At 47.2% G+C, this 70,948-nt stretch overlaps 4 protein-coding genes across 7 annotated transcripts in view; all 4 read right to left on the bottom strand.

Moving 5' to 3' along the window:
- The window catches only part of LOC140219341 (uncharacterized), a 15,992-nt gene extending 5,451 nt beyond the window's left edge, over positions 1 to 10,541 (bottom strand). For 2 of the 3 annotated variants that reach the window (XR_011895542.1, XM_072289119.1), the window contains exons 1-6: positions 10,229 to 10,541; positions 8,265 to 8,302; positions 7,476 to 7,557; positions 7,322 to 7,350; positions 6,865 to 6,923; positions 7 to 50 (exon numbers count right to left, since the gene is read on the bottom strand). Coding sequence is in view for 2 of the 3 variants with exons in the window: in XM_072289119.1 (XP_072145220.1) it covers positions 7 to 50; positions 6,865 to 6,923; positions 7,322 to 7,350; positions 7,476 to 7,557; positions 8,265 to 8,302; positions 10,229 to 10,283 (307 nt within the window). In the remaining variant the exon portion in view is untranslated. The remainder of the gene's footprint in view (positions 1 to 6; positions 51 to 6,864; positions 6,924 to 7,321; positions 7,351 to 7,475; positions 7,558 to 8,264; positions 8,303 to 10,228) is intronic. The other variant, XM_072289117.1, reaches the window with a different exon arrangement.
- A 6,461-nt stretch (positions 10,542 to 17,002) lies between these two features.
- LOC129385599 (uncharacterized) lies at positions 17,003 to 45,464 on the bottom strand. 2 transcript variants are annotated; one of them, XM_072289116.1, is made up of 10 exons: positions 45,421 to 45,464; positions 44,335 to 44,428; positions 39,667 to 39,812; positions 32,200 to 32,237; positions 24,964 to 25,045; positions 21,300 to 21,328; positions 20,111 to 20,165; positions 19,815 to 19,858; positions 18,713 to 18,806; positions 17,349 to 17,556 (listed from the first exon to the last, which is right to left on the bottom strand). In XM_072289116.1, exons 3-10 carry the CDS (start codon positions 39,722 to 39,724, stop codon positions 17,441 to 17,443), a joined length of 516 nt encoding a protein of 171 aa, XP_072145217.1. In that variant the 5' UTR covers positions 39,725 to 39,812; positions 44,335 to 44,428; positions 45,421 to 45,464; the 3' UTR covers positions 17,349 to 17,440. The 2 variants fall into 2 exon arrangements, with proteins under 2 accessions (XP_072145216.1, XP_072145217.1); XM_072289115.1 differs by lacking the exon at positions 19,815 to 19,858 and having other exon boundaries at positions 17,003 to 17,556.
- Positions 45,465 to 50,022: 4,558 nt separating this feature from the next.
- Positions 50,023 to 56,548, bottom strand: LOC129385532 (uncharacterized). The gene is made up of 6 exons (XM_055072173.1): positions 55,685 to 56,548; positions 53,723 to 53,760; positions 52,920 to 53,001; positions 52,766 to 52,794; positions 52,310 to 52,364; positions 50,023 to 50,132 (listed from the first exon to the last, which is right to left on the bottom strand). The coding sequence occupies exons 1-6, from the start codon at positions 55,737 to 55,739 to the stop codon at positions 50,023 to 50,025; spliced, it is 369 nt and encodes a 122-aa protein (XP_054928148.1). The 5' UTR covers positions 55,740 to 56,548.
- A 4,890-nt stretch (positions 56,549 to 61,438) lies between these two features.
- Positions 61,439 to 69,610, bottom strand: LOC129380097 (uncharacterized). Its single transcript, XM_072289346.1, has 8 exons — positions 69,367 to 69,610; positions 66,335 to 66,372; positions 65,967 to 66,048; positions 65,336 to 65,364; positions 64,295 to 64,349; positions 63,999 to 64,042; positions 62,881 to 62,974; positions 61,439 to 61,716 (listed from the first exon to the last, which is right to left on the bottom strand). The coding sequence occupies exons 1-8, from the start codon at positions 69,407 to 69,409 to the stop codon at positions 61,601 to 61,603; spliced, it is 501 nt and encodes a 166-aa protein (XP_072145447.1). The 5' UTR covers positions 69,410 to 69,610; the 3' UTR covers positions 61,439 to 61,600.
- Positions 69,611 to 70,948: the final 1,338 nt, after the last annotated feature.

Here is a 70,948-nt window from a genome sequence, read left to right as displayed (position 1 = left end):
ACTTACGTTTTTTCCGCCGCATCTGGTATCCTGGTGTTCCAGGACAACGCCTGGAAAAAGGAAGGCCGAAATTGTCACTTTAAACTGCGAGGCGCACGGGCTTAATTGCACCAAATTTATATTAAGCTAGAAAGTTTGACTGATGTCATTGCGATTCTAAACTTTATATTTTTGCTGCTCTACATTCTTTTTTTATTGTTCGAGATAGGCTGATGACAGCTGTATCTTTAAGTCAACAGCAAATAAGTTCCATGAGCCACTGTTACAGAACAAAGAAACAATTCGTGTTGACGAGGTCTACAACGTGTCTTGACTGCATGATTTTTCAGTCCAATGCTGCCCCTTGGTCTGCGGACGACGCTCTTGCTCCGAGGTCACAACCGCCTGTACTTTCGAGAAAAAATGCAGCAGATCCAACGAGCTCGAATCCATATACAGCGAAGTTTTATGCAAGTATAAAGAGTCGAAAGACGAGTAGATGCAAGCACAAATACACACACATACACAAGCGCGGGCGCACGCAAATTACACCGAGCCTTTTGTTAAGTGGAAATGCTGACTACTAGCGAGTACGACGGACGCCTTGAACGCACCACGGTTTCAGAGGCAGCATGCGCATACGTACGTAGCGCAATTTGAGTGCAACACATATTGAAAATCTAGAAAGCACAGCGCCTTAGCAACCGTGGTTGAACGCTGTTGGGTGAAACGCCGCCGGCGACGCTCGATGTACTTGAAGCCGCTGTGAGATCACACCTTGCCACCCTAACACTTTTTACGCTAGCAAAGCCGAAGCTAACCTAACGTAACCTTAACCTAACCTATCGCGGGCTACACGCAAAGGCAAGAATCCTCACGACGTGACACAAGACCTGTCGCCGGGGGTGTGCCAGCCAATCGCGTCGCGTTCAAAGGCGGTTGCTAAGGCGCGGTGCCTTCTAGATTGTCAGTATGCGCAAGCAAGATGGCGGCACCCGCACGCACGTGTCACGTGACTGCCTCGTCGACAGCAACCACCTCGTCCCGCGGCATCGCGTGACCGTATGTGCTCCGCTCCGTCGAGGCGCGCTGGTGACGTGGAGTCGCGGCGATGCCCTCTCCTTCTCACACAACGCCTGGCGCGCTAACGGTGCAGAAGGCGTTCCGATTCGCCCGCTCCGCTAAGTCGAGGTGCGCTCATGACGTGGCATCGCAGCCAATGGGAACGTAGGGGCCGCTGCGCTGCTACAGACACCGCCGAGCTATTCGCTGAATGGGCCATTTGGTGCTTTCGCATAAAATTGTATGGCCGGTATGAAGCGAAGCCCGTCTGAGCATTCGCTACTCTGGCTCTCCGAGATTGTTTATGTCGGCTACAGCCTACCAGCCTACCAGCCTAACTGGTACAGCCAACCAGTTATACTAAGTATGAGCCCGTCATGATTGGGTACGCTGAAAAGGACCTAAGCATAGATACATTACTAAATTAAATTAAATTATGGGGTTTTACGAGCCAAAACCATTATCTGATTATGAGGCATGCCGTAGTGGGGCACTCCGGAAACTTGGACCACCTGGGGTTCTTTTACGTGAACCTAACTCTAAGTACAAGGGTATTTCCCCATTTCGCCACCTTCTAAATGCGGCCGCCGTGGCGTGGATTCTAGCCCGCGACGTCGTGCTTAGGAGCCCAACACCATAGCCACTAAGCAATTGCAGTGACTGAGGCGCCGATGCTGAGAACATGTCTTGGGGTTCAGCGTCGCATCTCAACTGATGGTATAATCGAGGAAGCTCGCGTCACCCCTGTACTTGTCTGTCTACGATGCGAACCTCTTCGAGTGTCTCCGCAACTGCTGTGCCGACACCGACCCCACACCTTGTGGCACTTCTCGACTTACGGCCGCGCTCCACTGTTTTGAAACTCAATAAATGCAAAGAATTCGCCATACCCTCATACCTTGCCTCTGCTGACCTTCCAAATATGCCTCCATGGGTCATGCCCAAAATAAGGGTATGCCTCTCTGTATCCGCTGTTTCAAAAATAAGAGTATAGCTTCCATGTGCTTCAGACATCTAACACTTGAATATGAAACAATGTGAAAGAATATGGCTAGGTGTATGAAGAGGGATCGGTGTCGTCGTCTGCGTGAGCTGCGGCTGTCGCCAAGCCTGCACATCGTGTCTTTCGACGGTTTCGTCTGCTGACAAGACGACATCACGGTCCAGGGAACTAGTGGCAATCGGAAAGGAAATTGGGGAATTCTTTAAGTTTCACGACAGCCGCCTCAAATACGGACAGTATTCAGTGACGCGAAAACGGCTCTTCACCTACTTATAGTTTCAATGAAAGAAAGCTCAAACAGAGTAGTGACTCTTCAAACTGCTGAGCTATACACTCGATCGGAAGAAAACGGCCACCCCATTACTTTTCAGCGGAGTTCCAGTCACTACGGTGTACATGGCAACGACCTCGCCGATGCCTGCGTGAAGGAGGCATTCACAGAAACAACTCCTGCTTGCAAATATTCCTTTTCTAAGAGAGGACACCCACTGCCTTCTCTCTGGTGGCATACGAAAAGCGGCCGAAAGAGACTGGGGCCATCAGGCGAATCACCACAAATGACTCCAGAGAATAAACCCTAACATAAAGTTTCGGCTACCACCAAAACTGAACGTTGCTCGGCCAGCATTCTGCACACACTTAGGACGAGGGTGGCGTTTACGCGTGGGCATACGTGCACCTAATGCGGCGCCCCCTGGTCTCCGGACCGTGGACTGCGCCATGTGCATAAGGCTGTTGATGATGTGTTGTGTGGCTGCCCTCAGTAGGGTGGAAGAGTTACAAAGTTGACTGATGATCTTGTGCGCCTCGGCAACCAACCGTTGTCGGAGGACGTCATTTTAGGCTCTTGGCAAGACGTTAAATTTAGTTTTCAGGGGAGGCAGAGGCGTGAGCCTGCTGTCGGTGGTTCTTCCTGCTTTTCTCTCATTTGCATCTCTCTCTCTCTCTCTCTCTCTCTTAGTTTTCAGACCATCTAGGCATTACTTTATATTTAATGAAGTGCGGCTCCGACCTCTAAGCTTTGAGTAGACCAAACAAATTGCTTGTATGTTTTGCGTCCTCTTTCTGTCGTCATCGTCAACTATAATTCTCCTCTTTCTTTCCCCTTCCCCCCGTACGGAGCAGTTGGCTAGAAGAATGTACCTCAGGCCTACCTATTTGCACCTCGTAATGTTTTCTGTGTCGAAATTATTTATTTATTTATTTATTTATCTACTTGATGGTATTGGAAATGTTGGCTACTTTCGTACTTAGCTTCTTCATAACTTTTCATTAACTTTTCATTGACATTGACATTGACAGGGTGCCCGAACTATCATGCACCAAGATTTAAAAATAAGTAAATTCCACGTAGCTGAACAAAACCAAAGTAATGTAGTTGGCGTTGCTTTGAGATACTCCGATTAAATTTTGAATTCTGCCTAATTACATATTTAGTAGTATATGATTATTCAACTTCTAAAATATTATAACTAGGTGAAAAGTGTCAAGGAGAAAATTGTAGAGCAACATGAAACACTTCCGATGAAGCTTTTTGTTGCTCAATACGTGCTACATAAAAGGGTTTTGACTTTTGGCCGCGCACTGCCACGTATCACTACAAACACTGCTACCCGACTGGACCCCATATCGGCGGGCCTCGTGAAATGCCTAAGCAAGTCTATTTGAAAACATCTTGCTACAGTCTTCACTAGGCACTTTTGTGCTTTCTCAGAACGTCTGGTTTGCGCGAGCGGCTTTAACTCAAGTACTGTACGTACACGTCTCTACACCTTCTCTCTCCCTTCTCTCTATTCCCCTTCTCCCTTCTTCTAGCGTAGGGTAGCCAACCAGACCTTTGACTGGTTAACATCCCTGCCTTCCTATATTCATCTCTCTCTCTATCCTGAAAACCGTCCGATCACATCCGACTGATTGTGCCGTAGAGTGAGCCTTGTGCGCAAGGGGAGGAGTCGACGCTGGCCTACTAAGTGATTATCGATCAATTACTGTGACGAGTGTCTAGCATAGACGTTTTGCTCAAGTCGTGAAGTCATGAATTAGTACCTGGGCAGAGAAGTGTGGCATATTGTCTGAGCTCCAGAATGGCTTTCAAGTAAACTGACGCTTGGGAGACAATCTTTTTGTGCTCACCAAAACGATTGAGGTGGCACGGATGCTTTCTTGATGTCGCCAAGGCATTGACAGTGTGTCGCATGACGAACTTTTGCGCCGACTAGAACGACAGATGCCTCGAGCGTGGATAGCACTTCTCCGACAGATGTACACAATTAGCTCGGTGGTAGCGTGTTCCAGAGATGCCAAAACAAATCCTGTGATAGTGACAAAAGGACCCAGGCAGGGCTTCCCTCTGTCCCCGCTACTCTACTTGTTGCATGTGGAGAGGCTCGAGCAGGCTCTTCTGGAATCCAGAGTTGACTCGCGTTCCACTTCATGTGTGACAGCGCGGCATGCACATGGCCGCTACCTTAATTGGTGTTCGCGGATGACCTTGTGTTACTTGTGACTTGTGTGCGGAGCGCAGCAGTGACCTCCAAATTTTGTTAACTCTAGCTGCGGAGCACCTGGGGCGTCTTGGTCTCCACTTCAATGCCAGAAAATCCCCAATCTTGCAGTTTTCGGGCACAGAGGGAGGCATTAATGTGCTGCTTCCCTGTGGAGGAAGCATACCAGTGTCGGATAAATACAAAAATCTCAGAATGAACTCTCACGCCTCAGTGTTACTGTTTGCCCAACACGAGGGAAATGTACAACATGTGTCTGTGAGAGCCGCCAATTTGTTGCGACGATGGTGCTTGTGGGGGTGGAACAGGTTCTTTCTAGTGCGTGAACTGTAGAAGGCAATACGTGTGCCGGTGCTAACATTCGCTGACGCCATCTTCTGCCGGTCTGTAGGAACATGACAGTGGTTGGAACATGGTCAGTGCGAATTTGGACGACTACCCCTGGCATGTCATAGGCGTGTGACAGTCGAGGTTTTCCAGGGTGACCTCCGATGGTCCAGCTTCGAGGCATGCGAGGCAAGGAACAAAGTAGCCTACGAGGGACGTCTTCCCCTCATGAATAATGAGCGGCGGACCCGGCGCGTGTTCCGGTACACCAGCCTAAAAGGCGGTAGAAAGCAGTGGAGCAGGCGTCTCTACAAACTATGCAGAAAGTTCTTCCTCTTTACTGACCCCATCCGAGAGGACAGCGAAAGGAAATTGTCAGCAAGGGTGCGAACAAGGGTACAGGAAGTGGAGACGTCGACGTGGCAAGCCGCTATGGACCAAAAATCTAGCCTGGTCCTGCATAGAGCTCACGAGACGACCATCTCTGCGGAGTGGTTGTACCACAACAGTGTTGGCAGTGCCCTTCTGTTCGGCACCCGTGCGGGAGCACCGCGCACTAAAGTGGATAGGCGTCGTTTCGATCAGTCGGTGAACGACAGTACGGTACAGTGCAGGGCATGCGGAGACTACGAGGAGAACATTGAACACATTGTGCTCCGATGTGATCGCATGTGCTCTCGTCAACCGGATGGCACCACACTTCCCGAGGCATTCGGTTTTGTCGAAGCGGGAAACGGCTGCGACACAAACGTGCAACCCCTCGCGGCGACTTCCATCACGAAGGCGAGACTTCTAAAGTAGTGGTCAGGGGGTGTTACGGTTGGCATGTAACACCCCGGGCAAAAGGGATGCTCAACCACCATGCCTCATCGAAACGAAGGGTGGATTCCTAATTTGCTGTGGTTGCTTTGAGTGCTTACCGGTCTGGCAGGTGCACCGCAGTACTTACAGGCCCCTTCGTGTGTGTGCATTCCTAAGCGAAGTGAAGAATGGATTCCTAATTTGTTATGATTGCCTCGAGTGGATGCCGGTCTGGCGGACGCCCCGCAGTGTTCACAGGCCCATTTGTGTGTGTGTGCATAAAAACCCTTTCTGCGAACTGTCAAACTAAGGTATCAGCTGCCTGACGCCTTCACGAGGCACGCTCGTGAAGACGTCAACTGAGAGAATGGATCAGCCACCAATCCACAACCAGATTCCCTTTCCGGAAACCAACGACGCGCGAAAGAGAAGGCATCAGCTGCCTACGATCCCCAGGACCCGCGGGTTGCCAACAGTGGAGGGAACCTCGGGAAAACATCGTCCTGGGAAAGTGGCTGCCGCCGCCAAGCACCGTGGGACTAAGTGCATATCATGTGGCGATGACGTCAGCAAGATCTCGCCAACGATTTTAGTGGGAATACTTAAAGGGCCCCGCAATGTACTTTTTTACTTCATTCTCTTCCTCTCATCTTTATCCAAGCATTGAATAAACCGTGCAAATTTCGCACTAGAAGTCGTCTCGTCCCTGCCTGATCGCCATGGTCTATACCGGGCGCCTGCAGCCTGCCGACAAGGCCACGCTACAGAATAGTTACGCCGGTCGAGCTTCAAGTAACCGGCGTCGCAACAACTGGTCGGCAGCGGTGGGGTACGCTACCCTGGAGAACGCAAAAAGGGGGCAGTGACCAAGGTGTTTACGTATGTTCATAGAACTGATGTATATTTTCATTTTGATCATTTTGGTCAGGGCAACAATGCGCACCCGATGCGAAGGGAAAGGCCACAACAATGTCGTAATCATCATCATCATCATCATCATCATCATCATATGAAGATAAGTTTTGCGTCTTCTTTCCTTTCAACTACAGTGCGCCCTTTAGTTGATTGTTGGCGTTTGTGTTGTCTGGTTTTCTTCTCATGTGTGCGTGTCTGCACGCCTTACCTCCTTTCACGATAAATTATGTTTCTGTCACTAGCTCTAGTATGAGGGGGAAAAAAGTTACGTACTCACATTCGTACTGTGCGGAAAGGCAATCCCTCATGCGACACTCGTACCCAGGGCTGCACTGCAAATGAGAAAAGTTCATGTTGAATGACGCGTAGCAGTTACCTTCGAAAAGTGGGACGACTCTGTACAAAAATTTAATCGCGGACACATTTATTCACGCTGCCGTAACAACCAAGCAGGATTTTAGTTTAGCCCACATTTATTTTAATTTAGCAACTTTTATTATTTGAACTGCTCAAAACGGGCCTCCGGGTGCGTAAGATTGCCGGCGTCAAGTTCAGTAAAGTCAGAAAGGAGCATTGTGCACCTCAATTCAACTGTTAGCCCGTTGAGAACGTTCTTTCTTTAAGAATACAAGAAATAGGTACATAGAAAACTGTGGGCGTCCTTGTTGAATGGAGTGCAAAAAAATGGCAACAGTAGAACGCATACAGAAATGAGCTTGACGATACTTACTGAGCATGTCGCAGCGGAAGCGTCAATACCTGCCAAGAAGAGAACATTTATTGACTCTAGGGAGAACATATCTACGCAATAGTGGAAATAATTTTGCCTTCGCGATTGGATGGACGCCCCGTATATGTTCAAAATTAAAAGCAAACATACTCACAGCGACGATCAGTCTGACAGTTTCCAGAACTGGAGAAGTTGGCGTGCGAAACGCAGCGCTGACTAACCGAGCAGTCAGCATCCTGCAGAGCGCAGACCGTGGATTAGTGAAGCAACATGGCGATGCGGAAATGAAGCGATTGAGCACTTCACTGCGCCAAGAAACGGCAATGGCGTAACATGAAGGTTGGGAGAAAATTAGTGATTCTCGTACTTTGTTGATCATGGTACCACACATAAGTGGGAACGTACAAAACACCATACATACATACATACATACATACATACATACATACATACATACATACATACATACATACATACATACATACATACATACATACATACATACATACATACACACACACACACACACACACACACACACACATACATACATACATACATACATACATACATACATACATACATACATACATACATACATACATACATACATACATACATACATACATACATACATACATAGTTTTGGTACATCAGGAGGGTTTCGAAGTGAAAGCTGTGAGGGAGACCTTCCTTGAGCAACGTATAGAGGTTAGCAGCTAAACGCCAATAATTTCCATGCTGTGATTTAGCATGCCGAATAACTCATTTATAAAAAACAAAACGCATACAGTAATTTCTCCCGATCAGATCGAATTCAAGAGTATTTCGTCTCGCGCATCCCAAATTTCTTGCTACTATCCAGCCTAAACCCCTTGTTCTCTCTTTTTTCCGTCTTTCTCCCTTACTGAGAGATCTGATGAAACAGAGTGGTCAAACGCACCGTCTGGCAGGTGGTCGCAGAAGCGGTCATACTGTAACCTGAAACACAATGTTGGGACCATATCATACGCAGTTCCTACGGGATGCCTGCACGCGGAACCTACGCACCAATGTTAAGGTAGAAATGAGGTACGAAACGAACGTTAATACAAGAGCGCACAGTACATCAATGTTTCAAATGTCAACTAAAGTTCGCTTCAGCCGAGGCACATAGTTGGCTGCATAGATAGTTTACATATTGTGACGTCACGTACGCCATGCCAGCGCTACATCCATGGGTCCTCCGCAGAAAAGACTGCTAAAAAATCTTGGAGTACGTTCAGCGTAGGTGCATGGTAGCCTCGCAATATTGCGGCTTGGGTATCGCAAGTGCGCGCCGTCGGTAGTGCTTGTACTCCGTTTTGAACTTTGAAGGACAACGTTGCGGAAGCTACGTAAGTACGGTGTGGACACAGCGGCCTCATTCCGCACGTTTCCCAGTGCAATTGTTCCGGATCTGTGACGCCTTCTGGACGGCGTCTCCTTCATGCACTGCAATTACAGCCTGTGGGCATGAGTCCACGTCAAAGCGGCAATTGTTCTAACATGCGACGAGCGCTGTTTTGAGTTGCAGAAACATGTCACTCGGCTCGTTCGTTCTTAAATAAGCTCAGATCCGCGACGCCTGTCATGTAATAATTGGATCATATTATGCGGCACGAAAACGCGAGATCTGAACGTTACAGCACACTAGATAACGCACGCCTACATATTTCAGCAACAAGAGAAGTCTCTCTAGCCTTCGTAGCGTTGCCTGACATATCTATGAAACTAAGTATTAGAAAATTCAGAATTCGTTACTTGCGCTGGCAACACTGTACAAATAAACAAAGATGGCTATGACATCCAGGTTCACTGCGGCTCTTTCGTTTGGTGGCTGTACTCACGTTTCTCGCCTGTGGCGTCGAATCGAGGTGTTTCGTCAAAGCCGAAAAAGTCCTTGCAACCAATCGCCTCATTTATATGGGTCTCAAGAATCCCGGTGACGAAACCATGGAAACAGTTTCACTGTGCATGCAAACGTCCTGCCTGCCCAGCGAGCCGCATCAGATTAGTTTAAAGACAAAGAGCCTTTGAAGCGAGCTTCCGCGAAAGTTGCAAGCACTTGTTCGCGGTTTTTCTCCACTGGTGCAAGTACGATACTTAAAGCAAGCATTTGCCATCACCATTCCCGGCGTCAAATTAGCACTCGCCGGACTTCATTTAGCTGAAAGTTGCCACGTTTCTCATGAAGTTCACGTGTAATTGCAAATCAATAAACGCAATCGAAGATCAGCGTCGCGCATTGTTCAAAGAAGAGAATGCAGGCAAAAAAAACTTTCTTAGTGTACTTTTTGGAAAGTGCAGTCACGCAAGAGCTTGTGCGAGGAGCCGCATACCTCGAAACCTTCGCACTTTTTCAAAGTACTGTGAAGTGCCAGAAGTTCACCACAAGGTAGAGCATTACGTGGAAGCTTTAGCTCGATGCAAACGCCGACGTCAGAATTCAAACTGAAGTGACACGCAGAAATGGTTGCATTAATTAATCAATAACTTTCTTTATTTGGATTACGCTTCTTGCGTTAAATATAGAAAGCTCAATATATCAGTGACAGTTGAAAGGATATTGCACTTGCTGAGGAATGCATTCTTTAACCGCGCAAACGACAATGGACGGAGAAGGAAACACACAGGACAAGCGCGCTTTTCCTGTGTGTTTGCTTCTCCGTCCGTTGTCGTTTGCACGGTTACATAATGCATTCCAATATCGACCACCAACTAGCCCGCCTCTCCCTGATAAACTTGCTGAGGCCCTGAACATTGTTTTGAAAAATAAGATGTGCGAAATTCGGTAGATCAATGAAGAAAGAAGCACTGAAATATGAAGTTTGCGAGTCCCCAACTATACAAACTAACCAAAAAATGTTACGATTCTGCGAAACCCACCAAGCATGGCCAACGCCCACAGCCCCGCATGGCAGTACTCCATGGCTTTGCGCATATCCTCGAGACTCCGTAGAACCGTCCCACTGTCGTGTCTTGCACGTCTCAAACAGAACGACTGGGAAACGACAGCGGAGATCGGCGATGCTTTTTATTCCAACAGTTAGCCTCGTGCTGCCGCTGGAGAGTTCTCGCGTGCTCGTGGCGGGGTTTGTGCAGGCCCGTTCAGTAAGCGAGCAGTCACCATCTGCCTCTGACTGCGTAGTACACGCGACAGACTGCTTATCGGAGCATAGCGTGCGGGCAAGGTCAGCGGCTTTTCTTTTTTCTTTTTGTAGTGCTGGTTTTCACGGCAGAGAGTGCAGCAGATGCAGCGTTCCGGGAAATCACTTTTGCCGACACAAGCGTTCGGTGAAGAACGGGAACAAATTCGAGTGGCCCGCACACATCAGAAACGCGCTGTGCAAAAGCATATTCACAGCTTCCGCTGCTCGTTATGATGAACCAGTTAAAACAATCTAGCATAGGAGTTGTGTGTGCCCAATCGAATATAATTTTTTGTTAACGGTAGATTTGCAATTAAAATTAAAGCATGGTGTTTAACGTCCAGACACTTTACAGTGAGTTGTGAGGCTGAGAATCAGTAGCGAGGGGCTGTCGATGAATTTTGGCCACCTAGGGTTCTTGAACGTGCGCTGAAAGTACGGTACGCTTTTGCGTTCTGCCTTTACTTGAATGCTGCCAGCGCGGTTGCGATAGAGCCAGCGACATCGGGATGGAAACACAGCGATTTACATATCAGTCCACTGCGTTACCTTTGATTGAGCCTAGTGAATAAAGATTGTCAGTTAATTATTTATATTGGTTTCATTTCGTTGTACCTATCGGAAGAGATCTGTCAGAGAGAGAAAGCATTTGGTCAAAAAGAAATAAGGAGAATTATTCCTCTGACTTGAGCAGTGTTATTGCTAACAAAATCATACAGAGTGAATGGCAAGCTGGGACTCTAGACAAAACAATACGTTTAGTCAATAAACAACAGTTCCTAAGAACTCAGAACACTTATGCCTATAATTAAGATACAGTGGGCTGATATAGTAGCATGGTCAACGCGGAGCTTTATGCCTTTACGCTGGTTACCCCTGGTTCGGCCCATGCATCCAAATTACGTGCGTAACATAACATCATCATGTGACATCACGTAAGTTACGTGACTGCAGGACACATGCAAGCACACGACTGTTGGGGAGGCGCCCCACTGACTGTTGGATTGTTGGATGACAAAAAATAATGACGTGCTTACCACACGTCATTATGACTTTACCAACCAACAGCGAGGATTCTTTTATTCGATTCAATAACGTATAGCATTATTTGACTGACCACTGCAAGAGGCTGTGGATCGGGCCAATCCTCTCACGGAACAGATTTTTGGTGTAACTGGAAACGAGGTAGCCGACCGGCTAGTGGCTACTTCGTTCCGCACGACCGCCACGGCCATCTTGAGTTCGTCTCACTTGACGTCAAAAACGTTCCGTGGCTCCAATGTAGCCTATCTTCACATTTTACTGCAGGTAATATACAAAAACAGATACTCATGGGCTGTATACATGCATAAATTTGCTGTAAAAGAGCAGAGGAAATGAAGTGAAAACAAAACTGCAGACAAAAAGTCAGTTAGGTTAGTACTGTTGTAGGGTTGAAAAGCTGGTATAGGACATTCGAACCCCCTCATATGCGTAGTACACAATGCGCACGCTACAGTAAAACCCAACAAAGCCTACCACAGCCGTTAGGAAGGTTTTGCGCTTTAAATAGCTCGGTACCAAGCGCACGAGGCGCTTCAACGCCAAGTGCTCCCAGCAGCCCCGGCCATGAGGGTGGCGGCGCGCAGTTCACTTACTATTAGGTGTATTGGTTCCCGTTTGTTGTTGTTGTTGTTGTTGTCCAGAGTGGCTGTGGCACATACCCACAGTGGGTTGGCCATGAATAGGGTGGTTAAATTAGGTGCATAAAAAAAAAGGAAAAAGGCAGTGAACAATTTGAACGTTCCCAAGTTTTCTAGCAGCCTGAGATAGCTTCATTTGCTTTTTGCTTCTTCGTCGCCGTTTCTGAAGCCTGGGTTTGCTCAATATGACCTTACTTTTAGAGAGAGAGAAACAGATGAAAGGGAACGAGGGGAGGGGCAAGCGAACGATGTAAACTGCACTTTGCCCATCGGTCGCCCTACAGGTGAGAAGGATGAAAGAAGAAAGAGAAGCGCGGAGTAATCCGCGGCTCTAAACGTTCTGCTGTCACAACACTCATACGCGCGCACCTTATGTTTTAAAGCGAAGTTAATTAAGACACATTCAATTAAGGTATATTTAATGAAGGCACTTTAACTCATGAGCGTTGGTGTTAATTAAGGAGAAGCTAATTAGGGCATAATTAAAAGGACTGACAGCTGGCCAGAGTGTGTTGTGAGACCTTGATGGACATGAGATGACCTAGATTTACAGAGGTAGAATCCAGCGCGCTCCTCGCCATTTAAGTAGGAATTGTGATTTTATATTCGCAACGAAAGTCTCAAAAACTAGTGACTAGCGAGGCCTGACGGTGAAATCTTGTTACTTCGGGTGTATTTTACCCGATTACTGTAAGTCGATTGTTATTAAGTACAGCATAATTATTTCCTAAAATTCCAGTTGGTATATTATTACACACTCTCATTATTTTATGCTTCTGAAGTCAAAAACGCACACGTGGCTACGGCAACACGCTGAACTCCGTATAACACGTAAAGGCGTCGTTTCGTTTTCGGCCCAATTGGGTTCGTTTTGACTGGTTCAATACCAAAGAAGTTGGACAGGAAACCACGAAAACACGTAGCTATTATTGCAGAAACACTTTAACAATTCGGAAAACATGAATCGCAGGAACATCGACTTAATAAACAAAATCGTACTTTGTCACAGCTACTGCCACACTTGTCGTCTGCCTACCACTAATGCCGGCGTATAATCGCTATCGCGCTTACCTGACACCGTCTTCAGCATGCTTTCAGCGAATGACTACATCCTTATTGCAGTACGAAAAATTCTGATTAAAAATTTTCCACTGCGTTTTCCACGTTAGAACTTCATGATTACACACTCTGACCGGTAGGCTTTCCATTGCACTAAAAAGAATGGTACCATAAAAATTGGTTTTCAGTCCCTTTTATTAAGGTAATGTTAATTGAGGCACTGGAACCCACGACCTTTGGTAGGACTCGAACTCGCGAACTTGCATTGTGCGCACCTTGTGAGGAACGCGGTTCGTCACGTGATGTCGCGACGCTTCAGCTGACGCGGCCTCTAGAGTCACGTGACTCCGCCAGTGGCGCCACCGCACGTCGCGGCGCTTCTGCAGACGTGGCCGCAATGCTTCATATTCATCCATGTAGGGATAACTAAGCGACCCTTGATCTTTTTTTTTTCTTCATAGAAGTTGATTCGCCGCGTTTCCCGATGTAATGAACTTCGACGAAGCCGCATGATATCCTGCTTCTTTATGCAACAGATATACCAACGTCGCACTGATGCATCTTTGCTTTTGAAATATGATAATACAGCGCTAATTTTAGTTCCCAATGTTCTGGAAGACCACGGAGTGTTGCTAGAAACTTCAAGCTAAATGTAAATAATCATGAATGTAAAGGTGAGGTAAAAAGCGACCCTCAGAAAAGTTAAATAAATATTCGAAGGACTGCTTGACGTTAGGACAGATCTTAGGTTTAATTTGCAGTAGTTACGCGTAGTTAGTGTTCATAATCAAGATATAATCTAATGAAGGTCCGATTCTCTTTTTTTTTCTTTTCAAGAATTATGAAGTAACAATAATTGACTATGACCGTAAATCCATGAACGATTAAATTGCAAGGTTAGTAGTAGTGATCTTAAGATGAAAGGAAGAGAAAAGTGCAGTGCCGTAACTGTCTCTCAAGGGAGGGCACCTCAACAGCACTGCACGGGGTAAGGGGAGTGGGGAGAAAAAGATTAGAGAGAGAATGAAAGAGAGCGGAAAAAAAAACAAGAAGGTTAACGAAGAAGCAAAGCGGGGCTTACAGCCGCGCTCTCAGCTGAGTCTCTGCACAAAAGCCAAGGAGGGCAGCAAGCGCTCTCTTGGCGATGGAGGCGGGGGCTGCGGGAAATAGGAGATCACCCTCCGTGCTGCACGGTAGTCCGACTCGGCGATATGAAGCACAGAGCGCGGTGCGCTCAACGTCGAAGGATGGGCAACGCAGGAGAAGGTGTTCCAGTGTCTCATCCTCGCCGCATTCCGTACACGCGGGGCTGCCTGTTCCGTGCAGTCTGTGCAATCGGGCGGCCGTGCTGTAGCAGCCGACGCGCAGCCGCAGGAGAAAGGAGCGATCCCAGCGGGAGAGGCCGGCGCGGGGGAGGAGGCGAGGGGGCGTCCCCGCAGCAACACGAGAGTCAGGAAAATTGCAAGGTTCAGCGTTGCGCTTGGAATCCTCGGTTGGCGTTCAAATTACACGCGAGCGCGACAACTTGGCGCCCTGCTAGATAGAAATAACGCCCCGTCAGCTACGAAACGTCTGGCAACGCTGGCACGACGAAGAGCACTGCACGCGTCACACGTCGACGGCGGTGCGCGAGGCGAGACCGACGGGAAAACGCACCAAGCGTCTCCATGCCCTGGCTCGCCTGCGCGGGAAGTTCTAGTGGATGTTCTGTACTTTGTCTCTTGAGACACGCCGTGTTCCGTATTCAATAAAGTAAACACGGACGAGTCGACCATCACAACTAACTGCCATGTGACTTCGCCGTACACAGGGAAGACCAAGGAGAAAGAACAAGTCACATTTAAAGGGTTCCTGCTGCACAATGGAAGAAGGGTCAACTGAAACCATCCTAAAGCAGGGCAGAAACGTGTAACGTTTAGCTGCATGCTGCAACGCTAAGCCTGAAGCTAAGTGTGGTGTGTTTTTGCTGACAAATTGAATGCCAAACTATATGGATGGTTTGGCATATTAGTTAGAGTGGAGCGCTTCTGTGCTTGTAGTACCGTGATCAAACACCGCCGGCATGCATTTATTTAGGTTTATTTAAAAGAAATATTTGTATGCATATATATATATATATATATATATATATATATATATATATATATATATATATATATCCGGAACATCGCGGAAACTATAGTGGCCCCAGAGGAACATACCTAAACACATGTCGGCCTACATCTTTAGGCTGCACTGTCTCTGGTATCAGCCCACGAAAGAGGCTAGAAACATGCCCGATGCCGAGTGGTCGTGGTTACTCGCCAAGAAGGACTTCGTGTTTGAAAGCAATGGAACGCTATATTGTATGGTTTTTATGTGCCAAAACAGCGAGACAATTGTTCGGCATGACGTAGTAGGCGACTCCGGATTAATTTCGACTATCTGAGGTTCTATACCGCGCACCTAATGAACAGCACGGTACACTAGCGTGCTTTTTTTGTTTGCATTTCGCCCCATTGGAATGCGACTTTCAGTGCCGGTCACCGAACCCGTGACCTCGTGCTTAGGAGCGCAACGCCATAGTCGCTAAGCCATCGCGGTGGGTATACCAATTCCTTACAGGGCAGCCGGCGCGGCTAGGACCTGCAAGATGCGTCGCATGACAGCAGTTCCTACTGAGCGTGGGAAGGGGGGGGGATGAACTTTTGTTATAGAGCCAGCATTTTATGATGGCCGAGCCTACGCCTCCCATGAGGGGACGTCGATAGCTTGACTCGCCGCTACCTCACGGGCGTGCTGGGTCGACCAGGTTTGGTCGTCGAGGGCGGAGCTCCGCAGAACCTCATGCAACCTCGACAAGAGGGTCGTGGTGTTAATGTATGTGTACTGTGCTGGGCGCACCCACAGCATATGTGGAAGCGTAGCCGGGTGAATGACACAGCACCGGCAGTTGGGGGTAGTGTAAACGTCTGGGAATGTAAGGTGGAGGCGGGCGGGTGAAGGGTACGTGTTTGTTTGTAGCAGACGCAGGGTGGTAGCCTGCATCCGGCTGAATTTGGGGTGAAGTGAAAGGACGGTTCGGCGACTGAAGTAAAAGGCCTTAACGAGATCGTTATAAGTGGTCAGATTGTCCCTAGTGTCCAACTCGTCTCCAGTGACTCCGGCGCGGTGGACTAGGCCTCGCGCAATAGTGGGTGACCTCGTTGAGATTGGGAAGGTGTGAGTGGACAGGGCCCACATGGGCCGGGATCTATGTCAGGAAGATCATGCTGTCTTTAGAGTGTGGCGCCTGACAGAGAATGCGAAGAGCTTGGGGGATCTGCACCTTTTTTTTTCTCTTCCGTTCGTTCCAAGTTGTGCTAATGTCAACTAAACGCCATGGAATGCCAACTCGCTCAAACAGCCACCCTCGGTTCCTACGATTTGGAAGACATTTTCTGCGACGGCAGCATACTCTCACAGCGAACACCTGGCACCTTCTGTAGAACAACTTCACTTGATGTCATCTCCGAGAACGCGCACAGATGCCGCAACTCCCCAAAGTCGTGCGTGGCACGCGAAAAAAGTTGAACGAACTGCCGAGCTGCAAAGGTTCGAGATGACGCAATGGTCAGCGCGCGGCTTTCTACGGTGCCTTGCATTAAGGTACGCACGATTTCTATCCCGAGATGGTGGGTCGAGTTTTCTTCGCCACACGGCCAGGTTGAAGCCAAGGAGGGTGACCGATGACGACGAAAGTGTAACAAAATATGAACACACAAAGCGAACCCACTTTTTCAGTTGTGAACTGCTGTCGCAGAAGAAGTGACATCGAAGGAAACACAGTAAGGTTAACTCTGAGGATATCTCCGGTTGTCGACCATAGACTGGAGAACGGGTACTCAAGATGAGAAAAATAGAGAATTTATGAATGAGCTAAACCTCTGCATACAAGGCGGTGGTTGATGGATGCATGGAAGGGGGGGGGGTGAGGGAGTGGGCGGGCTTGGGCCGAACAAAAGGAGACTGCGTGGGCGCTGTCTCTGACACAACTTGCCAGGCGCAGTAAAAAAAAAAAAACGACACTAGGGGAACTACCGCGAACATGCACACTATCACGCGGCATACATTTATTTGAATGTCATTTGTCCACAGCCGATACGTGCTCGCAACGGGACAGACTTCCTGCTCGAGCAATGGCGCAAGTGGCGCACTGCGCGGTGTCTTCAGTGAAGTCATCGATGCCTCTAGCGGAAAAGCACAGAGGTGGCGGAGGCGCAACCCTTGCACGCGTAGCTGTTGTCGGGGTTCACCTGCGCGATGCTGCTGGGTCCACACTGGACGCCAGGCTTCTTGTCCAGGCCTGCAGCACGAAAAAGTATTTGCGGTTATAAGAAAAATTGTCATGAAGCGATGACGTCGCGTCCCAAGGACGGCCAAATCTGAGAAGCGCGGAAAACAGCGCACGCCTCCCAGTAAGAAGCGATTCTATAATGGGTCTAATACTACTTAAAATCCACACGAATACAACCAGATATACTTTTGTTCTGTATCCTCCAATAAAACAGTTTACACTGCCTCAGGCCGGGTTTGTCGTGACCTAATTTGCGACAGGCAACGATACTAGGGCATGTCTCTGTAGCAGCTGGCTTCACTGCACTAGAGGCACGCACGCATATTTTTTATATATATATACAAACCAGGCGAACGAAAATTTAACGCAGAAGTGCCATCGGGAACACTTCTTTAGCCTGTGATCTGTTTGCCGTGTCTACACTAGCTGACCTACGCGAACTTGACGGTGCTCACGCGAATGTCTAAGCATGTTGGTGAAATGCTCATCGCTTCACTCACGTGAACCGCTTGATGCCATGCAAATGCAGAAGTGGAAGCATGTTTGAAGTGATCAATTGAGAACACAGTTATCGATTGATGCTGCTGTCCAGTAGGAGAGCTTAAAGCTCCTTGGACGCGCGGACCTCTCTGGCGGTGCTTTTCAAGGGTCCCAGCTTTAAACGAGAACCGCAGCGTGCGCTCGACAGGGATAAATATGGCTGTACAAGATACAAAGAACTTGAGAAGTTGGTGTTCTCTGGCGTGGAAGCGGCTTGCAATTCCGAATGTGCACTGAACGCGCGCCACTTGTAAATCCCGGTTTCATTTACTCGCATGCACCTGACCATGGCGTCAGGTTGACAGGAAAGCACTGCGCAGCGATCACGTGGCAAAGGATTATTTGCATTACCTGTGGTGCTTTTGCGTGAGTGTGCACATGGGGACTCAATGATGTTTGAAGTACTGGCGCCAATCTCCCTCTCTCTCTCCCAGGCACGTTCTTTTCTGGGCGGGGAGGGGGGGTGGAATAAGTGCAAGGCAGTGATGCAGCGAAGTGTCGCGACCGCATTAATTACCGAGGTTGCAGCGAAACATTAAACCCTCCCTTCAAAAAGCACGCGTTATGTTTTGATGAAGTGTGGAGCCAGCCATGAATGCACATGGAATTATCAAGCTGCACTTACAAACGGTGCGCTCGGTGCCGTAACAGGGACACTTGATGCACACTAAACCGGTCCTCTGGTATCCGCACACCTGGTCCGGACCACAACGTGGACCCTGAAATAGTCACAGGTTGAAAAAAAAAACGCACACTGAATAAATACCTGATGGAAGGAACATTAAAAGGAAAAGAGGGGCACTATCGGTTCGTGCGAGCGTCGCATGTTCGAATCAGCGCCAGCTAATCAATACCAGCCTATGTTTGGTCCAACGTAAAACCAATAAGTCTTCAAAAAGTGTCTTATTACGCCCCCCTGTCTTTCTTTTTTGAGCGCCAGCCGACGCCGTACTTCACCTGCAAATTCCCTGACCTCATCACACCGGCTAATCAACAGTCCTGGATTGTGTGGTCCTTCCTTTGGCTCATGTAAAATACAGGCTGTTATCTGTTATGCCTATTAAGTAGCCTGCTCAAATTTATACCGGGACACTATGCACCCGTGTGGGCTCCTTAATATATGCTAATATTAACATTAAAGCTGTCCTTTCCGGTACCATCGCGCGTCGGGTGGTCTATCTGTATAGTTTGCTCTGAAGATTCTTGAAGCTCCAAGCTTCGGCTGCGTTAGGAACTCGACAGCTGGATCTTTAACGCCACTGGTGTTCCACTATGGGCTGGTCTTAATAGATGTATCTTTTATTTTATTTTGTTTATTTATTTAGAAAATACTGCAGGCCTTGTAGTGGCCCTTGCAGGAGGGACAGAAGTACAGGAAAAAACAAGGAAATGCAAGAGTACGTGGGTAGCACAACAAAAATAACAAGAATAAATTAAAATGAAATGATTACAGGAAAATAAAAAATAATTTCAGGAACACTGCACCAAAACAAGAGAAAAATAAGCAGACAATATTATTCAACGGTCGCATATTCAGCTGTCAACGCATTCAATGCTTTCAGTGTTAATAAGAAGTGATATGGGCAAGTTATTCCATTCGGTTATTGTGCGAGGAAACAAGGTGAATGAATAAATAATAACTAAGATGCCAAAACCACCCGACAGTACCGTCATGAATGACGCAGTTCGCTCTAATTATGCGAGTTTACCAGCAACAGACTACGTACGCTTATCCCTCCGCATCTGGTGTTTTGGTGTTCCAGGACCAGACCTATACAAGCAAGAAATAAATAAATAACATCGTTCAAGTCTTACGTGTGACTTCTAACGCATCGACGATCGGCATTTTTACGAAGAGAAAATTATATGTTCTTACATAATGTTTGCCACTACTTCTTGTTGCAGTGCAAAGAACGTGCTCCACCTTTCCTTTGACTAAATACTGGTTCATTTTAACCCAGCAAATACAGTTAGTAGGAGCAGTAGGTGAAGAAAGAAACGAAAAATTATCAAGCATACTTACACTCGTACGGTGACCAAGGGCAGTCCTTGAGCCGGCATTGGAAGCCAGACTCGCACTGAGAACAAGACAAAAGAAAGGGTGATATTGGATGACCGTGACGCGAAGGATTAGCGTATAGCGAATATTCGCAACTTTCGAATAACCAATCGAATATCGCCCTATTCGATCGAGTCCTCGAATCGAACCGTCGCTATACGAAATCTGAATATTTGTTTTGAATGCATTTCGAATACCTTGCGTCGATTACTTTACACGGTGAAAGCCAATTTAAGCAAAAATGTTATAACTGTCACGCCAATCACAGTACATGTAACAGTTGAAAGTACTTTCGTGTAGCTGTAACAGCCAGTCTTTTCCGGCTAAATGTACAAGATCACTCGCAGTGAAATGTTTAGCCACGCCATTCGGCAGTGGGTGTTGTTTGGTACTATTTAGATAGGTATAAACTGTGCGTTCTTATTGGTATAATTACGAATACGTTTTATTGTAACATGCTTTAGACAATAATGGCGCCGTGTGCCGCGCGACCTTTGGAACGAGAGACAGACAGACAGACAATGAACTTTTATTGAGGTCCTGAGGGACTAGCCGGTGGCGACCCGTTGGGGCCCCCGGCTCGCCGCTGGCTGCTCCCATGTCGGAATCGGGAGGCCAAGCCTCTCCGCTCTTTCACGGGCCCTCTGGACGGCCAAAATTTGATTTCTTTTTCTATCTCTGGCATCATCGCATACGCAACACACGTTTCCCATTTGATCGCCAAGTTATACACAGGTATTAAATGGCCAACAAGGCTGCCTTTCTAAACCGGACAAGATAATGCATGACAGCGTAAGCTTCATAGAGCCCCGTATTTGCGAACCAACTGGCCGTATTTGTGCTTTTGGCAAAGGAGGCTTTGTAATGTGCGGTATAATTACAGAAAACTTCTATTGTTGCGATTACCATGGTGAGGAAAGTGTGGGAATTATTGGCGAGATGGCTGTACTTTATATGCCAACTATATTCGAAAAAACATTCGGTACTCCATTCTGGCCCTATTCCATACGGTGTCAAAAACTACGATTCCCACACAAATAAAAAATATCTTCTAGAACTACTGGGTGAAATCTACACGAGTAATTTTCCAAGGGGAAACGTAATTAACAAGCTGCAGTGTCAATAGTTCAAGTACGACGCTATTAATACTCACCGAGCATGATGTGGGAGACACAGCGATGCCTGCAGCGGGACAAAAGAAAAGAAACAGACGTTATACTTCACGGGATACGAAACAAAATAGCGAAGCAGTTTGGAATCGAACTTGGCCAAATTTCAGTCATCATCATCATCATCATCAGCCTGATTACGCCCACTGCAGGGCAAAGGCCTCTCCCATACTTCTCCAACTACCCCGGTCATGTACTAATTGTGGCCATGTTGACCCTCCAAACTTCCTAATCTCATCTGCCCACCTAACTTTCTGTCGCCCCCTGCTACGCTTCCCTTCCCTCGGAATCCAGTCCGTAACCCTTAATGACCATCGGTTATCTTCCCTCCTCATTACATGTCCTGCCCATGCCCATTTCTTTTTCTTGATTTCAACTAAGATGTCATTAACGCGCGTTTGTTCCCTCACCCAATCTGCTCTTTTCTTATCCCTTAACGTTACACCTATCATTTTTCTTTCCATAGCTCGTTGCGTCGTCCTCAATTTAAGTAGAACCCTTTTCGTAAGCCTCCAGGTTTCTGCCCCGTACGTGAGTACTGGTAAGACACAGCTGTTATACACTTTTCTCTTGAGGGATAATGGCAACCTGCTGTTCATGATCTGCGAATGCCTGCCAAACGCACCCCAGCCCATTCTTATTCTTCTGATTATTTCATTCTCATGATCTGGATCAGCAGTCACTACCTGTCCTAAGTAGATGTATTCTCTTACCACTTCCAGTGCCTCGCTACCTATCGTAAACTGCTGTTCCCTTCCGAGACTGTTAAACATTACTTTAGTTTTCTGCAGATTCATTTTTAGTCCCACCCTTCTGCTCTGCCTCTCCAGATCAGTGAGCATGCATTGCAGTTGGTCCCCTGAGTTACTAAGCAAGGCAATATCATCAGCGAAGCGCAAGTTACTAAGGTATTCTCCATTTACTCTTATCCCCAATTCTTCCCAATCCAGGTCTCTGAATACCTCCTGTAAACACGCTGTGAATAGCATTGGAGAGATCGTATCTCCCTGCCTGACGCCTTTCTTTATTGGGATTTTGTTGCTTTCTTTATGGAGGAGTACAGTGGCTGTGGAGCCGCTATAGATATCTTTCAGTATTTTTACATACGGCTCGTCTACACCCTGATTCCGCAATGCCTCCATGACTGCTGAGGTTTCGACTGAATCAAACGCTTTCTCGTAATCAATGAAAGCTATATATAATGGTTGGTTATATTCCGCACATTTCTCTATCACCTGATTGATAGTGTGAATATGATCTATTGTTGAGTAGCCTTTACGGAATCCTGCCTGGTCCTTTGGTTGACGGAAGTCTAAGGTGTTCCGGATTCTATTTGCAATTACCTTAGTAAATACTTTGTAGGCAACGGACAATAAGCTGATCGGTCTATAATTTTTCAAGTCTTTGGCGTCGCCTTTCTTATGGATTAGGATTATGTTAGCGTTCTTCCAAGATTCCGGTACGCTCGAGGTCTTGAGGCATTGCGTATAGAGGCTGGCCAGTTTTTCTAGAACAATCTGCCCACCATCCTTCAGCAAATCTGCTGTTACCTGATCCTCCCCAGCTGCCTTCCCCCTTTGCATAGCTCCCAAGGCTTTCTTTACTTCTTCCGGCGTTACTTCTGGGATATCGAATTCCTCTAGATTATTCTCTCTTCCATTATCATCGTGGGTGCCACTCGTACTGTATAAATCTCTATAGAACTCCTCAGCCACTTGAACTATCTCATCCATATTAGTAATGATATTGCCGGCTTTGTCTCTTAGCGCATACATCTGATTCTTGCCAATTCCTAGTTTCTTCTTCACTGCTTTTAGGCTTCCTCCGTTCCTGAGAGCTTGTTCAATTCTATCCATGTTATACTTCCTTATGTCAGCTGTCTTACGCTTGTTGATTAACTTCGAAAGTTCTGCCAGTTCTATTCTAGCTGTAGGGTTAGAGGCTTTCATACATTGGCGTTTCTTGATCAGATCTTTCGTCTCCTGCGATAGCTTACTGGTATCCTGTCTAACGGAGTTACCACCGACTTCTATTCCACACTCCTTAATGATGCCCACAAGATTGTCGTTCATTGCTTCAACACTAAGATCCTCTTCGTGGCTTAAAGCCGAATACCTGTTCTGTAGCTTGATCTGGAATTCCTCTATTTTCCCTCTTAGCGCTAACTCATTGATCGGCTTCTTATGTACCAGTTTCCTCCGTTCCCTCCTCAGGTCTAGGCTAATTCGAGTTCTTACCATCCTGTGGTCACTGCAGCGCACCTTACCGAGCACGTCCACATCTTGTATGATGCCAGGGTTAGCGCAGAGTATGAAATCTATTTCATTTCTAGTCTCGCCGTTCGGGCTCCTCCATGTCCACTTTCGGTTATTCCGCTTGCGGAAGAAGGTATTCATTATCCTCATATTATTCTGTTCTGCAAACTCTACTAATACCTCCCCCCTGCTATTCCTAGTGCCTATGCCATATTCCCCCACTGCCTTGTCTCCAGCATGCTTCTTGCCTACCTTGGCATTGAAATCGCCCATCAGTATAGTGTATTTTGTTTTCACTCTACCCATCGCCGATTCCACGTCTTCGTAGAAGCTTTCGACTTCCTGGTCATCATGACTGGATGTAGGGGCGTAGACCTGTACAACCTTCATTTTGTACCTCTTATTAAGTTTCACAACAAGACATGCCACCCTCTCGTTAATGCTATAGAATTCCTGTATGTTACCAGCTATATTCTTATTAATCAGGAATCCGACTCCTAGTTCTCGTCTCTCCGCTAAGCCCCGGTAGCACAGGACGTGCCCGCTCCTTAACACTGTATATGCTTCTTTTGGCCTCCTAACTTCACTGAGCCCTATTATATCCCATTTACTGCCCTCTAATTCTTCCAATAGCACTGCTAGACTCGCCTCACTAGATAATGTTCTTGCGTTAAACGTTGCCAGGTTCATATTCCAATGGCGGCCTGTCCGGAGCCAGGGATTCTTAGCACCCTCTGCAGCGTCGCAGGTCTGACCGCCGCCGTGGTCAGTTGCTTCGCAGCTGCTGGGGACTGAGGGCCGGGGTTTGATTGTTGTGTTCATATAGGAGGTTGTAGGTCAGTAGGTCAATGAAAATACTGTAGGTAGGTCAACTTTCAGTAGGTCAATGAAAATTACTTCCACGTCACTTGGTGGACAATGCTTTGGAAGAAGGCAATGCGCAAAATAAAAGTGTTAGTGGCCAGTCACAGATTGTCGCATAAAAGTTGCGCTGGTCCGTGTCTGCCCCTACTCGTTCTGATCTGTTCTGCGCATTATCCTCTTTCTAAGCTTTAGATAGATCATCCACCTAGCTGGTTTGGGAGCACTGTAACAAACTGACACCTAGGAACCCACCGTGGTGGCACAGTGTTCTTTGGAGTTTTGCTGCTACGTCTGAGGGCACGGGATCAAATTCCGGCCGCGGAGGCTGTTATTTCTATGCGGACGAAATGCGAAAATACCCGTGTACTGTGCATTGGTGGCACATTAAAGAGCCCCAGGTTGTAAATGTTAATCCGCAGTGCCCCACTACGGGGCTTGCATCATAATCATATATCTTGATTTTGGCACACAAAACACCAGAATTTATTTTGTTTTATATGCAGGTTATGATGCAAGAAGTGCTACTCACAACGGTGGTCGGTTTCACAGTTGGCCCTGCTCGAGTAGTTGGCGTGTAGAACGCACCGCTGACCTTCAGAACAATCGGCATCCTGCTTGCATCAGAATGAATCAATCAGTCCAAATGACATGTAAAGCGGCAAATTATAGAAAGGATGAGAGAAAACGAATATGCTGATTCAAAGCCCATTCTGGAATTAAAAACCCATTTCAGAATCAATGTGGAGCGAAGGTTGCTTTCGTCAAGTGGTTAATTAGCTGCATTACAACTGCACAACATTATGCAGCTTAGCGATTTGGTGCCTGCCCGGCAAATTAGTGACGCAGAACCCCCCCCCCCCCTCCCCCCGCCACGTGATCCGCACGAGCGGGGATTGCACTGTCTCCCGAAGTGGCCCACATTTCATCATGCCATCTTCGAGATCAGCATAGTTCATCCTAGTACAGTCTTCAGGGCTGGTTCACGTACTTCAGCAGTAGGCTGACAGAGCGTACCTTCGCCTGAAGGGAAGGCGTAGAAAGATTCGATTTATTAAAGGGATTATGCGCTTCAAGGCGTTCATTTGTTGTACTGAGGCTCCTTAGGTGCAGTTTACTTCACTGCCTAGATCCCTAGAGAGCGTAGCCGCTACATCTGTTGGGGTACTACAGAAGGGCGCTACATATAAGGTGAAATATTGTCGCAGCCTAGTAGGAGACGGGAAAGCCGGCGTAGAGGACGTGTAAAAACACTTTTATGAGAGCAGTCAACGCGACGTCGTTGTCGTCTCCGTTTTTCCACTCGCGCGCCACTTCAGCGTCGTTCTCATCGCCTGGCACATACCCGCGGCGACCATATAGGATGTGGCATTTGCCCCCCCTTAGGAAAAAAAAGGCATCGTCCCGATGCACCAACCGCCGAAGGCTGTGCACAGACGGTGCAAAGTTGAGGTCACGAGGAAATGTAGGGCTTCATACGAAGCACGTGCACAACCTCGGGCAGATGCCGCCGGCGTTTGGAGCAGTTATGGCTGTCGGGGACAACTTCATAATTCACATCGCTGATGCGGCGCAGAACTGTGTATGGGCCGAAGTATCTTCGCAGGAGCTTCTCAGACAGCCCCCGCCGACGAATCGGAGTCCAGACCCACACCTGGTCACCGACGTTGTATGTGACGGGTCTGTGCCGAAGATTGTAGTGTCGGGCATCGTATTCCTGTCGTTCTTGGATTCGCAAACGCGCAAGCTGCCTGGCTTCCTCTGCGCGTTGCGTAAACTCCTCGGCACCAGTCTCGTCGTCACCGCACTCGTGTGGCAGCATTGCGTCCAACATTGTTGTCACTTCGCGTCCGTAAACGAGGTTGAAAGGCGTCACGCGTGTTGTCTCTTGGCGAGCCGTGTTATACGCAAATGTAACGTATGGTAAAATCTCGTCCCAGTTCTTGTGGTCGACGTCGATGTACATACTCATCATGTCTGCCAGTGTCTTATTCATACGTTCTGTCAGCCCATTGGTTTGGGGATGATAAGCCGTGGTCTTTCGGTGAGTGGTACCACTTAGTCGCAACACGGTATCCAGAAGCGCAGCCGTGAACGCAGATCCTCTGTCTGTTATGACCACTGCGGGAGCGCCATGCCTTAGGACGACGGCTTCCACGAAGAATCGCGCCGCTTCGGCTGCTGTTCCACGTTGGATAGCACCTGTTTCGGCGTATCGCGTAAGATAATCCGTGACGACGATTATCCATCTATTTCCGGCAATAGACAGTGGAAACGGACCTAAAAGGTCCATGCCAATTTGTTCGAACGGCGCTTACGGTATCTGAACAGGATGCAGTAGTCCAGCTGGCTTGCCGGGTAGGGCTTTGCGGCGCTGGCGATCTAGGCATGTCTGTGTGTAACGTTTCACGAGCGACGCAAGTCTTGGCCAATAATACTTTAGCCTAATTCTTGCCAATGTGCGGGTGTATCCCAAGTGACCAGCGGTCGGCTCGTTGTGACAGGCATGTAGGACTTCGTCGCGAAGAGATGCGGGAATGACGAGTAGGTAGCTGCTGCCATTAGGTGAAAAGTTCTTTTTATAGAGAACGTCGTGGCGTAAGCAAAACGAAGGCAGCCCTCTCGCGAATAACCTCGGCACGCTGCTTGTTTTTCCCTCTAAGTAATTGAAAAGAGGAACCAGTTCTGCGTCCTCGCGTTGGTGGCGTGAAACGTCGACAGTATCTAGCACGCCTAGAAAACCCGCGTCATCATCGTCGTGGACTGCAGTCTCAACAGGAGACCGAGAGAGGCAGTCGGCGTCGGTGTGTCGTTTCCCCGATTTGTACACAACCGTGAAGTCGAACTCTTGGAGCCGAAGACTCCAGCGCGCAAGCCGACCAGCTGGATCTTTTAAATTAGTCAGCCAGCAAAGTGCATGATGATCACTGACAACGGTGAAACTCCGACCATACAAATATGGCCGAAATTTCAGGACGGCCCACACCAGAGCGAGACATTCTTTTTCTGTTGTGGAGTAGTTAGCCTCCGTCCTTGATAGCGTCCTGCTGGCGTAAGCAATCACTCTTTCGGTGCCGTCCTGCCGCTGTACAAGCACTGCGCCGAGGCCGACATTACTAGCGTCGGTATGAAGAATAGTAGGAGCCTCTTCATCAAAGTGTGCGAGGACGGGAGGCGCCTGCAGCCGTTGCCGTAGGTCATCAAAAGCCCGTTGCTGGTCTTCACCCCACATAAAGGGTACATCTTCTCTGGTAAGATGGGTCAATGGCCATGCGACGCGCGAAAATTCCGCAATAAACCGTCGGTAGTAGGCGCAAAGGCCCAGAAAACGTCGCACGGCCTTTTTATCTGATGGTGTCGGGAAATTAGCAACGGCAGATATTTTATCAGGGTCAGGTCGGACACCTTCACGACTAACAACGTGACCGAGAAATTGAAGTTCTTCAAAGCCAAAATGGCACTTTTCAGGTTTTAAAGTTAGACCAGCTGAGCGTATTGCTTCAAAGACCGTCTTTAGTCTCCGTAAGTGTTCCTCGAACGTTACGGAGAAAACAATCACGTGGTCGAGGTAGACTAGACAGGTTTGCCATTTGAGGCCTGCGAGTACAGTGTCCATTAGTCGTTGAAACGTTGCCGGCGCAGAGCACAAACCGAAGGGGAGCACCTGAAATTCATAAAGTCCGTCGGGCGTAACAAAAGCGGTCTTCTCACGGTCTCTCTCATCAACTTCTATTTGCCAGTAGCCGCTTTTCAAATCCATCGACGAAAAGTAACGTGCGTTTCGTAGCCTGTCCAGTGAATCGTCGATACGCGGTAGCGGATAAACGTCTTTCTTTGTGATCAGGTTGAGTTTTCGGTAGTCGACGCAGAAGCGCAGGCTACCATCCTTCTTTTTCACCAATACGACAGGCGATGCCCAAGGACTCTTAAATGCCCGAATGACGCCGTCGTCAAACATCGTCTTCACTTGTGTCTGGATTGCCTCGCGCTCTTTCGGTGCTACACGATAAGGATTCTGCCGAATTGGTCTGGCGTCGGCTTCGGTGACAATACGGTGCTTAGTGAGCGGCGTCTGGCTAACTCGTGACGTGGATGAGAAGCAGCTCTTAAACTCATCGATGAGCTCAAGAAGGCTGCTGCGTTCGACGGGCGATAAGGTAGGACTGATATCGACCACAGGGGCAGGCACAGCCACAGTGAACGTCGCGTGCTCCACTGAGAGGCAGTCCTGTATTGATGTAAATTCGTCGAAGTAAGCAACAGCCGTGCCTTTAACAATGTGTCGACGTTCCCAGGTAAAATTCGTCAGCAGGAGTTCAGCACGTCCGTCGTGTACGTTAATTACGGCCCTGGCGATGGAAACGCCTTGACTAAGTACCAGTGCGTCGATGTGTTCAGCGACGCCAGTCCCAGTGTTCAAGTTGTCGCAGATTACAGGCACGAGGGAACAGCTTCGCGGCGGAAGCGTGACGTCGTCGTCGGCGATACGTAAGCGGGGTCGCTGGTGTCCTGCGGGGTCGACGTCGTCTGAACTCGTAGAAAATGTGACGACGAGGTCACGGACATTCATCACTGCACCATACTCTCTCAAAAAATCCATCCCCAATATAAGTTCTTTACAACACTCAAAGAGAATGACGAGGGTGGCGACGAAGGTGGCGCCGGCGATTACTATTCTGGCTGCGCATTTTCCAATCGGCGTCATCAACTGGCCACCGGCAGTTCTGATGTTGGGCCCGGTCCACGGCGTCTTCACTTTTCGCAGCCTGTCGGCCAGCTTTTGACTGATTATCGAAAAATGCGAACCAGTATCGACGAGAGCGGCCACTTGGTGGCCGTCAATGCAAACGACAAGATCGGCGCTGACGGCGTCTGTTACAGGAGGTGTGGTTGGAGTCGTCGGAGTTGTAGAGTCGTCGATCGTCGGAGATGGGGGCTCTTGGGTAGCTAGCCGGTTTGCAACCTCACCCCCGGAGGTCGCTGCGTCTAGTTTCCCCGGCGCGGGCTAGGGGACCTGCCCCTAGAGGCGTCAGAAAAATCGCGACGGGTCGGTGGGGTGTAACGAGCCGGAGATGGGGAACGCGATCGAGGCGTCGTTGAACCTTCTGGCCGCAAGTTTGTAGAATTTCCGTCGCGGCTACGTGCAGCATCATACACAGGGTAATTGCAGCTGGAAAATTTTGGATACCCAGCCGCGCGGTAATGGCACGCGCGGTAAACGTGTCCTGCTTCGCCGCAATGAAAGCATAGCGGCCGGCGGTCAGCGGTGCGCCACAAATCGGTCTTTCGAAGCGGGTAGCCGGCTGAGGATTCACTGTAAAAACGAGGCGCAGCGATCGACTGGCGGCGATACGGCATAGTTGGCGGCGGCTGTGACTGTCGAAAATAGGGCGTCGGGGGTGGCGGTGATGGCTGCGTCGTAGTGGTCGACGGTGTCAGCAGCATCGAAGTGGCAGGAGGTGGACGGCAGACAGCTTCCGCGTAGGTCAATCGTCGCGGCACCGCCTGCCAGTCGGGCGACGAAAAGGCCTCTCGAACTTCCTCCCGAACGATATCAGCGACAGAAGCCGCCGCTGGTACCATGGGAGAGATCCCGAGCTGCCGGATCTCCTCTCGCACAATCTCTCGGATGACTTCACGTAGAGATGTGCTGCAACTCTCAGGTAGAATGGAAGCATTCACCGGCGAGCTCTTGCGATCATATTGGCGGTACCGTTGCTGTAGTGCCCGTTCTATAGCGGTAGCCTCCTTGGTAAATTCGGCCACTGTCGTCGGTGGGTTCCTCACGAGCCCGGCAAACAGTTCCTCCTTCACTCCGCGCAAGAGATAGCGCAACTTCTTTTCTTCGGCCATCTCAGGGCGCCATATCTTCTGCAAACATGGCAACGCTCTCGTTTGGTTTTTGAATGCGGGATTCGAGTAGGCGCTGCGCGTTGTCTCTTCTGTCGCTACTAGTGAACGTGTCTAGTAGCTGGGTGCGGAAGGCATCCCACCTGGTCAAATTTCTCTCCCGGTTCACAAACCACGTCCGCGCACTATCTTGAAGCGCAAAATAGACATTAGACAGCTTTTGCTGGGAGCCCCAGTCATTATAACTGGCGACACGCTCAAATTGGTCAAGCCAATCTTGGACATCCTCAAAAGCGTCGCCGTGGAAAATTTCTGGTATCTTAGGATTCTGAAGCGTCACCTGCGATGGAGTTGCAGTAGCCATGGCGGAAGTAGGTTGACGCGTTCCAGCAGGGTCCTGCAAAGGGTTGAACTCAGGCGTCAGGCCTAGCAGGCGGCGACTGTGCCGGTGAACAGGAGTTTCGATGAACGAAGGTGATTCCGCTTTCGAGGTATGGCTCCGCGAAGGGGTGCCGAGCATGAGGCAATCCTACCCAGCACCTCCACCAGTGTCGCAGCCTAGTAGGAGACGGGAAAGCCGGCGTAGAGGACGTGTAAAAACACTTTTATGAGAGCAGTCAACGCGACGTCGTTGTCGTCTCCGTTTTTCCACTCGCGCGCCACTTCAGCGTCGTTCTCATCGCCTGGCACATACCCGCGGCGACCATAAAGGATGTGGCAATATTATATACCGGGGCTGTTCTGTGCGTAGGCTATTGGGCTAGGCAGCAGCGGCAACCACGGTCAGCAATTTCTGTGAGGTGTCTACCTAGAAAACATCGCATTATATGTGCGAGAAATTCGGCGACCGCCCTACAAACACAACAATACTCACTAACGCAAATTATAGGCGCAGCTGTTAGGTGTTTTGAATTTGCAATATATTGTGGCAAAAGACTTGATTGTGAATGACAAGGTCCTCCCGGCGGTGGCGCTAAGCCTCTGCTAAGTTAGTTTCGCAGCCGCGGCAGACGAAGCCCTTCCTCAAAACTGAAAGGAGTGCGAGTTGGTGCGGCTCCACCTTAACGAAAAAGTGCGCGAAATCGACGTAGACGAGGAAGGGTTGCGACTAGTGCCCATGTTTGTCGTTTCTCTCTTTCTCGTCTACGTACGTCCTTTGCGCGCACTTTTTCCTTAAGAACGAAGCAGTTCCACCAGTTGCGTCGCTGCGTGTTCAGAAAGAACTGGCTGACACTATTTTGTATTACGATTATATTGTCACGTGGTAATGACAGTGAACGACGATACAGTGTCGAAACTGAGTTACAAATTTAACACTTTATTTGGCAAACTTGTGGCTCGACAAAACAAGCAGCACTCAAGCGCAACGATAGCAGCGAGCAGAGTCGGCGATCGTCGGAAATTTGATCTGCGGGTCAAGCGTGGTGGCTTTTATACATGACTCGCCGAAGCTACCAGTGTAATTGCGGGTGCCGGCGTGGCTTTCGCATGCAAGGTACTAACCAATTCGCATCGCGCATACAATCAGATTATAAAAATCGCAAACCATGACAATCGACACAAGCGCGAGCGATAGCTAACGCGATCAGATGATAGTACGAAACGAGCGGTCGGGATGATCCGCATGACACCAGTTTCCGGCGCGCACTTCACTGAAGGGGCCGCTCTCATGTGTCTCCGCCGTTCGCGGCTCGCGTCTTTCATTTTTCGCTGTGCTCGTTCGCTCTGTTACGCCACCGACGCCGAAGCAGGAACGGGTACCTCATAGCTGCGCTCTAAATAATACGATATTCTGTGCAATCATATACACTTCTCGGTGCAACCTATCCTTGTGTGAATGTTTATGTTTGACTGACAAAAAAAAATCACTCAGTGATTGTTACCTCAAGAAGGATTGCGGATAGATAAACGTACTCACCGACTGACAGGTAGCTGCTGATACAGTCATAGCGTAGCCTGAAAAATACAAAGTAACAACAATATAACGACAGTGGCGTGCATTACGCATCTAGAACACTTAAGACCTACCCTTGAATTAGCAACTGCATTTATGTCTGCTCTTTATTTAACTAGTTTTCATCTTTTTTTTCTTTCGTGAATTGCTGCGCTACAAAAACAATGTTTTATACAGCAAACATCAGCTAGCCCAAGAAGACGTTATCTCTGTGCAATATGTCTTCTCCAAATTTGCGAGAAGTTTTCTTGAAGCAGTGAATAGTCCCACGTGTCGTACATCGTAAACTACCACAATGTATTCTACGTGGGAAGAAATAGAATATGTGCACTTTATATATTATAGTCATTATCGACACATTCGGCTAAATAGCAGGAAAGCTATCATCAGCGTTTCCCCTCTGTGAAGAAGGACAAGCAGCGAAGCTGTGGTGTGTTTTACCTCAATCGGTGCATCTATGTACATATAGGTACTATTATTATTATTATTATTATTATTATTATTATTATTATTATTATTATTACTACTACTACTACTACTACTACTACTACTACTACTACTACTACTACTACTACTACTACTACCACTACTACTACTACTACTACTACTACTACTACTACTACTAATACTGAAGGACACAGACAAAAAATACAGTTTTTGACTGTGGAGTGACTTATTCTTTTATGAAGCAGTGACGTGTGCAAGTACCGCCGCATGGCAGACGGGGATTCCACAATATTTACTACTTCGCTGTGAACGACGTAAATGCAAATAGTATATGAAACTCGCCGTAATGCTAGAGTAGTCTGAGCGACTAATTGTACTTTGATTTGTTTTGGAACAGTCTCGAGAAAACAAGAGTTACAGCCGTTTTTTTTTGTAACCATACTCCCTCCGTAGACGGCCATGTATTGACAGCAGACGGGAATTCTGTAACGTTTACAGCTGCACTGTGAACTAACTAATGATGACAAGTAAATGAAGCTCGGCGTGCTGATAGAGCCATCATAGCGGCCATGTTTGGCATATTTTTTTTCAAGATATCTAAATTAAACTACCTACACTAGTTGTACATTGTTGTTCAAGTGATTTGATGAATAAATGTTGATTTTATGTCTCTATTCTGTCTCTAACATGTTTGCTTAAATGTTCCCAAGTTTACATGTTTATTATTCACGCTATGTGTTTATCAATCATGTTATTCATGGTTCACGTTTATTACTCACTTAATTACTATCTTCTGGTATTGTATTTCACACGCAATTATGATTATGCCTGTCGCATCTCCATGGCCGGCCTATTGCGTAGGTGACACTCGTATTCTTCAGATGTCTCGGCAGCCACGCGTCTGTACTGGGCGGATGTCTTCCGCTAGGGCCCCCAAACGACGACGATGATGATGATGATGATTATGATGATGATGATGCGGCATCCCCTTTGAAACGGGGCGGCCTCAAATCGTCACCTAACCTGATGAGTTACTCAAGTATGCCATCAATGCTTTTCCTTCCAGCATTCTTGTATAAATGTTTTAATCTTATCTACCTTGTACCTTTCCCTATGCCTGTAATAGATCCGGTCGTATCAGTCTCTTCCGTGCTTTTTTTCCACCAATACTCCAAACGTCTCTTCCTTATTTCGACTGCTGACCTGTTGATACTTCCGTCTACTTTAAATCGAAGCGCTTCTGGAAGTTGTACGTTACGTGTTGGTCTCGCTGGGTGAATCCCTTCGCATTCCGTTAGAACGTGCCGAGTCGTCTCCGGATTTTTGCTACTGCAGGCACAAGCCTCATGTTGTTACGACCTTTTGCTCCGGTATGTTTTTGTCCTTGGGCAACCAGCTCCAGCCTCAAGTAGCAAGGCACTGCCCTTCGCGTTATCGTACAGATTTTCCCTTCTTATTTCCTTTTCTCATTCTTGTAAATCTCCGTGGTCTTTTTCGTTTCCACTCTTTGCGTCCGATTCGCTGTCTCTGTTGCTCTCCCTTTCTTGCTGATCAATCCTACTTGTTTATCTGCACTATCAGCTACCTCATACTTGGTTGCCAACTTTCTTGATCTCATCCTCCATTCTGTGTCCGCGCTTTTCAAAGACAGATAATTGTGCACTTTAGCCGTCCATTTATTTTGACCAATTTTCCTGAGTTCCTCTTCTAAACTAATTTTTCTGTGCGCTTCTCTGACTTCAAATGAGGCCCAAGCCATGTCCCCTTGCACTGCCCCATTTTTGGTTTTGCAGTGGGCTCCCAAAGCCAACCGGCCCGCTGATCTTTGTTCAACTTGCAACCCCGACAATGCATCCGGCTTTAGGCACACAGTGGCGTTTGCGAACGTCAGCGCTCGCATCACAACTTCTTTCCAGATTCCGCGCACACCTCATATATATTGCGACCCCAAAGGGCCCTATGTTTCATTATCGCTTTATTCCTATTCCATTTTATTTTCAGATTATCTCGGTGGGTGCTTGAGTAAGCCATTCCTTCGTTTATTCATACTCTGGGGCATTTATATGACTTGACTAAGGGTATAACTTGCTGTTGAGTCGAGACCACGTCTCCTCATTAAAGATAATTCCCGATTTCTCTGTGCTGAATTTTAGGCCTAGATTTGGCGTTGGGTTGCCACACATATTGACCAGTGTTTGTAAATCTCTTGCATTGTCGAGTAGTTGCTGTCCGCATACGTCAGGGGGGGGATCCTTCTGTTACACCATTTGCCCATTACGGCTGTATGATAAATCAAATCCTCATTGACTGATTTCTAATGGTATATTTATGCCCGTAACATAAAGCTCGAACAACAACGGAAAAGAATTATGGTGTTTTACGTGCCAAAACCACTTTCTGATTATGAGGCACGCCGCAGTGGGGGACTCCGGAACTTTCGACCACCTGGGGTTCTTTAACGTGCACCTAACTCTTAAATTAAATTATGGGGTTTTACGTGCCAAAACCACTTTCTGATTATTAGGAATGCCGCAGTGGAGGACTCCGGAACTTTCGACCACCTGGGGTTCTTTAACGTGCACCTAACTCTTAAATCAAATTATGGGGTTTTACGTGCCAAAACCACTTTCTGATTATGAGGCACGCCGCAGTGGAGGAGTCCGGAACTTTCGACCACCTGGGGTTCTTTAACATGCACCTAACTCTTAAATTAAATGATGGGGTTTTACGTGCCAAAAACACTTTCTGATTATGAGGCACGCCGTAGTGGGGGACTGCGGAAATTTCGACTTACTGGGGTTCTTTAACGTGCGCCTAAATCTAAGTACACGGGTGTTTTCGCATTTCGCCCCCACCGAAATGCGGCCGCCGTGGCCGGGATTCGATCCCACGACCTCGTGCTTAGCAGCCCAACACCATAGCCACTAAGCAACCATGGCGGGTGAACAACATTAGAGACAGAGGGCATCCTTCTTTTCTTTTGGGGGGGGGGGGAGGTTGCTGCAAGAAAAACACAAGACTTGAAAGAAGGGGCAACACGAAGCCGTTCAACAACACGAATCACCAAATGGCCTACACCCACACTTTGCTATGGCATCCTTGCTTCAGTCCTCGGTGAATTTCCACCACTTCATCACAATTTCTGCCTTCCCGCGCAATTTTCACTCGGTTGTCTCTATATATCTCCCTTAGCAGCTCCCCGAAATTGTTATCTATGTCTTCATGCTTGATAACGCTGCTCGACGTCCTGCAGCTCCTGGTAGGCCCGATAGTTTAGGGCTAGACGCAGAGTCGGATACGTCGAAGACGGACGAGTGAAGTTAATCTATATGAAGTTAGATCGCACTTGGTGGCGTCATGGCAGAGGATGACATCGACTCAGACTTATTTTCAATCCAGTTTACGGCTCCTTACACTTGTTTCCTTTTCTTGTGTTTATAGTTGCCGGCTATTGCTGTGTGTTCTCGGCATGACGAGGTATCATTTAATATCATTGTCATGTTCATACGACATCTACAACTCGCCTAAACCAGTTGTTTATTTCTACAAGTGGTTGCAAGATACCCAGATCCCAGATACGCCAAATCCGTCTCAAGTCGGCAAAGACCTTGTCTTCAAAATCAAGGCGAGACAGGCAAAATGCGAGACTTCTATAGGTGTAGCAGGACCTAATTTATTCAAGCAGGCTACGTGATGTTTGCCGCCACCCTCTTTCCAAGGGAACGCGAATATCATCATCATCATCATCACCAACTAAAAGCTAAAGTCACTGAAAAAAGTAAACCTGTCTCCATCCGGATGAGCCACTTGATTCCAGGAGACGCCGCGGCGCAACATCAGCTAGAAAGTTTTCCCAAGCGGCTGAGACAGACAAGACAGCGGTTGGAGAGGAGGAGGTTTACAGGGCGTGGTCATGGCCGAACGCTTCAATCTTGAGGCGGAGCTTCGTCTTGTCTACCCCTCTGGATTTGGCATGGCTGCTGCTTGATCTCCCTCCTTCTCTCCCTCCCTCCCTCTCTCTTTCTTTCCCTCTCTCTCTCTCTCTCTCTCTCTCTATATATATATATATATATATATATATATATATATATATATATATATAGCTCAGAGTAGCCAGCTACACTGAGCTGGGAGAAAAGCAAAAGGGAAAGAAAAGGAAACAAGGTGGTTGATGAAAATGACCGAAGGAAGCGAGATGGGCAAAATGCTAGACTTCTATAGATGTAGCAAAACCTCATTTGATCAAGCATGCTTGGTGAGATGTCTTACCGCCACCCTTTGGTGTTCATTCTTGGAAGGGAGATGCAAACCACATAACAGGTACGTCTATTCATAGCCTACAGTCCAGACCCGTACACTGGAAATACTTAAGCAAGTCCTGGAAGGCTTGAGAACGAGATCTCTAACCACGCCAGGGCCTCTTGATATAACGTCCTCTCGGAACGGTAGGTGGTCGAGGTGGGCAACATCACCAATAGATCTCAGTCGCCCTTCCACGCATTGAGGGCTGTCGTGTAGCACCTGCTTCATGGATTATAGCGTACGGCATTGCGCAGTATGAAAACTCGGTGGGTCGCATTAAGTGCACGTAGCCCACAAGGAAATTCCAGCTGCAGCGTATGTTTCTGCAGAAGACTGGAATCACTACGCTGAAGTTTCGGTGGTATCCTAAATGGCATCTTAATAACCAGTCTCTGGGTGCTTCCGTGGCGATATTCCGCATGGTCGCAAAGCATTAGAGTCGCTCTTTTCATGACATTTTAGAGAAGGCAGTTCGTGTTCATTCTTGAAAATTAGATTGTAAGCAGTGACACTGAGCCATCGAGAGCCTTCTTCGCTTCTGGATCACCTAGTTCACTTCCAAGTGGATAATAGTCCCATAAAAACCATTTAATACCAACATATAGCGGTAACATTGATTTGCCGAAGTGTATTAGCCCGCCACTTCGAGGAGCCAGCACTCTGTAGGGGCTTTCTTTCATTATACCTATAAGTAGCCGCATAGCAGATTTTGCGTCGATGAATATTCTTCACACTTTCTTCAATATTCTTTGCGGAGGAATGCACAAATCTGCCCATCTGTAATTCACACTAGTTACATGAAAGTTGATGCTGCCTGCTCACGTAGAGGAAAATGTCGAATGACACGATGTACCAGCACGACGAAAGCCGCTGCTGATGGGGACGACGACACTCACCTGTCTGCATGAACACATCACCCACAAATGATATATATATATATATATATATATATATATATATATATATATATATATATATATATATATATATATAGCTTGAGGAAATCACGCTGGCCCTGGTAGTTAAATGAAGCAAAAAGAGTACGACGTACTTTGAATAAGCACAGTAGATTGCACTGATGTTTTCGGTTGGTGGACCAGCCGAAACGTAAGTCCTTATTAAACGTACGTCGTACTTTTTTACGTATCCGTATTTTACATATTCAACGTGCGTCGTACTCGGAGTCAGGTGGCAGAACGATTGTCTGAGTGCGTTAAACTGATGTCGATGGCCTCTATGCAATTACTATACAGTCAGCAAAAGCAGTACTCTCAGCCATTGCGGTGAAGGAGGCGCTGTCCCCAAACAATGACATGTATCTGAATGATCAGAGAATGGTAGAACTTCTGCCGAGTCACTGAAGAGAGAGAGAGAGAGATAAATGAGACGCGAAGCGCAGGGAGGTTAACCGGAAGATAGATGTCCAGTTTACTATCCTGCACTGGGGAAGGGTTAAGGGAAGACAGAAACATATAGAAAAAATACACACACGCAGAGACACAAAGAGCGACAGATGAGAAAAGAATACTCTGTAACAACTCTGGGATGTGTTTGTTGATATTATCACTGGCCGTATTGATACGTCTGTTATAGTGACGATGAAGCACTCGGATAAAAGCAGCCAGTAATCTCCTGCACAACCGAAGCTGTCTTGAAAGTCATTTCTAATAAAGGAAGAGCTACGACAGTTCACTTAAAAAGGCCAAGGCAAAAATGTTAGGCAGACGAACTCGGATTAGGAAAAGTTTACACGGAAATTAGCAAGGATCAAACCACATGCCGCAATATCTTTCTCTGAAACGGTGCACTGCGTCAGCATAATTTTTTTATTTTCTTCTGTTTTCGTCAGAACTCAACGTTTATTAACGCGAACGCTATGCCATGTATGGGAGCAGATGGCATTGTCCCGCGAAGCAGCAAAGGTCGTGTTGTGAGGCGCAAAAAATAACAAGTGACCCAAGGAAGGCCACAAGCGAACCAAATCATGTTTAGCCGTGTATAAGAGATGATCAGTTAATAGCAAAATTAATTATAGATTGATTAGGGAACTTATCCCGGTGGATTAAGGTCGATTAAAGTGGATGGAGGAACATTGAAGTGGATTCGGGTGGATTAAGGCTGATTATGGGGGATTAAGGGAGTTGAGCTGAATTACAGTAGGATTACCAGGCTTTCGCCTGCGCGTCTCTTAGGCGATAGCTAAGGACACCTGGATTTTCTTGCAGCTCTCGTTAGAAAAATAGTTAATGCTTTATAGACGCTTAAAATGCAGGAATGCTTTAAAATCCAATAATGGTTCAGTCCACTGAACCCTATGTACTCGGTCTATAAGCAAACATGAAGGTTTCTTGTTCACATAACTTATTGTGCGAAAAGGCGGAAGGAATAACACATGCGTTCGCCGCACTGCGGATTCGCATAGTTCAATCGCTTTCCTCCACAACTATCGTCCAACAGTTTCCGGCCCTGCCAGTGCCGTGGATTAACTTATATCTTTTGCTTCCCCAGCTCGACCTATTCGTTATCGTCATTAAGAAACTGTATGTAAGATAGAAGGTACCTTCGCTTTTCAGAAAATACATGATGATTAGACCAAGCATGATGCACATAAAGAAAACATATTTACTTCCGATTTTTTTGTTCTTTTGGTTGTAGTTGATGCCATGACAGCTACATGCTTACTTCGGGCTGCAGCGCCTAGCGTAGCTTGGCGGTGAGTACTGACGTGGCGGAACCGCATCCGTTACCACACACGTAGTTGCTGCCGTCCCTGTCGACCCGAGTGATTCTGAAAGGCCCGCAGTCTTTACCAGCCCGTATGTCCACACCTGCAGTACAGAATAATTTGGCGCTTATAAAAGTAGCAACATTTTACGAAGTAGAAGGGGGGAAAAAGCAAGCATAATTAAGCATGCATGACGAGCTTCCTTTTACGTTGCATTTCAATCTGTTTCATTCTGTTCCTGTACATATACACTCGTAACTTTAAATGCGGCCATTGCGGTGACGAGGAAACACTCCGTCATGATCTGTGCCAGTGCCAGCGGTACAGGGCACAAAATCAATCGCTCTCCGTCGTGGTCACTCACTCGGACGACCGGCTTCTGCCGGAAGAAAAAAAAAATTCTGCAGTACTGACGGGAGTTAACATCGCATCAGAAGGCCGTTACTGCTCTACGCGCTATCCAGCGCCTCTAATTGGAACGCCCTTCCTTGTTACACTTCTTTTAATGCATACGCATTCTTAGGCGACTCACCAAGTAAATCTATCAATCGGTCCGTCTCTCCATCCTTAACGCGTTGCTCGATGCGCTCAACAAAAAAAAAACGCAATAAATTTGAAAGGAAAAGCGTTAGTACTGAGCTTCGAACCTATGACACCACTCTTAGAAACGGAACACCTTTTTCCCCCGCCTTTATTGCCTGAAAACAGTGCGATCCAGTACACACTTAAAAGCTAAAGCATGTGAACACGTCAATCGACTAAACACCCACGTTTGCAGAAGGTGAGTATACCAGAACCATATTGTCCCGAGGTAGTGACCGTCAAGAAAGGAAAACTGTGAATGGTGAAACTAGCGTTTTATTGGGCGAATTTGTGTCCACAAAAGCAAGTTACACCCAAAGCACCACAAGAGCGGCAAACACGGTCGGCGTCCTCGAAATCTGATGTGCCGGTCAAGCGCGTCGGCTCTTGTACAAGGTACCAAAGTAATCGGTGGTGCCCCCGTGTCTTTCACAAAGTTCTCCACCATTCGCGTCACGCATAAGTGAAATCAGATTACACAAGATTCGGTGACAACAGACAGCGGATGGAACCATCGATAACATTCGAGAAGCTTCCGATACATGCAGGCGCGTCCTGCGCCGTACGATAACTCTTTTTAGGTGGTGAAAAGCGGTCACCCGAGAAAAGAAGGAGTACCCGTGTCAATATGAAAGTGTTGTACCGGCGGCACAAAACAAATGTCTTAAAAGAACCGTTTCTGTGCAGGCTTTGTTGAAAAAGTCGGTGAGAATGGAATAAAAGCAATCTCTAGGAACACATGTACAGCCGACTTGGGCCATTGTAGACATTGGGAAAATAGCGACTTAGCGAAAATTTAGTGCCAAACACGCCACATACTCGATGCGCTTCGGTTGGGGATTTAGTTTGGCGATAGTTTGAGATTGCCTTCACCAACCGCAATGGCACACATCTATGAGGGATCATGCGCTTCGCGTCACGCACCACAGACAGATAAGCAGTGAATGAGTTCATAAGGATAAGGAGTGATGAGGGTTTATGTGGGTTTCATCACGGTTGATAATGGTTCGACGCTGGCGGATAAGGGGCTAAAAAGCGATAAGGGCTTATAATGGCCGGAATAATTTTGATAAGGTTGATAAGGGTCGGATCAAGTCCGATAAGATTCATACGGACCGATAAGGGTTAATACTGGTTGGATCCTGTCCTATAAGTTTGATAAATACAGATAAGGTTTTATAAAGAGCGCGTCAATTACGATAGGGTTGATAACAACCGATAAAGACTGACAAGGGCCGGATCAAGTGTGATAGGCTTGACAACGACCCATAAGGTTTGATAAAGGTTTACACTGGTCGCATCAAATTTTATAACTTGATGCGCCACTTGGACAACTCCAGTGGAGTTTCTGCATAATATTTTAATCTTTCTCTCTCTCTCTCTCTCTCCTCCCTGTCTCTGTCTTCTTTCTCGCCCCTATTTTGCACACCTCAGTGAATGATAGATAGCCAAACGTTCGCATCCGGGTAATCTCCCTGCCTTCCCAGCCACCTTTCTCGCTCTCTCTGTGTCCTCTTTACTGAGTGTCCTACGAAAGACGCGCAGAGAATCTCTCTGACAAATGTTTTAATCACCATTCTAGTTTGACATTGTCTACATCCGAGAAAGCAGGTGATGGCATACGTGTATTTGCCGCGTGAATATACCCCCGTCGAAGCTAACAAGCTTGCCTTTGGCGTTTCGTCTTGTCTTGGTGGGCGAATAACGTAACCATGTTAACATTGAATTGGTCTCTGGTTCAAAGAGTGTCGGGCATGCGCAATTTTCTACGGCGGCACGGTCAGTATCAAATTCCAACCAGAGAACCGCACGCGACGCCGCCTGCGTGAGAGCCGAAGTGGCCGCAGTCACCGAGAACGCGCTGCCGGACGCCGGCCTTGGTGCAGCCAGGTACGTCCGACGCAGGAACTTTCGCCGCATTAGAAGTGTTTTATTTACAGCGCAAAACTCCCGGCCCAGCATTTTCGGCAACCGAGTTGGCCAAGGAATAAATGAGTACACCTGAAGTGTTCAGATATAGGCGACGTGCCCTGTGCGCCGAGCTCATGCACGTAGTTTTCTTTTTGTACTTTGCCATAAAATTCACTTCTCAAACATTCTATAACTACACAGCAAAACTGATGCCAGGTGAAGAGTTCTGTGCTTTACTTGTCATTCTTACACTCTAAGAACAGTTTACACCCTTTGGCTTGCCCCTTCTGCCACACAAAAATAATCGTCATCTGCCTTGATGCGTTTCCTTTCTTTATCGCTGCGAGCCCGGAACGTTCCAGTAACGAACGGCACGCGCGTTATCACCATAGAACAGTTTACACCCATTGGAGTGCCCCTTCTGATAACGCGCGTGCCGTTCGTCACTGGAAAGTTCCGGGCTTGCAGCGATAAAGAAAGGAAACACATCAAGGCAGATGACGATTATTTTTGTGTGGCAGAAGGGGCAAGCCAAAGGGTGTAAACTGTTCTTAGAGTGTATCTACCAAATTTGGCTGATTCTTCCAGAGGGCTTAACCAGTTTCCATAGGATTACCACATCTATCCATCCATAGGACCATTGTGATTAGATTACCACATCTGTGAGTAGATTACCAGGGTGAAGTTGAGAATTTGCACTCCTGGGTTAGATATAGCGTAGGGGAAAAACAGAGCGTCTAGGACTTCGGTGGCGTTGGATAGAACCCTAAAAGTTCCCTGTCCCTTACGTACATCTTAGGACTGACGTACGCATACGAGGGTGTTTTTCCCCGTAAAATATCCTTCGTAAGTTCAGCCATGAAGAGCACATTCTCATCCACATGACAGTAACACTACGCTTCAAAGGAAACTGCGGTTTCCACAGAAATAATTCAGCTTCGCGGTCTAAGAAAATTGACAGTAAAGGACTAAGGATCTCACAACTTTTAACGGCAGGGCATCCTGCCGTTCTTGGGCGTATTATTTACAGAGGACCTTATTTGGAATACTCACGTTGACAAATTAAAAAGTGAGCTATCTCGAGTTACTGGCTGCATGTATAAAATACAAAATATATTACCCACGTGGTTGAAACAAACATTATATTACTCACTTTTCTATTCAAAACTCAGTTACGGCATTTTAGTCTGGGGAACTACGACAGCTTCAGACTACAACAAACTAATCATTGTACAAAAGAAAATATTGAGAATGTGTGAAAACTATGTGGGTGACAAACGAAGACTCCGAACAAAACCGCTCTTCATTAAATATAGCATGCTTAAAGCAGATCAAGTTTATTATTTCAAACTACTCCAGTGGATATATAATAATAGGCTGGACACAATACCTGTCGACAGTTGCACCTCATACCCAATACGTAAACCACGCTATGTAAAGCCCGCCACAAGAACTAATTAAGGAAAGCAAACATTGAATTATCGAACGATTAATATATTAAACAGTGATCACTTTAACGTACAATACACACAATCATTCCACAACTTCAAAAATGACTGTAAAAACATATTAGTGGGCAGTGACATTGCATTTCTGTTTTGAGTAGCTTGTGCTCATCCCTGGTAACACATGTAACCTCAGTTATGTTACAGATTTTTCTCAGCGCTTGTAAATCATATATGCCATTGTTTCGGCATTTGCATTGTGTATCAGTCTAAACCTTCGTTTTTTTCTGAAATGTTTCTATGTACTGATCTATTTACTGTATATGCTATTTATTTTCGAGCAAGTGATTCTATGGTTTTCTTTTCTTTGTTGACTTCTGATGTAAGCCAATTTTATTGTTATGTAATACTTATTGCTTATGTATCTTCTGCTTTTTCGAAATCTATCCCGTTGAAGCAAAAGTAATGCTTTGGAGACATGTGTTCTGAATAATTGAATTTTTCGTTGCTGTGTGCTGTGTGTTAAAAATATGTTCGGCAAATATGTATGTGAATGATATGTCATGCTGCCTTGAACTGTAGGGGCGCAGATGCTCTGTCAGGCATTTTGCCTTTACCTCTGCCCCCTACACGGAGAGAATCCGTGAAACAAACAATAAAGAAAGAAAGAATAAAAAGCGTACTCACACGTAGCGAGGTGGGTGCCGTAGCAGGGACACTTGGTGCACCTGAGCCCAGTGTCCTTGTAACCGCAAAGTTGGTTAGCGCCGCACCTTGGACCCTACAATGGTTAAAAAATGTCACCAAAGAATCTTTGACTTTCTTGACAGAGCAAGTGTAATGTCATCTAGTCGGGAACATGGAGGCCTAACGTTTTGCTCAAGGAGGAGCAGGAGGAAGAAAATGAAGGAAGGAAAGGTATGGAGGTCAACCAGACGCACGTCTGGTTTGCTACCCTACACAGGGGAAGGGGTTTAAGGGAAGCAAAGAAAGGAGAGGGTGGTAAGAAGGTACTATCGATGTGAGCATACGTGTGGATGCCCATAACTTCATGCTTATAATCGGTCACTAACGTCAGTCGCTTTCATGAAGCGTAGCAGTGCCCGCGTCGATTTGTAAGCCTGCGTCGCGTGGGGTCATGGTCCGAGAGTCTTACCCCTGTATTCAGAGATGCACCCTAACTTGGATCCTATGCTTGACTTGAACTGGCTGACGCCTGCTGTGAACGTGCCCAAGATGCTCATTGCGTTCCCTTTGGCCCGTTCACGTCAGGCGTCATGTAGATCACGTCAAGCGTGGGGTTCAAGTTAAGGCACATTTCTGAATACGGGGATTAGTCTTCGAAACTGGTCTGTTATCTAATTGGTTTAGCACATTTTGCTCAATGCTTCGTGATGTAAACATGAGCTTAAGCTGAACCATTTTCACTCTGCGGCTGCTGTGCCGACTTCCTCGTTCCCTACAGCTGATGTCGCTTACGGCACCATGGCGTCGGCAGCGTAACAGCTGTGATATGGTTCTCAAAAAGTCCAAAGATATGCTCGAACTCGGCGTTTTGTGCTGACGCACCGCACGGAAGCCTTTTGCTTATGAAAACAGATTGCTGCAAATGTAAATAGTGCTAGAAATAGTGCCGACAAGAGCATTCACAACGCTATCTGTGCAAGCGGCGAAAACAGTCGGAGTATGTATGAAACGATCCTATACTTCTAGGATTAGCGACAAAAGCGGCCCTTATGTGGAACGCGCCCAATGATGAAACCACGCACTTACGTTTTTTCCGCCGCATCTGGTATCCTGGTGTTCCAGGACAACGCCTGGAAAAAGGAAGGCCGAAATTGTCACTTTAAACTGCGAGGCGCGCGGGCTTAATTGCACCAAATTTCTATTAAGCTAGAAAGTTTGACTGATGTCATTGCAATTCTAAACTTTATATTCTTGCTGCTCTACATTCTTTTTTTATTGTTCGAGATAGCCTGATGACAGCTGTATCTTTAAGTCAACAGCAAATAAGTTCCATGAGCCACTGTTACAGAACAAAGAAACAATTCGTGTTGACGCGGTCTACAACGTGTCTTGACTGCGTGATTTTTCAGTCCAATGCTGCCCCTTGGTCTGCGGACGACGCTCTTGCTCCGAGGTCGCAAGCGTCTGTACTTTCAAGAAAAAATGCAGCAGATCCAACGAGCTCGAATTCATATAAAGCGAAGTTTTATGCAAGTATAAAGAGTCGAAAGACGAGTAGATGCAAGCACAAATACGCACACATACACAAGCGCGGGCGCACGCAAATTACACCGAGCCTTTTGTTAAGTGGAAATGCTGACTACTAGCGAATACGACGGACGCCTTGAACGCACCATGGTTTCAGAGGCAGCATGCGCATACGTACGTAGCGCAATTTGAGTGCAACACATATTGAAAATCTAGAAAGCACAGCGCCTTAGCAACCGTGGTTGAACGCTGTTGGGTGAAACGCCACCGGCGAAGCTCGATGTCCTTGAAGCCGCTGTGAGATCACACCTTGCCACCCTAACACTTTTTACGCTAGCAAAGCCGAACCTAACCTAACGTAACCTTAACCTAACCTATCGCGGGCTACACGCAAAGGCAAGAATCCTCACGACGTGACACGAGACCTGTCGCCGGGGGTGTGCCAGCCAATCGCGTCGCGTTCAAAGGCGGTTGCTAAGGCGCTGTGCCTTCTAGATTGTCAGTATGCGCAAGCAAGGTGGCGGCACCCGCACGCACGTGTCACGTGACTGCCTCGCCGACAGCAACCCGCCTCGTCCCGCGGCATCGCGTGACTGTATCTGCTCCGCTCCGTCAAGGCGCGCTGGTGACGTGGAGTCGCGGCGATGCCCTCTCCTTCTCACACAGCGCCTGGCGCGCTAACGCGGCAGAAGGCCTTCCGATTCGCCCGCTCTGCTCAGTCGAGGTGCACTCATGAGGTGGCGTCGCAGCCAATGGGAATGTAGGGGCCGCTGCGCTGCTACAGACACCGCCGGGCTATTCGCTGAATGGGCCATTTGGTGCTTTCACATAAAATTGTATGGCCGGTATGAAGCGAGGCCCGTCTGAGCATTCGCTACTCCGGCTCTCCGAGATTATTTATGTCGGCTACAGCCTACCAGCCTACCAGCCTAACTGGTACAGCCTACCAGTCATACTAAGTATGAGCCCGTCATGATTGGGTACGCTGAAAAGGACCTAGGCATAGATACTTTACTAAATTAAATTAAATTATGGGGTTTTACTTGCCAAAACCATGATCTGATTAAGAGGCGTGCCGTAGTGGGGCGCTCCGGAAACTTGGACCACGTGGGGTTCTTTTACGAGGACCTAAATCTAAGTACAAGGGCATTTCCCCATTTCGCCACCGTCTCAATGCGGCCGCCGTGGCGTGGATTCGATCCCGCGACGTCGTGCTTAGGAGCCCAACACCATAGCCACTAAGCAAGCGCAGTGACTGAGGCACCGATGCCGAGAACATGTCTTGGGGTTCAGCGTCGCATCTCAACTGATGGTACAATCGATGAAGCTCGCGTCGCCCCTGTACTTGTCTTTCTACGATGCGAACCTCTTTGAGTGTCTCTGTAACTGCTGTGCCGACACCGACCCCACACCTTGTGGCACTTTTCGACTTACGGCCGTGCTCCACCGTATTGAAATTCAATAAATGCAAAGAATTCGCCATACCCTCATACCTTGCCTCTGCTCACCTTCCAAATATGCATCCATGGGTCATGCCCAAAATAAGGGTATGCCTCTCTGTATCCGCTCTTTCAAAAATAGAGTATAGTTTCCATGGGCTTCAGATATCTAACATTTGAATATGAAACAATGTGAAAGAATTTGGCTCCTCGATGAAGGTGTATAAAGAGGGATTGGTATCGTCGTCTGCGTGAGCTGCGCCTGTCGCCAAGCCTGCACATCGTGTCATTCGACAGTTTCGTCTGCTGACAAGACGACATCACGGTCCAGGGTAATCAGGAAGGAATTCTTTAAGTTTCGCGACAGCCGTCTCAAGCACGGACAGTATTCAATGACGCGAAAACGGCTCTTCACCTACTTATAGTTTCGATGAAAAAAAGCTCAAACAGAGTAGTGACTGTTCAAACTGCTCAGCTATACACTCGATCGGAAGAAAACGGCCACCCCATTACTTTTCAGCGGTGTCCCAGTCACTACGGTGTACATGGGAACGACCTCGCCGATGCCTGCGTGAAGGAGGCATTCACAGAAACAACTCCTGCTTGCAAATATTCCTTTTCTAAGAGAGGACACCCACTGCCTTCTCTCTAGTGGCATACGAAAAGCGGCCGAAAGAGACTGGGGCCATCAGGAGAATCAGCACAAATGACTCCAGAGAATAAACCCTAACATAAAGTTTAGGCTACCACCAAAACTGAACGTTGCTCGGCCAGCATTCTGCACACACTTAGGACGAGGGTGGCGTTTACGCGTGGGCATACGTGCACCTAATGCGGCGCCCCCTGGTCTCCGGACCGTGGACTGCGCCATGTGCATAAGGCTGTTGATGATGTGTTGTGTGGCTGCCCTCAGTAGGGTGGAAGTGTTACAAAGTTGACTGGTGATCTTGTGCGCCTCGGCAACCAACCGTTGTCGGAGGACGTCATTTTAGGCTCTTGGCAAGACGTTAAGTTTAGTTTTCAGGGGAGGCAGAGGCGTGAGCCTGCTGTCGGTGGTTCTCCCTGCTTTTCTCTCATTTGCATATCTCTCTCTCTCTCTCGCTTGATTTTCAGGCCATCTAGGCATTACTTTATTTTTAAAGAAGTACGGCTCCGACCTCTAAGCTTTGAGTAGACCAAACAAATTGCTTGTAGTATGTTTCGCGTCCTCTTTCTGTCGTCATCGTCAACTATCATTCTCCTCTTTCTTTCCCCTTCCCCCCGTACGGAGCAGTTGGCTAGAAGAATGTACCTCAGGCCTACCTATTTGCATCTCGTAAAGTTTTCTGTGTCCAAATTTATTTATTCATTTATCTTTTTATTTATTTATTTATTTTTTTATCCACTTGATGGTATTGGAAATGTTGGCTGCTTTCGTCCTTAGCTTCTTCCTAACTTTTCATTGACAAATGTATTTACAGGGTGCCCGAACTATCATGCACCAAGATTTAAAAATAAGCAAATTCCACGTAGCTGGACAAAATCAAGGTAATGTAGTTGCCGTTGCTTTGAGATACTCCGATTATATTTTGCATTCTGCCTAATTACATATTTAGTAGTATATAATTATTCATCTTCTAAAATATTAGAATTAGGGAAAAAGTGTCAATGAGAAAATTGTAGGCCAACATGAAACACTTCCGATGAAGCTTTCTGTTGCTCAATACGTGCTACATAAAAGGGTTTTGACTTTTGGCCGCGCACTGCCACGTATCACTACAAACACTGCTACCCGACTGGACCCCATACCGGCGGGCATCGTGAAATCCCTAGGCAAGTCTGTTTGAAAACATCTCACTACAGTATTCACTAGGCACTTTTGTGCTTTCTCAGAACGTCTGGTTTGCGCGAGCGGCTTTGACTCAAGTACTGTACGTACACGTCTCTACACCTTCTCTCTCCCTTCTCTCTATTCCCCTTCTCCCTTCTTCTAGCGTAGGGTAGCCAACCAGACCCTTGACTGGTTAACATCCCTGCCTTCCTATATTCATCTCTCTCTCTATCCTGAAAGACCGTCCGATCCCATCCGACTGATTGTGCGGTAGAGTGAGCCTTGTGCGCCAGGGGAGGAGTCGACGCTGGCCTACTAAGTGATTATCGATCAATTACTGTGACGAGTGTCTAGTATAGACTTTTTGCTCAAGTCGTGCAGTCATGAATTAGTACGTGGGCAGAGAAGTGTGGCATATTGTCTGAGCTCCAGAATGGCTTTCAAGGAAACTGACGCTTGGAAGACAATCTTTTTGTGCTCATCAAAACGAGTGAGGTGGCACGGAGGGAAACGAGAGGTTTCCTCGCATGCTTTCTTGATGTCGCCAAGGCATTGACAGTGTGTCGCACGACGAACTTTTGCGCCGACTAGAACGACAGGTGCCTCGAGCGTGGATAGCACTTCTCCGACAGATGTACACATATAGCTCGGTGGTAGCGTGCTCCAGAGATGCCAAAACAAAGCCTGTGATAGTGACAAAAGGACCCAGGCAGGGCTTCCCTCGGTCCCCGCTGCTCTACATGTTGCATGTGGAGGGGCTCGAGCAGGCTCTTCTGGAATCCCGAGTTGACTCGCGTTCCACTTCATGTGTGACAGCGCATGCACATGGCCGCTATCTTAATTGGTGTTCGCGGATGACCTTGTGTTACTTGTGACTTGTGTGCGGAGCGCATCAGTGACCTCCAAATTTTGTTAACTCTCGCTGCGGAGCACCTGCGGCGTCTTGGTCTCCACTTCAATGCCAGAAAATCCGCAATCTTGCAGTTTTCGGGCACAGAGGGAGCCATTAATGTGCTTCTTCCCTGTGAAGGAAGCATACCAGTGTCGGATAAATACAAAAATCTCGGAATGAACTCTTACGCCTCAGTGGTACTGTTTGCCCAACACGAGGAAAATGTACAACAGTTGTCTGTGACAGCCACCAATGTGTTGCGTCGATGGTGCTTGGGGGGGGTGGTACAGGTTCTTTCTGGTGCGTGAACTGTAGAAGGCAATACGTGTGCCGGTGCTAACATTCGCTGACGCCATCTTCTGCCTTTCCGTAGGAACATGCCAGTGGTTGGAACATGGTCAGTGCGACTTTGGACGACTACCCCTGGCATGTCATAGGCGTGTGGCAGTCGAGGCTATCCAGGGCGACCTCGGATGGTCCAGCTTCGAGGCATGCGAGGCAAGGAACAAAGTAGCCTACGAGGGACGTCTTCCCCTCATGAATAATGAGCGGTGGACCCGGCGCGTCTTCCGGTACACCAACCTAAAAGGCGGTAGCAAGCAGTGGAGCAGGCGTCTCTACAAGTTATGCAGAAAGTTCTTCCTCTTTACTTACCCCATCCGAGAGGACAGCGAAAGGAAATTGTCAGTAAGGGTGTGAACAAGAGTACAGGAAGTGGAGACGTCGACGTGGCAAGCCGCTATGGACCAAAAATCTAGCCCGGTCCTGCATAGAGCTCACGAGACGACCATCTCTGCGGAGTGGTTGTACCACAACAGTGTTGGCAGTGCCCTTCTGTTCGGCACCCGTGCGGGAGCACCGCGCACTAAAGTGGATAGGCGTCGTTTCGATCAGTCGGTGGACGACAGTACGGTACAGTGCAGGGCATGCGGAGACGACGAAGAGAACATAGAACACATTCTGCTCCGATGTCATCGCATGTGCCCTCGTCAACCGGATGGCACCACACTTCCCGAGGCACTCGGTTTTGTCGAAGCGCGAAACGGCTGCGACACAAACGTGCAACCCCTCGCGGCGACTTCCATCACGAAGGCGAGACTTCTAAAGTAGCGGTCAGGGGGTGTTACGGTTGGCATGTAACACCCCGGGCAAAAGGGATGCTCAACTACCATGCCTCATCGAAACGAAGGGTGGATTCCTAATTTGCTGTGGTTGCCTTGAGTGCTTACCGGTCTGGCAGGTGCACGGCAGTACTTACAGGCCCCTTCGTGTGTGCATGCATAAGCGAAACGAACAATGGATTCCTAATTTGTCATGATTGCCTCGAGTGGATGCCGGTCTGGCGGACGCCCTGCAGTGTTCACAGGCCCCTTTGTGTGTGTGTGTAAAAACCCTTTCTGCGAACTGTCAAACTCTAAGGTATCAGCTGCCTACGATCCCCAGTACCCGGGGGCTGCCGCAAGCTGAGGCACGCTCGGGAAGACGTCAACTGAGAGAATGAATCAGCCACCCATCCACAACCAGACACCCTTTCCGGAAACCAACGACGCGCGAAAGAGAAGGGATCAGCTGCCTACGATCCCCAGGACCCGCGGGTTGCCACCAGCGGAGGGAAGCTCGGGAAAACATCGTCCTGGGAAAGTGGCTGCCGCCGCCAAGCACCGTGGGACTAAGTGCATATCATGTGGCGGTGACGTGAGCAAGATCGCGCCAACGATTTTAGTGGGCCTACTTAAAGGGCCCCGCAATGTACTTTTTTACTTCATTCTCTTCCTCTCATCTTTATCCAAGCATTGAATAAACCATGCAAATTTCGCACTAGAAGTCGTCTCGTCCCTGCCTGATCGCCATGGTCTACCGGGCGCCTGCAGCCTGCCGACAAGGCCAAGCTACAGAATAGTTACGCCGGTCGAGCTTCAAGTAACCGGCGTCGCAACAACTGGTCAGCAGCGGTGGGGTACGCTACCCTGAAGAACGCAACAGGGGGCAGTGACCAAGGTGTTTACGCATGTTCATAGAACTGATGTATATTTTCGTTTTGATCATTTTGGTCAGGGCAACAATGCGCACCCGATGCGCAGAGAAAGGCCACAACAATGTCGTAATCATCATCATCATCATCATATGAAGATAAGTTTTGCGTCTACTTTCCTTTCAACTACAGTGCGCCTTTTAGTTGATAGTTGGCGTTTGTGTTTCCTGGTTTTCTTCTCATGTGTGCGTGTCTGCACGCCTTACCTCCTTTCACGATGAATTATGTTGCTGTCACTAGCTCTAGTATGAGAGGGAAAAAAGTTACGTACTCACATTCGTACTGTGCGGAAAGGCAACCCCTCATGCGACACTCGTACCCAGGGCTGCACTGCAAATGAGAAAAGTTCATGTTGAATGACGCGTAGCAGTTACCTTCAAAAAGTGGGACGACTCTGTACAAAAATTTAATCGCGGACCCATTTATTCACGCTGCCGTAACAACCAAGCAGGATTTTAGTTTAGCCCACAATTACTTTAATTTAGCAACTTTTATTATTTGAACTGCTCAAAACGGGCCTCCGGGTGCGTAAGATTGCCGGCGTCATCAAGTTCAGAAAAGTCAGAAAGGAGCATTGTGCGCCTCAATTCAACTGTTAGCCCGTTGAGAACGTTCTTTCTTTAATAATACACGAAATAGGTACATAGAAAACTGTGGGCGTCCTTGTTGAATGGAGTGCAAAAAAATGGAAACAGTAGAACGCATACAGAAATGAGCTTGACGATACTTACTGAGCATGTCGCACCGGAAGCGTCAATACCTGCCAAGAAGAGAACATTTATTGACTCTAGGGAGAACATATCTACGCATTAGTGGAAATAATTTTGCCTTCGCGATTGGATGGATGCCCCGTATATGTTCAATATTAAAAGCAAACATACTCACAACGACGATCAGTCTGACAGTTTCCAGAACTGGAGAAGTTGGCGTGCGAAACGCAGCGCTGACTAACCGAGCAGTCAGCATCCTGCAGAGCGCAGACCGTGGATTAGTGAAGCAACATGGCGATGCGGAAATGAAGCGATTGAGCACTTCACTGCGCCAAGAAACGGCAATGGCGTAACATGAAGGTTGGGAGAAAATTAATGATTCTCGTACTTTGTTGATCATGGTACCACACATAAGTGGGAACGTACAAAACACCATACATACATACATGCATACATACATACATACATACATACATACATACATACATACATACATACATACATACATACATACATACATACATACATACATACATACATACATACATACATACATACATACATACATACATACATACATACATACATACATACATACATACATACATACATACATACATACATACATAGTTTTGGTACATCAGGAGGGTTTCGAAGTGAAAGCTGTGAGGGAGACCTTCCTTGAGCAACGTATAGAGATTAGCAGTTAAACGCCAACAATTTCCATGCTCTGATTTAACATGCCGAATAACTCATTTATAAGAAACAAAACGCATACAGTAATTTCTCCCGACCGGATCGAATTCAATAATATTTCGTCTCGCGCATCCCAAATTTCTTGCTACTATCCAGCCTAACCCCTTTGTTCTCTCTTTTTTCCATCTTTCTCCCTTCCTGAGAGATCTGACGAACCAGAGTGGTCAAGCACTTGTTACTTCTTAATTAATACATGCTTTCAAAAATGACAGCCGCACGCACCGTCTGGCAGGTCGTCGCAGAAGCGGCCATACTGTAACCTGAAACACAATGTTGGGACCATATCATACGCAGTTCCTACAGGATGCCTGCACGCGGAACCTACGCACCAATGTTAAGGTAGAAATGAGGTACGAAATGAACGTTAATGCAAGAGCGCACAGTACATCGCTGTTTCAAATGTCAACTAAAGTTCGCTTCAGCCGAGGCACAAAGTTGGCTGTATAGATCGTTTACATATTGTGACGTCACGAACGCCATGCCGGCGCTACATCCATGGGTCCTCCGCAGAAAATACTGCTAAAGACTCATGGAGTACGTTCAGCGTAGATGCATGGTAGCCTCGCAATATTGCGGCTTGGGTATCGCAAGTGCGCGCCGTCGGTAGTGCTTGTACTCCGTTTTGAACTTTGAAGGACAACGTTGCGGAAGCTACGTAAGTACAGCGTGGACACAGCGGCCTCATTCCGCACGTTTCCCAGTGCAATTGTTCCGGATCTACGATGCCTTCTGGACGGCGTCTGCTTCATGCACTACAATTACAGCTTGTGGGTGTGAGTCCACGTTAAAGCGGCAATTGTTCTAATATGCGACGTGCGCTGTTTTGAGTTGCAGAAACATGTCACTCGGCTCGTTCACTGTTAAATAAGCTCAGATCCGCGACGCCTGTCATGTAATAATTGGATCATATTATGCGGCACGAAAACGTGAGATCTGAACGTTACAGCACACTAGATAACGCACGCCTACATATTTCAGCAACAAGAGAAGTCTCTCTAGCCTTCGTAGCGTTGCCTGACATATCTATGAAACTAAGTATTAGAAACTTCAGAATTTGTTACTTGCGCTGGCAACACTGTATAAATAAAGATGTCTATGACATCCAGGTTCAGTGCGGCTCTTTTGTTTGGTGGCTGTATTCACGTTTCTCGCCTGTGGCGTCGAATCGAGGTGTTTCGTCAAAGCCTAAAAAGTCCTTGCTACCAGTCGCCTCATTTAGATGGGTCTCAAGAATCCCGGTGACGAAACCATGGAAACAGTTTCACTGTGCATGCAAACGTCCGGCCTGCCCAGCGAGCCGCATCAGATTAGTTTAAAGACAAAGAGCCTTTGAAGCGAGCTTCCGCGAAAGTTGCAAGCACTTGTTCGCGGTTTTTCTCCACTGGTGCAAGTACGATACTTAAAGCAAGCATTTGCCATCACCATTCCCGGCGTCAAATTAGCACTCGCCGGACTTCATTTAGCTGAAAGGTGCCACGTTTCTCATGAAGTTCACGTGTAATTGCAAATCAAGAAACGCAATCGAAGATCAGCGTCGCGCATTGTTCAAAGAAGAGAATGCAGAAAAAAAAAAACCTTTCTTAGTGTACTTTTTTGAAAGTGCAGTCACGCAAGAGCTTGTGCGAGGAGCCGCATACCTCGAAACCTTCGCACTTTTTCAAAGTACTGTGAAGTGCCAGAAGTTCACCACAAGGTAGAGCATTACGTGGAAGCTTCAGCTCGATGCAAGCGCCGACGTCAGAATTCAAACTGAAGTGACACGCAGAAATGGTTGCATTAATTAATCAATAACTTTCTTTATTTGGATTACGCTTCTTGCGCTAAACATAGAAAGTTCAATATATCAGGGACAGTTGAAAGGATATTGCACTTGCTGAGGAATGCATTCTTTAACCGCGCAAGCGACAATGGACGGAGAAGGAAACACACAGGACAAGCGCGCTTTTCCTATGTGTTTGCGTCTCCCTCCGTTGTTGTTTGCACGGTTACATAACGCATTGCGATATCGACTACCAAGTATCCCGCCTCTCCTTGGTAAACTTGCTGAGGCCCTCAACATTCTTTTGAAAAAACACATGTGCGAAATTCGGTAGATCAATGAAGAAAGAAGCACTGAAATATGAAGTTTGCGAGTCCCCAACTATACAAACTAACAAAAAAATGTTACGATTCTGCGAAACCCACCAAGCATGGCCAACGCCCACAGCCCCACATGGCAGTACTCCATGGCTGTGCGCATATCCTTGAGACTCCGTAGAACCGTCCCACTGTCGTGTCTTGCACGTCTCAAACAGAACGACTGGGAAACGACAGCGGAGAACGGCGATGCTTTTTATTCCAACAGCTAGCCTCGTGCTGCCGCAGGAGAGTTCTCGCGTGCTCGGGGCGGGGTTTGTGCATGCCCGTTCAGTAAGCGAGCAGTCACCATCTGCCTCTGACTGCGTAGTACACGCGACAGACTGCTTATCGGAGCGTAGCGTGCGGGCTAGGTCAGCGGCTTCTTTTTTTTTCTTTTTGTAGTGCTGGTTTCCACGTCAGAGAGTGCAGCAGATGCAGCGTTCCGGGAAATCACTTTTGTCGACACAAGCGTTCGGCGAAGAACGGGAACAAATTCGAGTGGCCCGCACACATCAGAAACGCGCTGTGCAAAAGCATATTCACAGCTTCCGCTGTTCGTTATGATGAACCAGTTAAAACAATCTAGCATAGGAGTTGTGTGTGCCCAACCGAATATAATTGTTTGTTAGCGGTAGATTTGCAATTAGATTACAGTACGGTGTTTAGCGTCCTGACACGTCACAGTGCGTTGTGAGGCCCTGAATCAGTAGCGAGGGGGCTGTCGATGAATTTTGGCCACCCGGGGTTCTTGAACGTGCGCTGAAAGTACGGTACGCTTTTGCGTTCTGCCTCCACCTCAATGCGGCCAGCGCGGTTGCGATAGAGCCAGCGACATCGTGATCGAAACACAAAGATTTACATTTCAGTCCACTGCGGTACCTTTAATTGAGCCTAGTGAATAAAGATTGTTAGTTAATCCCTTATATTGGTTTTATTTCCTTGTACCCATCAGAACAGATCTGTCACAGACAGAGCTTTGATTAAAAAAAAAGAAACCAATCCATCTGACTTGAGCACGTGTTATTGCTTACAAAATCATGCAGAGTGAATGGCGAGCCGAGACTGCAGACATAAAAATAAGTTTAATAGTTAAACAGCCATTACTAAGAACACAGAACACTTGTGCGTATAATTTAAATGCAGTGGGCTGATTTAGCAGCATGGTAAACGCGGACCTTTATGTTTTTACGATAGTTACCCCTGGTTCGGCCCGTGCATCCAAATTACGCGCGTAACATGACACCATCACGTGACATCACGTAAGTTGCGTGACTGCAGGGCAAGTGTAAACACACGACTGTTGGGGCGGTGCCCTACTCACTGTTGGATGATAACGAATAATGCCGTGCTTACCTTACCACGCGTCATTATGACACTACCAACGAACAACGAGGATTCTTTTATTCGATTGAACAACATATAGCATTATTTGACTGGCCACTGCCAGAGGCTGTGGATCGGCCCAACCCTCTCACGGAACAGATTTTCGTTGTAACTGGAAACGAGGTAGCCGACCGGCTAGTGGCTACTTCGTACCGCACCACCGCCACGGCCATCGTGAGTTCGTCTCACTTGACGTCAAAAACGTTCCGTGGCTCTAATGTAGCCTGTCTTCTCATTTTTCTGCAGGTAATATACAAAAACAGATATTCCTTGGGCTGTATACATGCATCAATTTCGTGTTACAGCAGAGTGAATGAAGTGAAAACAAAACTGCAGACAAATAGTCAGTGAGGCTAGTACTGTTGCAGGGTTGAAAAGCTGGCAGGACATTCTAACCCCCTCATATGCGTAGCACACAATCCGCACGCTACAGTAAAAGCCAACAAAGCCTACAACAACCCTTGGGAAGGTTTTCTGCTTTAAATAGCTCGGTACCATGTGCACGAGGCGCTTCATCGCCAACTGCTCCCAGCAGCCCCGGCCATGGGGGTGGCGGCGCGCAGTTCACTTACTATTCGGTGTATTGGTTCCCGAGTTGTTGTTGTTGTCGTTGTCGTTGTTGTTGTCGTTGTCGTTGTAGTCGTCGTCATCGTCGTCGTCGTCGTCGTCGTCATCGTTGCTGTTGTTGTTGTTGTTGTTCACCGGAATGGCTGTGGTACATACCCACAGTGGGGATTGGCCATGAATAGGGTGGTTAAATTAGCTGTATAAAATAAAACAAGGGAGTCAACACTTTGAACGTTCGCGAGTTTTCTAGCCGCCTGAGTTAGCTTCTTTTGCTTCTTCGTCAGTGTTTCTGAGGCCAGGGTTTGCTCAATGTGACCTTACATTTAGAGAGAGGGAAACAGATGAAAGGGAACGAGGGGAGGGGCAAGCGAATGATGTAGACTGGGCTCTGTCCATCTGTGGCCCTACAGGTGAGAAGGATGAAAGAAGAAAGAGAAGCGCGGAGTAATCCGCGGCTCTAAACGTTCTGCTGTCACAACATTCATACGCGCGCACCTTATGTGTTAAGGCAAAGTTAATAAAGACACATTTAACTAAGACATCTTTAATTAAGGCACTTTAACTCATGAGCGTTGGTGTTAATTAAGGGGAAGCTAAATATGGGCACAATTAAAAGGACTGACAGCTGGCCAGAGTGTGTTGTGAGACGTTGACGGACCTGAGATGACCTAGATTTACAAAGGTAAAATCCAGCGCGCTCTTCGCGATTTAAGTAGGAATTGTGATTTTAAATTCGCAACGAAAGTCTCAGAAACCAGTAACTAGCGAGGCCTGACGGTGAAATCTTGGTACTTCGGATGTATTCTACCCGATTACTGTATGTAAGTGGACTGTTATTAAGTACAGCATAATTATTTCCTAAAATTCCCGTTGGTATATTATTACGCACTCTCATTATTTTATGCTTCTGAAATCAAAAACTCACGCGTGGCTACGGCAACACGCTGAACTACGTATAACACGTAAAGGCGTCGTTTCGTTTTTGGCCCGATTGGGTTCATTTTCACTGGTTCAATACCAAGGAAGTTGGACAGGAAACCACGAAAACACGTAGTTATTATTACAGAAATACTTTGCTAATTCGGAAAACATGAATCGCAGGAACATCGACTTAATAAACAAAATCGTACTTTGTCACAGCTACTGCCACACTTGTCGTCTGCCTACCACTAATGCCGGCGTATAATCGCTATCGCGCTTATCTGACACCGTCTTCAGCATGCTTCCAGCGAACGACTACATCCTTCTTGCAGATCGAAAAATTCTGATGAAGAATTTTCCACTGCGTTTTCCACGTGAGCACTTCATGATTACACACTCTGACCGGTAGCCTTTCCATTGCAATAAAAAGAATGGTGCCATGAAAATTGGTTTTCAGTCCCTTTATTTAAGGTCATGTTAATTGAGGCACTGGAACCCACGACCTTTGGTAGGACTGGAACTCGCGAACTTGCATTGGGCGCACCTTGTGAGGAGCACGGTTCCTCACGTGATGCCGCGGCGCTTCTGCAGACGTGGCCGCAATGCTTCATATTCATCCATGTAGGGATAACTAAGTGACCCTTGATCTCCTTTTTTCTTCATAGAAGTTGATTCACCGCGTTCCCCGATGTAACGAACTTCGACGAAGCCGCATAATATCCTACTTCTTTATGCAACAGATATACCAACGTCGCACTGGTGCATCTTTGCTTTTGAAATATGATAATACAGCGCTAATTTTAGTTCACAATGTTCTGGAAGACCACGGAGTGCTGCTAGAAACTTCAAGCTAAATGTAAGTAATCATGAATGTAAAGGTGAGGTAAAAAGCGACCCTCAGAAAACCTAAATAAATATTCGAAGGATTGCTTGACGTTAGGACAGATTCTAGGTTTCTAGTAGTTACGCGTAGTTAGTGTTCATAATCAAGATATAATCTACTGAAGGTCCGATTCTTTTTTTTTTCTTTTCAAGAATTATGAAGTAACAATAATTGACTATGACCGTAAATCCATGAACGATTAAATTGCAAGGTTCAGCGTTGCGCTTGGAATCCTCGGATGGTGTTCAAATTACACGCGAGCGCGACAACTAGGCGCCCAGCTAGATAGAAGTAACAACGCCCCGTCAGCTACGAAACGTCTGGCAACGCTGGCACGACGAAGAGCACTGCACGCGGCACACGTCGACGGCGGTGCGCGAGGCGAGACCGACGGGAAAACGCACCAAGCGTCTCCACGCCCTGGTTCGCGCGCGCGGGAAGTTCTAAAGGATGTTCTGTACTTTGTCTCTTGCGACACGCCATGTTGCGTATTCAGTAAAGTAAATACGGACGAGTCGACCATCACAACTAACTGTCATGTAACTTCGCCGTACGCAGGGAAGACCAAGGAGAAAGAACAAGTCGCATATAAAGTGTTCCAGCTCTATAGCTAAGACGATGCTACGACGACGAAATACTGCTGCATTATGGAAGAAGGGTCAACTGACACCATCCTAAAGTAGAGCAGAAACGTGTAACGTTTTGCTGGATGCTGCAACGCTCAGCCTGAAGCTAAGTGTGGTGTGTTTTTGCTGACGAGTTGAATGCCGAACTATATATGCCGGTTGGCATATTAGAGTGGAGCGCTTCTGTGCTTGTAGTACCGTGATCGAATCCCGCCGGCAGACATTTATTTACGTTTATTTAAAGAAATATTTGTATGCATGTATGTAGACAGGGAAACATAGCAGTAGCTACTGTGGTCCGAGAGGTACATAGCTAAACACATATAGGCCCACATCTTTAGGCTGCACTGTCTCCGGTATCAGTCTGCGAAAGAGGCTAGAAGCATGCCCGATGCGGAATGGTCGTGGTAACTCGCCAAGAAGGACTTCCTCTTTGAAAGCAATAGAACATTATAGCGCTCACCTAACGAACGGCACGGTACACTGATGTTTTTTTGCATTTCGGTTCCATAGAAATCCGGCTTCCCGGGCTTGTAACCGAACCCGCGACCTCGTGCTTAGAAGCGCAGCATCATAGCCCTAAGCCACCGCGGCGGGTATACCCATTACAGTGCAGCCGACGCGGCTAGGATCCGCAAGATGCTTCACATAGGATCAATTCCTACTGAGCGTGTGATCCGCACCTTTCTTTTTCTCTCTCTTCCACTCGTTTCAAGTTGTGCTAATGTCAACGAAACGCCATGGAATGCCAACTCGCTCAAACAGCCACCCTTGGTTCCTACGATTTGGAACACATTTTCTGCGACGGCAGCAGGCTCTCACAGCGAACACCTGGCACCTTCTCGAGAACAACAAGTTCACTTGATGTCACCTCCGACTACGTGCGCAGATGCCACAACTCCCAGAGTCTTGCGTGGAACGCGAAAACTTGAACGAACTGCCAAGCTGAAAAAGTTCGAGACGACGCAGTGGTCAGCGCGCGCGTCTTTCTGCGGTGCGTTGCGTTGGGGCGTGCACGATTTCTATACGGAGATGGTGGGTCGAGTTTTCTTCGCCACACGGAGAGGGTGAAGCCGAGGAGAGTGACCGATGGCGATGACGGTGTAACAGAATATATGAACACAGAAAGGCGAACCCGCTGTTCAGCTGTAAACTGTTGTCGCAGTAGAAATGTCATCGAAGGAAACGCAGTAAGGTTAACTCTGAGGATATCTCCGGTTGTCGACCATAGACAGGAGAACGGGTACTAAAGATGAGAAAAATACAGAATTTTTGAATGAGCTAAAGCTCTCCATACAAGACGGTAGCGGATGTCTGGAAGGATTCGTGTGTGTGTGAGGGCTGGGGGTGAGGGAGTGGGCAGGCTTAGGATGAACAAAAGGAGACCACGTGGACGCCCTCTGTCACACAATTCGCCAGGTGCATAAAAAAAGGCATTAGTAGAACTACCTACCACAAGCGTGCACACCATCACGCGACATTCATTTATTTGAATGACATTTGTCCAGAGCCGATACGCGGTCCCAACATGACAGACTTCCTGTTCGAGCAATGGCGCAAGTGGGGCACTGCGTGGTGTCTTCAGTGAAGTCACCGATGCCGCTAGCGGGTAAGCACAGAGGTGGCGGAGGCGCATCCCTTGCACGCGTAGCTGTTGTCGGGGTTCACCTGTGCGATGCTGTTGGGCCCACACTCGACGCCAGGCTTCTTGTCCACGCCTGCAGCAGAAAAAAGTATTTGCGGTTATAACAAAACTTGTCACGAAGCGATGACGTCGCGTCTCAATAAGGGCTAAAGCTGAGAAGCGCGGACTACAGCGCATGTCTCCCAGTGAGAAGCGATCCTATAGTGAGCCTAATACTAATGCAAAAATCCACACGGATACAATCAATACGGCATCTTTTATTCTGCATGCTCCAATAAAGCAGTTAACAATGAGTCATGGCGGGTTTGTCGTGACCTAATTGGCGACAGGCAGCGATACTATAGCACATGTTTCTGCATGAGCTGGCTTCACTGCAGTAGAGGCACGCACGCATTTTTTATTTTTTTTATACAAACCAGGCGAACGAAACTTTAACGCAGCGGAACCATCGGGAACACTTTCTTTTCTCCTGTGATCTGTTTGCCCTGTCTATACTAGCTGACCTACGCGAACTGGACGGTGCTCACGCGAATGTCCAAGCATGTGGGCGAAATGCTCATCGCTTCACTCACGTGAATCGCTTGATGCCATGCAAATGCTCAAGTGGAAGCATGTATGTAGTGATCAATTGAGAACACAGTTGTTGATTGATGCTGCTGCAGTAGGAGAGCTTAAAGTGCCTTGGACGTGCGGACAGCTCTGGCGGTGCTTTTCAGGGGTCCCAGCTTTACAAGGAACCCGCAGCGTGCGCTCGACACAGGGGCAAATCTGGCTGTACAAGATACAAAGCACTTGAGAAGTTGGCGTTCTCGGACGTGGAAGCGGCTGGCAATTCAGAATGCGCAGGGAACGCACACCGCTTGTAAATCCTGGTTTCATTTACTCGTATGCACCTGGCCATAGCGTCAGGTTTATAGGAAAGCACTGCGCAGCGATCACGTGGCAAAGGATTATTTGCATTACCTGTGGTGCTTTTGCGTGAGTGTACACATGGGGACTCAATGATGTTTGAAGTACTGACGCCAATCTCTCTCTCTCTCTCCCACGCACGTTCTTTCCTGGGCCGGGAGGGGGGGTGGAATAAGTGCAGGGCAGTGATGGAGCGAAGTGTCGCGACCGCAATAATTACCGAGGTTGCAGCGAAACATTAAACCCTCCCTTCAAAAAGCACGCGTTCTGACTTGATGAAGTATGGAGCCAGCCATGAGTGCACATGCAATTATCAAGCTGCACTTACAAACGGCGCGGTCGGTGCCGTAACAGGGACACTTGATGCACACTAAACCGGTCCTCTGGTATCCGCACACTTGGTCCGGACCGCACTGTGGACCTTGAAATAGTCAAAGGTAGAAAAAAAACACACACACTGAATAAATACCTGATAGAAGGAGCATCAAAAGGAAAAGAGGGGCACTTTTGGTTCGTGACAGCGTCGCATGTTAGAATCAGCGCCAGCTAATCTATACCAGCCTATGTTTGGTCCAACGTAAAAGCAATGAGTCTTCGAAAACGTCCTATTACGCCCCTTCCCCCCCCCCCCCCTTTTTTTTTCTTGAGCGCCAGCGGACGCCGCACTTCATCTGACAATTCCCTGACCTCATCACAGCGGCTAATCAACAGTCTTGGTTTGTGTGGTCCTTCCTTTGGCTCAGGTAAAATACAGGTTGTTATCTGTTATGCCTATTAAGCAGCCTGCTCAAATTTATACCGGTATACTATGCACCCGTGTGGGCTCCTTAATATATGCTAATATTAACGTTAAAGATGTCATTCCCTGCACCATCGCTCGTCGGGTGGTCTATCTCTGTAGTTTGCTCTCAAGATTCTTGAAGCTCCAAAAGCTTCAGCTGCGTTAGGAACTCGACAGCTGAATCTTTAGCCCCACTGGTGTTTCACTATGGGCTGGTTTAAATAGAGGTATCTTTTATTTTATTTTGTTTATTTATTTAGGAAATACTGCAGGTCTTGTAGTAGCCCTTGCAGGAGGGGCAGAAGTACAGGAAAAAACAAGGAAATGCAAGAGTACGTGAGTAGCAAAACAAATATAACAAGAATTAATTACAATGGAATGATTACAGGAAAATAAAAAATAACGATTTCAGAAACACTACACCAAAACAAGATAAACATAAGCAAACAACATGTTTCAACGGTCGCATCTTCAGCTGTCAACGCATTCAATGCTTTCAGTGTTAATAAGAAGTGATATGGACAAGTTATTCCATTCGGTTATTGTGCGAGGAAACAAGGTGAATGAATAAATAATAACTAAGATGCCACAACCACCCGACAATACCGTCATGAATGACGCAATTCGATTTAATTATGCGAGTTTACCAGCTGCAGACTACGTACGCTTATCCCTCCGCATCTGGTGTCTTGGTGTTCCAGGACCAGACCTATAAAAGCAAGAAATAAATAAATAACATCGTTCAAGTTTTACGTGTGACTTCTAACGCATCGACGATGGGCATTTTTACGAAGAGAAAATTATATGTTCTTACATAATGTTTGCCACTACTTTTTGTTGTAGTACAAAGAACGGGCTCCACCTCTGCGCTGACTGAATACTGGTTCATTTTAACCCAGCAAATACAGTTAGTAGGAGCAGTAGGTGAAGAAAGAAACGAAAAATAATCAAGCATACTTACACTCGTAGGGTGACGAAGGGCAATCCTTGAGCCGGCATTGGAAGCCAGACTCGCACTGAGAACAAGACAAAAGAAAGGGTGATATTGGATGACCGTGACGCGAAGGATTAGCGTTGAGCGAATATTCGCAACTTTCGAATAACCAATCGAATTTCGCCCTATTCGATCGAGTCCTCGAATCGAACAGTCGCTATACGAAACCTGAATATTTGTTTCGAATGCATTTCGAATACCTTGCGCTGATGACTTTACACGGTGAAACCCGATTTACGCAAAAATGTGATAACTGTCACGTCATTCACAGTATATGTAACAGTTCACACAGTGCATTTATGTAGCTCTAACAGCCAGTCTTTTTCGGCTAAATGTACGACATCACTCGCAGTGAAATGTTTAGCCACGCCATTCGGCAGTGGGTGTTGTTTGGTACTATTTAGATACGGAGAACCTGTGCGTTCTTATTGGTATAATTACGAATACGTTTTATTGTAACATGCTTTAGGCAACAATGGCGCCGTGTGCCACGCGACCATTGGAACGAGAGAAAATTTGATTTCTTTTTCTATCTCTGGCATCATCGCATACGCCACACACATTTCCCATTTGGTCGCCAAGTTATACACAGGCATTAAATGGCCAACAAGGCTGCCTTTCTAAACCGGACAAGATAATGCATGACAGCGTAAGCTTCATAGAGGCCAGCGTTTGCGAACCAACTGGTCGTATTAGTGCTTTTAATAAAGCGGGCTTTGTGTGTGCGGTGTAATTACAGAACATTTCTAATGTTGTAATCACCAGGGTGAGGAACGTGCGAGAATTATTTGCGATACGGCTGTACTTTATCTGCAAGCTAGTCGAAAACATTCGGTATTCGATTCTGGCACTATTACATGCGGTGTCAAAAACTACGATTCGCACACCAATAATAAACATATTCAAGGAGGCCTACTGGGTGAAATCTAGACGAGTGATCATTCAAGGGGAAGCGTAATTAACAAGCTGCAGTGTCAATAGTTCAAGTACGACGCTATTAATACTCACCGAGCATGATGTGGGAGAAACGTCGATGCCTGCAGCGGGACAAAAGAAAGGAAACAGACGTTCTACTTCACGTGATACGAAACAAAATTGCAAAGCAGTTTGTAATCGAACTTGGCCAACTTTCAGTAGGTCAATGAAAATTACTTCCACGTCACTTGGTGGACAATGCTTCGGAAGAAGGCAATGCGCAAAATAAAAGGGTTAGTGGCCAGTCACAGATTATCGCATAAAAGTTCCGCTAGTCCGTGTCTGTGCCTACTCGTTCTGATCTGTGCTCCGCATTATCTTCATTTTGAGCTTTATATAGATTATCTACCCAGTTGATTTCGGAGCATTGTAACAAACTCACACCTAGGAACCCACCGTGGTGGCATAGTGGCTTTGGAGTTTTGCTGCTATGAGGGCACGGAATCAAATTCCTGCCGCGGAGGCTGTTATTTCTATGGGGACGAAATTCGAAAACACCCGTGTACTGTGCATTGGGTGCACATTAAAGAACCCCAGGTTGTAAATGTTAATCCGCAGTACCCCACTACGGGGATTGCATCATAATCATATATCTTGATTTTGGCACATAAAACGCCAGAATTTTTTTTTATATGTAGGTTACGATGCAAGAAGTACTACTCACAACGGTGATCGGTTTCACAGTTGGCCCTGCTCGAGTAGTTGGCGTGTAGAACGCACCGCTGACCTTCAGAACAATCGGCATCCTATTTTCATAAGAATGAATCGATCAGTCCAAATGGACTGTAACGCAGCAAATTATAATAACGTCTCGCGTCTTTCATTTTTTGCTGTGCTCGTTCGCTCAGTTACGCCACATACGCAGGAACGGGCACCTGAGAACAGCATTCTAAAAGATACGATATTTTGAGCAATCATATACAGTTCTCGGTGGAATCTATTCTCTTGTGAATGCTTTTGTTTTACTGGCTAGATAATATCACCCAGTAATTTTTACCTGAACAACGATTGCTGATAAATAAACGTACTCACCGACTGACAGGTAGCTGCTGATACAGCCATAGTGTAGCCTGAAAAACACAACCAAAGTAACGCAACACTAGAACGACAGAGGCGTGCATTACGTATCTATAACACTGAAGATGTGCTGCAGAATAGGTGTTGATTATTTTTTATATCATGTGGGATGTGGTTAATTAGAATACTATTCAGTTTATACCACGCTAACATTTTCCGACATTATAGCACCCAAATCTTACCCAAGTGAAATGGTAAGCTTATTATATAGCTGGGTATATGTGTGGGCTTTACTTTAGCGAACAGGAATATCAAGCATCCACCACGTCATGAGAACTTCGGGCTATCGTTCATCGAGGTATGCATGTCTTCAGTATACTTTCACGTTCTGCTTGTACCTGCGATAAGTGCCCGAGATTAAAAATATTATACTGGAGGTAAATTGATGAGACACAGCATCGGCGTACATCGAAATTGCTGCTCTATCGGGCCACAACAATAATCAGCAAGATTACTAGATAATTCATGCAATAACGTGTTTAGAGGGGAGGCCGTAACTGCATAATTGAAGTCAGCCAGTACTTAAAGCATTAACCTTCGACAAAGACGTCCTTACACCAGTTTCAAGAACGAAAAAAAAAACACATACACACACACCAAGTGTGGGGCGATTGCGACAAGGAGAAGCAGGCGCCGCTAAAACTTCCAACACCTTCTATTAAAAAAAAAAAACAATTGCTCAAGGTCCACAGTGAACCGCATTGCCGATAAATCTTCTGGAAGGCGTAAAAGTGAAAAATAAGATTGCGGTAGCCATTAAAATATGACAAAGTGGTAGCCGAACGAAAAGCATAGCCGATGTAGTTCTTTCTTTTTCTTTTTTTCTTTTTTTTTTGCTTGGAGCATGCGTGTCCTTTCCTCGGCACGCTACAATTCTATGAACATGATGCCGTCTAAACGCTTAACGCGCAACCCTAGTTTTAGCCGACTGCCACACGTGCAGGTATATCACATGTGAGAGTGTGGGGAGGTGAGCCTTGGCGCAATGTGGTATGCCTTGCAAGGGACTCGGGCACCAGAAGAACGAAAGGAGTACATGCGTTACATGTGCTGGGAGCAGTGCCGGAAGGAATGACTACGGTGCAATCCGTGGCGCCGGGAACATCGCAGAGTTCAGAGGGCGAAGGCAGCTGCTGACGCTGCTGTTGTTGGATGAGAAAACAGATGGGTGCAGGTGGGACACGAACCCACGTCTCCGCATTACGCGTGCGATGCTATTACCAACTGAGCTACCTCGGCGCCGTTTTCCCATCCGCTGTCTGGGGTATTTGTGTTCATCTATGAGAACTAGACCAGGGAGTGTCAGCCAGCGCCACACCTCACAGCCTTGATGACGGATGTGAAGTGTCTTTTTTTGTCGTGTCGCAGGCGTCACGTGTACGTTATCCTTTCTGGTGAAGGCAGCTGGTTAATAAACCCACACATGCTACCTTAAGGAATTAATGCTGCCGAATTCGAGACCTCGCTATGTAATGAACGAGAGGAAAGGAAACCGAAAACCTGATTTTTATTAGTCATCGTAAGAAGTCAAGAAACGACAACAAGGATAGCATAGGAAAAATTACATGTAGTTGTTAAGTGAATTAAAGAAACACTCCCAGGTTTAGTGCAGGTAGGTAAGCACGATTACCACAGTAAGTGGACGGGAAGACGGCGCCGGTGATAGCTCACTTGGCGAGAGCATCGCACGCGTAATTCAAAGATGTGGGTTTGTATCCCATCTGAGGCCAGCTGTTTCTTTCGTTCACTTTCATTTCCAGTATTATATCATGTCCTTACTTCAATTAATACGCACATGTAACTTCCCCTCTACTGTCCTCGTTGTTTGTTGGCTTCTTATATATAGTGCAACCGACAGTCTGCTCCGGACGACCTTCACTTGCACTTAGCTTCCCGAAGAGTCAGGCCATGTCTCGAGTGAGCTCCTGAAGAACACCTCGCAAAGTGGTGAAAGTTGTTTAAACCATGCATTCGGGACCTAAAGGAGCTTCGGCGTAATACTAACGCAGCAATCGCTCACATACCGCTAAATTGCCACGGAGAATTTTTTTCTCCCTTTTTGAAATTTTATTTTACTTTTTTTTTGTCATATCATGTCTCAACTTACAATAACTGAGGTGCAGCGGCTGCTTGGCTAATACAGTCACCAGTAGAAATAGTGGCAATGTGAGCGGTTAGGGCTGACAACAGAAATAAAAGCGCGACAAAAAAAAATGAACTGCCTTTATGTTTCTGAGAACAGAAGGCAAAAGAAAGTGGAAGCGAACTCGTTCATTGCCTAGTTTATTCATTCTTATTCACACAATATCAGCTAAACTCAGGGCATTTGCCCGTCGCAACTTCGTCAAGTCGGAACATTTACTAAAAATTCGGGAATGTCCACTTAAATTCGGGATGGCTGGCAACCCTATTGTCGCAACCCCGGCCTCCTTCAGTCGCCAACTGTACTCGGTGCTTGTTAGCACTGCGTCCGCTACCGGCCACTCGTGCAAGAGAACAGCCCAAATGTGGGGACGAAGAGTCAACGAAAGCTTCACTTAAAAAAAAACGCATTCCGCGAATGAGATCAGTCGCGACTCAGAGCTTTAGGGCTGTGTTGTGCATACTACCTTTAAAAATGAGGTTCGCACACATGGTGTACTCAACTTGTATAGAGCCAATTATCTTGCTCGCGGAAATACGTTCATCAAAACTCATCCAGACACAGATGTTCTTCAATGATGCATACTTATAAATGGCTCCACAAGGCCTGCGCGTCCTCGGAGAATGAAAGACACTTAACTAGTCTAGCACAAATCCTGTCACTACCGCAGTTATTGATGCCCGAGGTATCATATGTTTTGCTGTTACGCGACTAGGTATCCTTGACTCTTACCGAAAACCAAACGCGTTCACCTCAATGACCCCCACAGAACCACCTACAGCTCCAGAACGTAACGGCCCTCTCACGCAGGCATAATAAAACACGCCTGTTCGAGTGCGCTTACCGAGGACGGCCAGTGCAGCCAGCATCAAGTGGAGGGATCCCATCGTGGCTGCTTCGGAGGAACTCGATCCCGTGCCCACACACGCACGCACGCCGAGATTGACAACTAGTGAGCCGACAACAGACGTGCCACGTTCTTTAAATAGTAGCTTGCATCGTTGGCCGTGCGTGGGCCCCAGGTCGCAGGTGCGACACTTGCTGGCCTTTGCGGCAGGTCGAGTGTCCCGAGTATCTTCCTTCGCTTTTGCGCGTGCGTGCGTGCGTGTGTGTGTGTGCGTCGGCCCGACTCCACGCGCTCGCTTATCGGTACGGCGGTAAGGAAGGAACTGACAAGCTCTGCACTTTTTTAGAGGCGGCTTCGCGCGTAGGCCGCGAGTGGATGACTGAACGCGGCACACGGTTGCAACGGACTGGTCTGGGTCGCACGTGTCTGCTTGCACCCGGTTAGCACTGAAAACGAAACAAAACAAAATTAGAACTGCGCATTGCGCAGTCTAACCTGCAGCTACAGCTTCTGCAATGTTCCAGATTTACGCTGTTTTTTTTTTTTTGTCCTTGTGCGTGGATGTTTCTCATTAAATAGGCGCGTTGGTACTTCGAGAACTATACTAAGTAAATTATAATTAGATTTAATTATCCTATTTATTTAGTTTTCGCTTGACTCTCCATTACTTGGACAGGCTGTAGCCTCGCACTTGTTTTTCCTTCTACATTTATTCTTTGCTGCCTTGTTTCTAGACGTTAAAGGGGCTTACTATAATCTCACCCATGAAGCCATCCTTAAAGCGGTAGAAGCAATAGGACTTGGTGAAAGATATATGTTTGGTCTCGTAGCTACCTACAGATTCGATCATTCTACGTGCTCACCGGGGATGGCCCGACACCCCAATATTACAGTAGTCGCGGAGTCCCTCAGGGCGGAGGACTTAGCACAACGCTTTTTAATCCAGTCCTTATTGGACTACTGGAGGACCTGTCAAGCACCGTACGACTCTCTACATCTACGCCGACGACATATGTATCTGGACGTCGGTGATGACATGGCTTCAGCTTCGCGCTCAGCTTGAGAAGCCGGCCTCATCGACGTCATGCTACCTTCGCAAACAAGGACCGGAGCTGACGTGGGAAAAGTGCACAGTGGTGGCATTTACCCGGAAGCCAATGTATGCGCACACCATATCAATCAACGTACAAGTTATATCGTCCAAGAGAAGTCACAGGTTCTTGGGTGTTGAGATCGACAGAGGCTTTTCCTGGACTACTCACGTGAACAAGCGACTGATTTCCATATGTCATCTGTTCAGGTTCCTTGCAGGAAAAAACTGGGGGCTGTCCACGCAATCTATGTTACAGCTGTACAGGGTGGTGTTAGTTGGGTCCCTCCGGTGCAACCAAACCTGTTATATCCAACACCTGCAAAACGAATTTGCGTACAATTCAGACCACAAAAGGTCAAGCTCTGAGGATATGCCTTGGATTACTGCGCAGTGGGTCAACGTCTGAAACTATTGCCATTGCTCCAGATTATTCAATCACGACGCACATCGCCATCGAGGCAATGCGTGCACATGTCAGGCACACTG

Source organism: Dermacentor andersoni, chromosome 7 (genome assembly GCF_023375885.2).
Source record: "Dermacentor andersoni chromosome 7, qqDerAnde1_hic_scaffold, whole genome shotgun sequence".
In the NCBI taxonomy this organism is placed as follows: domain Eukaryota; kingdom Metazoa; phylum Arthropoda; class Arachnida; order Ixodida; family Ixodidae; genus Dermacentor; species Dermacentor andersoni.
The sequence above is the reverse complement of the archived record's forward strand: the minus strand, read 5'-3'. Positions and strand labels throughout refer to the sequence as shown.

Coding starts and splice junctions, on each gene's coding strand:
- LOC129385599 (XM_072289115.1), bottom strand. CDS start 39,724: ATGCGGTTCCGCCACGTCAGTACTCACCGCCAAGCTACGCTAGGCGCT. Junction 25,046..32,199: donor CAGCAGCTACCTGTCAGTCG/GTGAGTACGTTT, acceptor TGATGCAAGCAG/GATGCCGATTGTTCTGAAGG. Junction 21,329..24,963: donor CTGTGAAACCGACCACCGTT/GTGAGTAGCACT, acceptor GTCCCGCTGCAG/GCATCGCTGTGTCTCCCACA.
- LOC129380097 (XM_072289346.1), bottom strand. CDS start 69,409: ATGGGATCCCTCCACTTGATGCTGGCTGCACTGGCCGTCCTCG. Junction 64,350..65,335: donor TTTCTCCCACATCATGCTCG/GTGAGTATTAAT, acceptor TCTTGTTCTCAG/TGCGAGTCTGGCTTCCAATG. Junction 64,043..64,294: donor CCCTTCGTCACCCTACGAGT/GTAAGTATGCTT, acceptor TTGCTTTTATAG/GTCTGGTCCTGGAACACCAA.
- LOC129385532 (XM_055072173.1), bottom strand. CDS start 55,739: ATGCGCACAGCCATGGAGTACTGCCATGTGGGGCTGTGGGCGTTGGCC. Junction 53,761..55,684: donor GTGGGCGTTGGCCATGCTTG/GTGGGTTTCGCA, acceptor ATTGTGTTTCAG/GTTACAGTATGGCCGCTTCT. Junction 50,133..52,309: donor CCTTTCCGCACAGTACGAAT/GTGAGTACGTAA, acceptor CTTCCTTCACAG/GGAAGAAGCACATTAATGGC.